This window comes from Bidens hawaiensis, unplaced genomic scaffold (genome assembly GCF_021521415.1).
Source record: "Bidens hawaiensis isolate Kalapana, Puna unplaced genomic scaffold, B.hawaiensis_p1.1 tig00041718_1, whole genome shotgun sequence".
Lineage (NCBI taxonomy): Eukaryota > Viridiplantae > Streptophyta > Magnoliopsida > Asterales > Asteraceae > Bidens > Bidens hawaiensis.
This window is the reverse complement of record NW_027505735.1, coordinates 5,671-77,759: the sequence shown is the minus strand read 5'-3', so window position 1 is coordinate 77,759 and position 72,089 is coordinate 5,671. Positions and strand designations below refer to the sequence as shown.

Here is a 72,089-nt window from a genome sequence, read left to right as displayed (position 1 = left end):
CCGGGGTCATAAGGGTAAAGGCAAAAAGAAAGTTACTGTTGCTGCCAAGGTTGCCACCAACACTGACAAGAAGGTTGCAAAGCCACCACCGCCGCCCTTTGAGGAGCGCCAGTGCTAAAAATGCAACCAGATGGGGCACTGGATGCGAAACTGCCCCGAATACCTTGTTGAGATCAAGATGAAGAGAGCCAATGGTGAAGGCTCTTCTCGAGGTATTTCCATATAACTTTTCACTCTCTCTAGCAACACATGGGTATTTGATACCGGATGTGATTTCCACATCTTTAATGTCTTGCAGGAGCCTGAGAAGTGGAGGAAACTGAATAAAGGCAGCATGGAACTCATCGTTGGAGATGAGAATAGAGTACCAGTTCTGGCAACTGGAGTATTTCATTTTACTTGTCCATCTAGTCTAGTTTTTCTTTTGAATAATTATTTGTATGCTCCTGGTTAGACCAACAACATCGTTTCAGTTTCTTTATTGCTTGAACAAGGTTTCTAAGTACGTGTTTTAATAGCATAGCTATTTCGGCTTACTTAAATGACATCTTTTATTTCGAGGCTAAACCTTGAAATGATATATATTAGATTGATGTTCAAACTAATAATAACGTATATATAATCTTTCAAAACATATCAGATCTGGCATCAATGATACATTTCTATGGCATTGCCGACTTGGCCACATAAGCAAAGCAAGAGTTAAAAGACTCCAATCCGAAGGGATTCTTGAATCCACGATACCGGACTCTTTTGACAATTATGAGTCTTGCTTAGCTGGCAAACTCGCCAAAGACTCCTTCACTCATAAAAGTGAACGAGAAAGAGATCTGTTAGGACTCATACATAATGATGTATGTGGACCTTTCAGAACCATGCCTAGAAACCATGAAAGATACTTTGTTTCTTTTATCGACGATTATAGTCGATACGCTTATGTGTATTTTAGGAAACGCAAGCATGAATCTTTTGAAAATTTCAAAGAGTTTCAAAACGAAGTGGAAAACCAACTTGGTAAAACATTAAGATACTTCGATCAGATCGAGGTGGAAAGTATCTCAGCTCAGAGTTCATCACTCATCTAAAAAAGCGTGGAATTGTTTCACAACTCCCTACACCTGGCACACCCCAACATAATGGCGTGAGCAAAAGGAGGAATCGAACCTTGCTAAACATGGTTCGAACGATGATATGTAGAACTAACTTGCCTCACTCCTTTTGGAGTTTTGCCCTTATAACCGCCTCCCGCATTCGTCAAATACTACTACCAAAGTGGTTACTACTTCTTTCATCCTGATACAAATATGATTTCTATCAAGAGGAAAGGCCACTTCCTCGAGAAAGAATTTCTCGATGGAGGAACTGGAGATAACATTGTCGATCTTGAAGAAATTCAAGAACCAGAATCAACCGCTTAGGAAGTTGGAGTGTCTGATCAACAAGTTGTTGTTGCTAATACATCAAACATGAACACGAGAGTTCGCGGAAGTAGTAGGACTTCCGTACCAAATTCTAAATACCTATGGCATTTAGATGGTCCCGAACTCTTATTAGTAGCCGAGTCTAACGACCAACCTACTAACTACAAATCTGCAATCTTGGATCTGGAATCTGAGAAAAGGCATGAAGCCATGAACGCTGAGATGCAATCATTTCATGACAATCAAGTCTGGAACTTGATTGAGCTACCCCCCGAAAGTCGGGCAATAGGGAGCAACTGGATTTTCAAACATGCATCTTGAGATGGAATCTACATTTTGATGAGAATAATCAAAGAGTTTGATTTTATCAAAAATGAAGATGAGCCTTGTGTTTACATAAAGGCTAGTGGGAGCACTATATCATTCCTCATGCTGTATGTGGATGATATACTGATAATTGGAAACAACATTCCTATGTTTAAGGAGGTTAAGCACTGGCTGGAATCTTGTTTTGCAATTAAAGATCTTGGAGAATCCGCATATATTCTGGGAATAAAGATCCATAGAGATAGATCTAAGCGGATTCTAGGGCTAAGTCAAAGTACATACATAAGTAAAGTCATGACACGCTTCTCAATGGACAACTCTAAGATAGGTGTTGTTCTATTGTTAAAAGAACCGTTTTAGCAAATCGCAATCTCCGGCAACGGACATTCAAGCAATTCTATATGCTTCATCGATTGGCTCTGTCATGTACGCTATATTATGCACTAGACCTGACGTCTCGTATGCGTGTTTGGATGAGTGGAAGAAGAGATCACTGTAAGATGTTACACTAACGCTAACTTCCAGAATGACCGAGATGTTTCTCGCTCATAATCTGCTTGAATGAAGAAATTCATAGCCAACCTCGATCTGGTTCCAAGTTTAGGAAAAGGATCGACGTAATATGTGATAACACAGGTGCTATTGCTCAAGCCAAAGAGCCCAATTATCATCACATAGCCAAGCACATTTTTAGTTCCACTATATACGAGAAATACTGGAACGAGGTGACATCATAATAAGCAAAGTAGACACAGATCAAAAACTAGCTGACTCGTTCTCTAAGCCGATGACTCAGGACAAGCATGATTAGCATAGAGATGCTATCGGGCTTAGACTTGCTAGTGACTTATTTTGATTTGATATTTGGATGTAAGAACATTTAATCAGTTGTACTTCTCTGTTCACTTTTGATTTAATGGTTAAATGCAAACGTTGAATAATACAACTGTGTTCATTTTAATACGTTTAATCTGTGAATATTGTATTATAAATTATCCGTAGTCGGTCAGACTCGTGAGAACGATTCTGAATTAAGACTATTCTGACTTTGGACTCAAGCAGTTGACTGCCAAACTCACAAACCTTATCATGAATGACGTTGGATGTAACTCGCATCAAATCATCTTCATGGATCTTGATCATAAGATGTTTTGATAATAGTATGCTCATTTAGTATCCTAAGACCTGAGATACATATTAGAACTTTCGTTTACCGAGGAATATTCTTTGATCATGTCAACCGCTGTTGCGTAACTGCCAGTCATAAAGGCATTGGTTGGGAATGTTCTGGAGTTCAGTGGGAGTTGTATGTAGTCAAGATGGGATTCTGTACTCTTACATTAAAATGTAACAGTTAGACATATTGGCGCCCTCGTTGATTCAAACTGGTAAAGTGTGAGGCCTCACCAAAACTTACTGTGTGTTTGAATGGACCACTTTGACTCTATATCGAGAACTACAATAATTGAACACTGTATGAGATTGATTTGATCAATGTCTCATTGTTAAATTGATGTCTTATACAGAAAGGATATATGACAACGATTACTATAAATTTATTATCTTGCAATAAGGTATTCCAAGATACTTTGGTTATGGATTTAAAAATGTCATATTTGGTTGGGGACAACTATGTGTAGCTAGAACGCCTCTAGCTGTTAGTGTTGTGATACTTGACCCAGATCCGTTCAAGTGGGAGACTGTTGGATTTAATGGTCGGTTCGAACTAAGTCAACGCGGACCGACCCGAATGTGGCCCGGTATAAGTTACACCGTGGGTAACGAAACATAAACCCACTTAAATGTTAATTGGACCCGACACAATCAATTAGATGGACCGGATGATGGGTAAGGTTTTGTCTTGTTAATTGGGCTCAAGTCCAAATTGGTTTAATTTGATTAAACCTAAACTCCTATATATAGTATCATATATATATATTATTATGATTTAACCTAAAATAAACAAGAAGATAAAACCCTAGCCTCCATTCATCTTGTTCCAGCCGCCACCACCACACCAGCTGTCGCCACCGCCGTCCAGCGCCGCCCTCCGGCCGCCGCCACCTCCGTTGCCGCCTCCCACCAACCGCCATTATTTATCCGGCCGATTGGTGTTGGTTAAGCTGCTGTGCGCAGCTATTGGCTGCTGTTTGCAGCTTGTTGCTGCTGTTCGAGGCTATCCACAGCCATCCGACACCAGCACCGCCGCCTCCGACTGCCGCGTTTTTCCGGCGAGCCGTTTTTCCGGCCAACTGCCACTCCGGCAGTCCCTGCTACTGCTGTACAACAGCTGCTGGTTCACCGCTGCTGTCCATCTCCGATTCCCGCCGCTGTGAGCCGCCACCGTTGCCGGAATAATCGGATTTTGGTTGTGTCGATTACTAGCGTGTTTCGTTAAGCCCTCGGTGTCTTCCCGGTTTCGATAACCGAGGTACAATAACTAAACTAAATCTATGGTTGTTTGTTATTCGTTTATTCGTGCTCGTGTTACGTTGTAATCGGATCCGGGTTTTGGGTTTTCGGTTTTGGTTCGTTTAAATCATTTATTTATCCGCTGCGTTTTATATAGTTCGTTAATATAAGTTTGTATATTAATATTGACTAATAATTATCAAACGAAATTATTAACTAAAACAGGTTTAAACTTATTTGACCGTTTTCGTTCCGAACCACCGTTGAAACCCAACAGTTATGTCTCCGATTTGTCTATTGCCGGTTCCAGTTTGGAAACCCTAGGTGACGGCGATGTTGTGACTATTGCCGGGTTCCGTTTTGAAACCCTAGGCGATGGCGGCGTCGGAGACCGACACCATATAACAATCGATCTCCAACAGTAAAAATGCATAGATGTACCCATAGAAGCGATGTTTCGTTGAAACTATTGGATGATGGGGGCTACGGATCCAATCTGAACTCTAAGAGTGGCCGGAGATCTTCAATCTACACCGTCACTCCACTACGGAGCGATCTGAACGAAAGTGAGGGTTTAAAGTTTAAACAGAGAAGGTTTTGCTTTATGTCTCCAAAGATACATTTGCTTATTTATTTTCTTAGGCCACTGAGCAAACTATTTTTTTAGTTTGGGCTTTCGTTTTCTCTTCTTTTAATATAGTCTTATAATCTTATTGGTGTCTCACTTATGCAGAGATCGTTATGGTGGTTTGTGTGTTTACCTGCAATTAGCTCGCTTGAGGTTAGTATTGCTCCCAACCTGCTTGCTGAAATGCATGTGTTCTTGATTTAACTTTTTTTCGGTACATGTAATTGTGTTTCTCTTTAATTTGTTAGTGTCAGCTTTGCACTTTTTTTCGTTTTGGTTTATCTGTTGAATACAACACGGATGAATTGCTTTGCTCAACTTCTAACAGGAAGAATAAAAGTTCGGTAACTGATATTATAAATAAATTTCAGATTATAATTAATATTTCAAGTTTTCTTATTGGTTGTTGATTAACTGTAGAAGGAAATCAGTTGGTATGGAAATTAGAAGATAGCAGGGGTATTATATGTTTGTTAATGCAATAAACATGTGTTCTTTTTATCAAAACCATACATATAATATAACATTAACAATTTAATGATGCTGGATTTTGGTTGCTATATGTTGTTTTTGGACACGTAGGTTCAGGTTGTTTCAGTAGTTTTTAGTAATTTTTTGTAGTTGAAGGTTTATAGCCGGCATTGATGGAGGCTTGCTTACTTGACATGGCAACTTTGGTTGCAGCCGTGGGAGTATTGATCCGTGTTTCAATGGCAATTGGCAATGTCAATGGGGAGTGTGTTTGAGCCTCTTGGTTTTGTAATGACTAGGATGATCTGTAGATACAACTGATATGAGTCAACTGGTGTTATTTCTTCTTTGTTTTGTAATAACTATTGAAGAAATACTAATTGACCCCGGGCAGATTACGGATAATCTGGGGGTTAAATAGATGTTTCCCACGAGGGGTTAGGTCCGGCAAAGATGGTTGTTCTTCAGATGACCTGCAAAACAGACACCGTGAGCTCGTCACTGAGAAGGGGGGGGGGTACCTCCTTGTGACCACCCTCCGGCGTGAGAATCAGACTAGATTGCTCTTGAATATAAGTGTATGAGATGAGATGACTAGAGCAGATATGATGGTATGAGATGAGATGATAATACCGTTCCAAGGTGTTGGAGTATTTATAGCCGAAGGTAGGTTTCCAAGCAGGTACAGCCGGCTGAATAGTATTCCTGTTCTGCCAACTGTGGGCTACGCACGTGCCATGCTGGTGGTTGGTGGGTAGGCAGCGGCTGATAGTGACCAGGCCGGCTGTGTACTATTCCTGTTCCACCAACTGCAGGCTATGCACGTCCTCCGACAGGTTGGTGAGTAGGCAGCGGCTGATAGTGACATACAGTACAAGAGCGTGCTGCTCGTCATACTGTTGTCAGTGAGCTGTCGTATCTTTGGTCAGATCTTTTGTCCATACCTCGTCAGGTACAGTACAAAAGATCCTCCAGTATCGTACGGACTGGCTTATTTGTGCGGCAGTGTTCCCGGCTTTGTGCGGGAGTGTTCCCGGCTTGCTCACTCCTTCTTTAGGTGACATTACTGAATTATTTAAGAGTTAAGTGCCTTGTGCGTGTAGCCTTGCTGCGCGGGTAGCCTTCCCTGATGGCTAGTATCCGTTGCTGCGGGAACAGGCGGAGTACGTCGACCATTGGGAGGCTTTTCCTGCGGGAACAGCTTGCGTACTGGGTGTAAGGACGTCACGTCTCTGAGCATGGTGGGTCCTGCGGATCCAGTTGGTTTCTGCGCAGATGTCTCTCTTCAAGGTGAGTCTTGCGAGTTTAGCCTTTACGCAGACGTCCCTGTTGAAGGTGAGTCTTGCGGGTTCAACTGCGCAGACGTCCCTCTTTGAGGTGAGTCGTGCGGGTCCAACTGGGCTCTACTGGGACCTACCTCTTCAAGTCCCCCCAGTCCAATGTTCTTCTCATGAATTGTTAATAAGTGAGGTGAACTTTTGGACTTAAGCAAAGGGTTTTGAAAAGGGTTTAGTTTTAAGGTTTTCCATCGGGATTCTTCCCGCGGAAGTCCTAATGTCACGTGCAGAAATTCCCGACTTTTCTGCTTGATCTTTGGGTATGATGCGGGTAGGTCTGTAACCTCTTCGCAAGTCATGAGCGCTGAGTTCCACTTGTGTAGATTCTCCATGAGATTTTGGTAGTTTTGAACATAGTGATCAATTATGTTTAAACAACCAATTCCATCTTGGAGCTTCAAACAATCTAGTTCTCGACGTTCCCGCTATGCGGGGATGTTATTCCCGTTTCCGCAAGCATGGCCCAGAAGATCCTTCTTGGTTTCAATTCCCTGCGGAGTGCTAGGTATGTGAAGGGTTTCGCCTTGACACTGTACCCGCACTCGTCTTATAGTTACTTTACTTCCAAGGTATTCCTGGCTTCAATTCCCTGCGGGTGCTAAGTATGTGAAGGGTTTTGCCTTGACACTGTACCCGCACCCGTCTTATAGTTACTTGTTTGCCGAGGTATTCTTGGCTTCAATTCCCTGCGGGTGCTAAGTATGTGAAGGGTTTTGCCTTGACACTGTACCCGCACCCGTCTTATAGTTACTTGGTTGCCAAGGTAAGGGGTATAGTCCCGCTTACTTTTGAATCTTTTTGAAATTCGAAGAGTTGGTGAAAGGATAAGAACAGTCCAAACTGTTGAAACGTCGTCCGACGGTTTCTTCTGACAGTGTCAGGACGTGCAGGAAGTTATGACGACGTCAGTATATGGTCATTCCAGACGCTTTTTCAGGCGCGTGGGCGCGAGTTTTCGGCCGCGTGGCCGCGAAGTTTACGGCACGCGTCCTGTCAACAGCTGTTGCCAGCTTGCTTTTTCCAAGTGTCATAGTTTCATTGCACCAGCGTTTTCCTCTCTCTTCCGCATTAAATTCATCGCATTCATTGCGATGAGCATATAAAGGGAGGAGAGGTTGCATCTCAACTCACAGTTTCACCTCTCTTCTTCTTCTAAACGATTTCCGGCGAATACTCTAACTTTTCTGTCGAGCATTCTCCTGAAATCGTTCTTGTTTACATCCCAAACATGTCTTCTCATGATCCTGAGGTTACTGTCGAGGAGTCCGATGTATACCTCGAGAATCCGTCGTCCACGTCGGACAAGGATGACAAGAGTACTGCTGGCGAGTGCCTGTGTGCTCTTCCGGTCGACCTCTATCAGTACGTCGTCAGGAAGTTCATGCTCGAGCCTTTCGAGCCTGAGTTTCCTGCATCTCATCAGAAGGTGTATGATACCCCCAAGGGCAAGATAGGGGTGTACGCTGCATTCTTCGTCTATGGGAATCTCAGGTTCCCATTGACGAAGTTTGTATACCGTGTTCTGGAGAGACACGGTGTGCATCTGACTGAGGTACACCCAATGGCGATCGCCAAGATCCGCCATTTCGAGTGGGTGTGTCTCATTCTGGGTGTGGAGCCCCATGTTGACCGCCTGATGACCTTCTATTCCTGGAGGTGCATCCAGGGGTGGTATACCTTGGTCAATCGGATCAAGGGTTTGAAGATCTGCGCTACCGAGCGCAGTCTTCGATCTTGGAAGCGGGAGTTCTTCTATATCTCCGCTCGCGTCGTCCCCATAGCGATGACGTTCAAGAACGGGAGAGCTCTCCCGAACCTTCACGCCTCCAACTACCAGGAGGCGGAATGGTTCTCCAAGGTTTCCCGGATCCAGTCTCCGGTTTACCGCTTTGCGGAGTCCGGGATGGTGATGCTCGGGATGAGCCGGGTGTGGAAGGAGGCGTCACAGATTCCCATCGTCCTCGAATACGGTTTGAACTCTGTCCCTTACGGTATGCTTCATATTATCCGTTAATTTAGGGTTTTTGTTCTAACCGTTTTTTCTTTTAGTTTTCAGAGGGAAACGACTTGCAGTCTCTCCTGCAGCCGCGGGAGAGTGATGGTCCCGCTCGGATGGGTACTCGTGCTCTAGATGCGAACGAGTTGCCCATCCTTGAGCAAACGACGGATCGGTTCGTGGAGGTCTACCCGCCAGGCCACGAGATCCTGAGCGCCAGGCGGCCAGGTAAAGAACTTTTTGACCCTCGCCCTCTCAATGCTCAAACCTCTGCGGGAATTCCTCTAATTTTGTCATCTTCTGATGAGGAATCCGCAGATGGTCCTTTCTTGGCGAGGAAGAAGAAGGCTGCCGGCGGGAAGGGCAAGGCGAAGGTTGCCTCCACTGCCGATCAGGGGAATCGGTCAGAGTCGAAGACCGAGAGTGAAGAGGTGGCGGGGAACCCTGGTGGTGATGAGACCACTGTTCCGGAGGTTGAGACAGCTGTCACCTCCGGGCAGCCTAGTACAACGACGGTGACCGGCGTGAAGAGGCCGGCTCCATCGGGTTCGTCCCCGCCTATTCGCACTTTCAAGCTCAAGAGGACTCGTAAGTGTAAACTTTAACTTTAACTTCATATATTTCTGCCATTATATTTAAATATGTTGTCTTCATGCAGGCGTGGATGCAACCGCATTCCAGGGTGGAGCGGGGAGGAGCACTTCTGGACCCATGACGGTAGGTTTGGTCAACCTACCCGAGGCGATGACCCAGGCGGCTGCGCCTGCTTCAAGTGTTGGTTCAGTTGGTCACTCGGTTGAGGCAACTGTTCCAACTGTGACGTCGTCTCCGCCGGCTGTCAGTGCCATATTCACTGATTCCTTCACTGAGCCGGCGGTGAGTTTTTCTGCGGGCTCTTCCGCAGCGGCGACCACGGTTGTGAGTTCACCTCCGGTGAGTTCACCTCCGCTGGTTCCTACGACGGCGGCTTCAACCGCGCCTCCGGCACCGGCGACCACCTCGCCCCCGGCCGGTTCAGCAGGTATGTTTGGGGTTGAGGCGTCTAGCCAATCTCTGCCTCCTTCCCATCTGCCTGACCTCTTGGATGGATATCCGTTAGGTTCGGGTGATGGGTTTGGCGGCTACAGGCCTGTCGTCGACCCTACAGGTGCGTAGGGTTATTTTGGCCTGTTATGTTTTTTTTATCATCTTTTCCTAACTGCTTTTTGTTTTTGCAGTGTCGGATTCGAATGAGGTGTTTGTTCCACGGTGGAACATCCGCCGGGGAACCACCCTTCGGACGGCTGTGGACTGCGTCGAGTGGGCGCGCCACGCCGCCCCCAGTGGTGCACTGGGAGAAGCTATGTCAAGCTACCAGGAGGGTAGGCTGACAAACGAGCTTCGAATTCTCCTTGCCCGGATGCAGCCGCGCGTCGAGCTGCTTTGTCGTGAAAACAACAAGTTAAAGGCGGCTCGTATCCAAGAAGTAGCTCAGGCGCGGGCTATCAGGGAGGAGAACAGGAGACTCTCCGCTGTTGCTGCGGAGAAGGAGAAGGCCTTCAAGGCCCTCGAGGTTGAAGTGCAGGCCCGGCTCGAGGCCCGTTCCAAGGCTGCCCAAGCTGTTAACGAACAGCTTCGGTTGGCTAAGGAAACTGCGCGAAACGCGACTGAGAGGGCCACCAAGGCTGAAGCCGTTGCTGAACCTCTGCGCGCCGAAAATGAGGAGCTCAAAGCCAAACTAGAGAGGCTTCAACAGGCTCATGATGCTTTGGCTATGGAAGACGCCAAGAAGCTTCAAGAAATCTTGGACCAGAGGGGTATGCTTGACCATACTGAGCGTAAGCTAAAGGGCGTTGAAGAGGCTGCTGCTAAGGAAGTGTTGCTTGCCAACCTTAACAAAAGTGAAGCCGAACGCGCCCGTAACCAAGCTCAAGCTGCCCTCCAGGAGGCTCTGGTTACCAAGGAATAGCTTCTACGAGAAGCGTTGTCGCAGGTAAGCTTAGCTTCATAATGTCTTTACGCTTTTCTTTGTACTTAGAAAAGGTTTTGATCCTTGTATTTTTGTTTTGTAGGTTGTGCATCGGGTCTTCACGGACACATCATATGACGATGCCATGAGCGCAACCCTCAACGCTTCTCATGAGGATGGGGAAAATGCTGGCTTCCTGCTTGGTCTAGGGTTCGTTGAGAAGGGCATCCCGCCTTCCAACTTCCCTTTATATGATGTGGATACTGAAGCTGTATATGACCAAGCAGTGAACCAGTATGCCGCCTTCCCGCACCCGGTGGTAGAGAAGGTGAACGAAGTTGCTGCTGCTGATGATGGGCTAACCATTCTCAAGACCTTCCTTGAACCGCCACAGCCAACTGATGGTGCGGTACAAGTGGGTTTGGAGGGAGTGGCCCTGAAGCTTGATCTTTTAAATCCTTTCCCACTGTTAGGATAGATTTACGTCTTTGTATAGATTTATATTCTTGTAGGCGGGTAGATACCCGACCATTCTTGTAACAGTTGAATTTTTATGGAATATAAATCTTTTGTGCGGGTAGGACCGTCACTCTTGCTTTATAAACGTTATACGACTTGCTTATGCATAATATAGTTTAATTTGGCACTTTTTTTTGCCGCATAAACAATATATGATTCGCTTGTGCATACTTTAGTTTAACTTAGCAATTTCTTAAGTACTTTGGATAAGTTAACCTTTCAACGTGGCAGATAATAGGTTAAAGTTTTGCTTCCTCTTTCGTGATTGTGCGGGTAAGACCGTCACTTTCACTTAGTAGGATGGCTAAACTTTACCTATATCTGACCTGCGTGGAGGTTTTCCTCATTTTTTCCTTGAAGAGATTTTCTAAGTGTTCTGAATAAGTTAACCGTTCGACGCGCGGTTGTCAATAGGTTAAAGTTCAGTTTCCTCTATCATGATTTGTGCGGTTAGGCCCGGCACTTTCATTTAGTGGGATGACCGAACTTCACCTATGACTGACCTGCGTGAAGGTTTGCCGTTTTTTGTGTTTATGCGGGTTTTGCCGCCTTCCACACGCAACGATTTCTTCACACTTATTTATGCGGTGAAAACCCATCAGTGTTTTGGAATAAATTAACCGTTCGACGCGCGGTTGTCAATAGGTTAGTTCGGTTTCCTCTATCATGATTTGTGCGGGTAGGACCGGCACTTTCATTTAGTGGAATGACCCAACTTTACCTATAACTGACCTGCGTGAAGATTGTCATCTGTTTTTTGTGCTTACGCGGGTTTTGCCGCCTTCCACACGCAACGATTTCTTCACTTATTTATACGGTGAAAACCGGCATATCAGTGTTTTGAATAAATTAACCGTTCGACGCGCGGTTGTTAATAGGTTAGTTCGGTGTCCTCTATCATGATTTGTGCGGTTAGGACCGGCACTTTCATTTAGTAGGATGATCAAAGTTTACCTATGACTGATCTGCGTGAAGGCTTTCCTTATATTTTCTTTAGAAATTTGTCGTTTTGTGTTTATGCGGGTTTTGCCGCCTTCCACACGCAACGACTTGCTTTCCCACTTATGTATGCGGTGAAGACCGGCATATCAGTGTGGAAAGTTCATTAAGTATAAATGTAAGACCATCAGCGTCAATGTGATAAGGAGAATCATTTTCATTAGAAGTGGCTCTGGGCCTTTTCTTTTACAAGTTTGGAATTGATCTACATGCAGACTGTGTAATTGAGCTCCCTTCCATGTTATTGGGAGTGTCATCGAGCCTTTCGAGTCGATATGCACTTGGTTCGGAATCTCGTTGTTTACGCAGTATGTAGTCTCCGACATTGAAGCTGCAGTTTTATTCGTGTTTTCCCCAACTGGGGTTCTACACGCATTAGCCTGCTCAGCGTTCATTACGCCACGAGGTGCGTCAGCGTCCCAGCTCTGACAAATGCTTCGACGATATCCTTCAAGTCTACGCATTCCTCGGTGTTGTGGCCTCTTGTCCTGTGGAAGTCACAGAATTTGCTCTGATCAGCGTTGTGACGCTCTCGGATTATTGGAGCCTTTGGCCATGGGAGCCTCTCGGTGTCGAATATCTCGGTGACGCTTTTGGTGAGTGGCGTCCATCTGGAGTTCCGGTTCGACGACTGCATGTTATCCTTTCCGCCTAACCGAGGGTGCGAGCCGGATGAGGTGTCAAAGTTTACCCTTGACTGCCAAATGCCTAGCTTCCTCTTTTTGTTTAGTCGGGCGGTAAGGACATTGTTTTCTCTTATTTTCTGGGTGTAGAGGTTTGTGCTCTGGGGAAGATCTCTACCCAGTTGCTTTTCCGTTTCCGCGAAGCGTTTAGCTGCTGTCATGATGGCATCCCATGTGGATGGCATGCCATCTTTACCCGTTAAGGTACGGATGAGCTCTGGGTCTTTTGCGCCCTGGATGAAAGCAGCGCGAACAAGATCTTCGCTAATATTGCCCAGACTTAGCTTCTTTGAGTTGAAACGAGTGATGAAGTCTAGTAAAGACTCATCTTCCTCTCGGATGCAGGTGAGGATTGTCCATTGCTCCTCAGTGTACTTTCTTTGTTGACTGAAGTGTTGGCTGAACTTCTGTTGGAAGTCTGCCCAATCATAGATGTGGTGGACCGGTAGACGGTCAAACCACGCTCTGGCTGCTCCAACCAGCGTCATTTGGAACATATAACACCACGTGGGTTCCGTCCAGTTGCTGACGGTTGCCCCCGCTATGAATCTGTTCAAATGATCGTCTGGGTCGGATATACCATCATAGGTGCCGATGTTGGACATCTGTTTGGCACTTCTTGGGGCGATTGCTTCCGCAATGTCCCTTGCAAACTTGGAGGTTCCCGCATTTGCAGCGGTTGGTCTGAAGGTTTTAGAGAAGTCACGTGGGTTTCCACCCGCGTTTTTTGGTTTGAAGGTTTCTCCAAAATTCCTTCTTGGTTGGAAGTCCGTTTCCTTACGCTTCCCTTTCGCCTTATGGCGAGGGTTTACGTCGGTGTCGGATTCCTCCGAATCATCGTCCAAGTACTCGCACTCATTGCTCATGTTGAGCTGTTGTCGAGTGCTTCCGAATTCGTCAGCCTGTTTGAGTGAACGTAAGCGTTCATCCAACTCAGCTTGGAATTCCCTTTGACGTTTTTTTCGCCCACGCCTTAACTTGTTCAAGTGTTTGGCGGGGGGGCCTCGTCTGTTGTCTTTCCACCTGGGTATCAATGAATCCCAGGGGAGGATTGTTTACTGCACTTGCCCCGGCTCGGGTAACCGGGGTAGTGTTCGTAAAATTTACTGCACTTGCCCCGGCTTGGGTAACCGGGGTAGTGTTCGTAAAATGTGTGTATTCGCCGGTGTTCCCCCCAGTAGCTGGGGTTGTGGTTACCGGGGTTTCTTGGTTACTCCCTGGCCTGGGGACCGGAGTAACGTTAACCATCTTTTCGGAGGTTTTGAAAAAACTGAGAATTAGTTCTAGCTTTTATGCACGGATGGCGCCAATGAAGAAACACTAATTGACCCCGGGCAGATTACGGATAATCTGGGGGTTAAATAGATGTTTCCCACGAGGGGTTAGGTCCGGCAAAGATGGTTGTTCTTCAGATGACCTGCAAAACAGACACCGTGAGCTCGTCACTGAGAAGGGGGGGGTACCTCCTTGTGACCACCCTCCGGCGTGAGAATCAGACTAGATTGCTCTTGAATATAAGTGTATATTAAGAGAAACGACTAGAGCAGATATGATGGTATGAGATGAGATGATAATACCGTTCCAAGGTGTTGGAGTATTTATAGCCGAAGGTAGGTTTCCAAGCAGGTACAGCCGGCTGAATAGTATTCCTGTTCTGCCAACTGTGGGCTATGCACGTGCCATGCTGGTGGTTGGTGGGTAGGCAGCGGCTGATAGTGACCAGTCCGGCTGTGTACTATTCTTGTTCCACCAACTGCAGGCTATGCACGTCTTCAACTATGAAATTTCTAGATACAAATCCGCACAATGCACGTGTTTATGAAATTTAACATTCTTTATACAAACTGTGATGCATATTTGTATAAATCAGCTCTACATACAACAGGGAAGTAGAGTGGATTAAAGCTATTGCAATTTATGGTGTTCATCGATTTTTTTTCCTTAATTCCATTTGTGGAAGTAGAGTGGATTAAAGCTCTGATTGTTTTGATTCTCTTATTTTTATGGTGTGTGGATTCCTAAATTAGACTTAGGTTGTATATCAATTAAATTGATAGTGTTAGAATAAAGGTTTCAAATATTTTTTTCTTGGTGCACACCATGTTTTTGCATTCGTTTTTGTATTTTGTTATGGTTTCACAACCCCCGCAATGCGGGGTCGAAATCCTAGTTTACAATTAAAGATCAAAGAAGAGGATGTTCTTTATGATCATTTGAGATACAGACAACGGGTGAGAAAACGAGAATTACTCTAGGAATAAAGAAAAATGTGAGAACTCCGTATGATTTTAAAAATGATGTTCTTTTATACCCTTGTCAAGTGTTATACTTTACCTTTTTTTACAATGTTAGCCAACACATTTTACTTATCTTTTCCTTAGATCAACCGATTAAACCTTTTGTTTCTTCGATCAACTTAATTATTATACTTCTTTTTATGTTGTTTAACCAACGTAATTTTATTTATCTATATTTTCTATCAGCTTATGTCAATATGTCAAATGCTATCTAGTAGAACCATGCGAAATAATTATATGGTTTTCTTGAACACACACTTTACTTTACTAAGAACGATGACTTTTCTTGTGTTTTTGGTTACACTACACTACTTAAATTGGGGACCCCCGTTGCCCAATTCCGGCTAGACTATGTTGTTTTAATCGTGCTCACGGTGGTTTCAGAATTTGGCTTGGACGTTCCCCGTGAAACCATACTGTCGGGTCGTCGTTTTACCGCTACATAAACAAAGATCTCTAACGAAACACATGATGAAACAAAAACCTAGATAAACTTGGGATTCGAACCAACAATTTATGGTTTTATAGTTTTATCTAGGAAATTTCCCAAAATAGCCATTTTTTACCATTGGTTTTCACAAATAGCCCAAGACCAAACAAAACACCCTAGCCAAAAAGTTCCGTCGGATCTGACTAAAACCATTTATGATCTGACTGAATTTTTGGACCTTTAAAATCGCGCAACGTGTCAACGTTTTAATGGATCCGGCTGAATTTCTTAAAATTCTGTCGGATCCGACTGAATTCTTCATCTTCTATCTCTCAAACCCTAAACCTCCATAACCAATCTCCATCTCCATCTCCATCTTTCTTATTTCTTCACAACATCAAACAAATAAATAGTGCAAATCGCTTAGTTTCTCAAGGTCAACACAACCATAGTGTTCAATTTCACTCTATAACTCAAAATCGAAAACCCCCCAAATTATAAAATCTAGGGTTTCATCAGACAAATTAAACAGTTGGATCCGACTGTCTTTTCCTCCGACGGTTCGTCCGGCTAATCGGTCGGCCAAAACCTTAAAACGTCCGGATCCGACTGAATATCAGGCAACGTGGCACGTCATGAAAGGCCACAAATTCCGTCGGATCAGGTATTATTTCAGTCAGATTCAACATAATAATATGGCTAGTTTAGAATTTGGTTTGGTCTTAGAGCTACAATAGGAAAAGTTTGATTACTATATTGAAAAATTTTCCTTTTATCTATAGACCGTAGTCAATGTGTTAGTTCAATCGATATATCATCATGTCTCTAACGTGGCAAATATATCAAACTAATAATAACAAAATAATAATTTATATAAAAAGACACGATGGCGTGGACTGATAGACTCGCCACGTGAGCGTTATGGTCTCTTGTTATTACAAATCCCCAACGACACTACCACCATTCGCCACACTTCCTTCCGTACAACCATGTCAATGACGTCATTCATTTACCGGAAACTCCGCCGGACCTCCACCAACCGGTTCACCTACACTCAATTCCGATCATCATCCGCATCAACAGACACCAATCGGAAGATCGAGAAGCTACTGATTGCCAACAGAGGCGAAATCGCCTGTAGGATTATGCGAACGGCCAAGAGGTTAGGTATACAGACGGTTGCGGTTTACAGTGACGCCGATAGGCATAGTTTGCATGTCAAGTCAGCTGATGAGGCTGTTAGGATCGGTCCGCCACCGGCTCAGTCGAGTTATCTTAACGCTAGTAATATAATTGAAGCTGCGGCACGTACTGGTGCTCAGGTATGGTCAACTTAGGGCTTCGTTGACTTTGACTTTGACTTTGTTGTTGTTATGTTAGACTCGTGGCTTTTGTTTGATAATTGTATAGTAAGACCTATTAATTTTTAGGATTTAAGTAGAAATTGAAACAGTTAATTGTTAATAGTGAGATGATTTAGTTTGCTGCTGTACAGTTTCATAATTAGTGTAGTGTAAGGCCTGTAAACACAACGAACTGAACCGAACCGGACCGGACGAGACTTTGTTCGTGTTCGTTCATTAAGATTTTTCCGGACTAACGGACGGTCTATGAATACTCTACTGAACGGGAATTCGTGTCCGTGTTTGTTCATTAAGGAATTGAGCTTGTTTGTGTCCGTTCGTTAATATTGTAAACGGACGCTAATGAACACACGGACTAACGGACGCTAATGGACAAACGAACGGAAACGAACACTAATGAAAAAACGTACATAAACGACCCTAACGGAAAAATTAACAGAAACAACACTAACGGACATAAAGGATTACATATTAATTCAAGAATAATAATATCATGAATCCACACAAATTCACCCAATAATCTGGAATTACACCACATGATATCCAAATTAATATGAGGATAGAAAAACAAATAAATTAAATATATTAATATATAAAATATTAATTGATATTAATTTATAAAATATTAATACATGGACCTTATTGGACGGACATAAATTAACCTAATTAGACAAACGTAAGCGGACGCATTGCCGAATGTTCTCGGACACTATTGAACGAACGCGGCCTCTGTCCTTCTTCATTCATTGAGCTTACCTTACCGAACAAAATTTTTTGTTCATGTCCGGTTTGTCTATTAAATGGACGAACATAAACGAACTTCCTGCCGAATGGTTTGCCGGATCGCTGGATGTCCGGTTTGTATACAGCCTGATTTGTCTAAATTTTGGGTACGTATTTACCTAGGTTTAGTTTTGTTATACTGATCTTACTGCTTGTTAATCACTTGGAGTGTGAATTAATAATAGAGGCTGATTTTGACTGAAATTTGTGTGCTTAGACTTTCACATTTCATGTTATGTTGATGTTTGTGTAAATTGCATCTAAATTGGTATTGTAAATGACACTAGCATCTGTTTGAAAACAAAGGTTGAGCTATGGTGTCAAGTATTTTACTTACTGTTGACCCCTTTTGACACAAGGAGACTTTGTGTATATATCTTATGAGCATGATTTTAGCACTTTTTGGTTCATATTTTGCTATTGGTAGTAATTGCAGTTCAGTTTCATCATACATTGATCTCAAGTTTTGTTAGCTTGTTGATTTTTTTGGTTTCTATGCATTCAAGAAAGTGGTTCATGAGTGGATGTTATTTTTTGATCATAGGCTATACATCCTGGATATGGTTTCTTATCAGAAAATGCAGACTTTGCTCAACTTTGTGAAAATGAAGGATTGACATTTGTTGGACCCCCTGCATCAGCAATTCGTGAAATGGGCGATAAAAGGTGCATATATCTGTAAATTCTTTTTATGTAAGTATAATATGGCATTAATCTAGTTCATAACTGATCTCTTAGTGTTCTTAGTTTATAGAAAAGTGTTATTGGGGCTGAGAAGTAAGAGATTTTCAATCTCTTTATGTTGGTATTTGTATCTTCAATAGCCTTTGCATTTTTTCTAACTAACTTGTGGTAATATCTATCACCACATTAAATTAATATTCTCAAGAAGGAAATCAATTTTTGAGCTGAAATACGAACATATTTAGCTTCTTGCATCATTCTTTTGACATACCTATACATCCATTGGCTTAAAATCAAGTCCTCTCTATTTCTGCATTCACGTCTTCAATTGCTTCATTTTCTTTACATAATGTTTTCTTTGAATTATTTCTTCTATTCAGCATCTTCTCATTTGTTGCTATTATGTTACCATCAGTGCATCAAAGAGAATAATGGGTGCAGCAGGTGTGCCACTTGTGCCTGGATATCATGGTCATGAACAAGATATTGATATCATGAAATCAGAAGCAGATAAGATCGGATACCCTATTCTAATAAAGCCCACCCATGGAGGTGGAGGAAAGGTACTTTTTTTTACCTAAAATAGTTGTTAATCTTGTTTCAGATAATATATTTATGTCAATTTTGTGTAAATGTTTGGTGAGTTTCAGGGTATGAGATATTGATGAGTCCAAAAGAGTTTGTTGACTCATTCTTAGGAGCCCAACGAGAGGCTGCTGCTTCATTTGGTGTGAACACAATTTTGCTTGAGAAATATATAACCAGACCAAGGCATATAGAAGTCCAAGTAATCTTCTAGTTTTAATACTTTCACAGTTATTGTTTTTAGTTACAACTAAAACTGATTTTACTTTAAAATTTATGATAAATAGCCATATATATCTAATCAAATAACCATCTAATCTTCATTCTCAACTTCATAATGATAGGTATTCGGGGACAAGCAGGGAAATACTGTATACTTGTATGAGAGAGATTGCAGTGTGCAGAGAAGACACCAAAAGATAATTGAAGAAGCTCCAGCTGTAATTGATACACATATTTAATCTTATTATTTCTTTATGTAATTTATCTGGAATTGTGACAAACCTCTGTTTTGCAGCCAGATATCGTTAACGACTTCCGAACACGTTTGGGTCAAGCTGCTGTATCTGCTGCCAAGGTAAGGATCCCTGCGGAGCTTTAATATGTGTAGCTATTTTTGGTATCTAAGGAGTAAGTTTAATAATTTAATAGGGTATCTAATTAAAATATGTGTGTTCTCTTGGTTATAGTATATCTTCAGTGGTTTTACTAAAATGACAGTTTGTGTGTGATTATTATAGGCGGTTGGTTATCACAATGCTGGTACAGTTGAGTTTATCGTTGATACTCTGTCTGGGGAATTTTATTTTATGGAGATGAACACCCGTCTTCAGGTACATGCTTGTGTCATCACATTATATTAACAACTAACACTAACAAGTGATTAGTGAAGGATAGGATATTTGTGTTGCATTTAAATCTAATTTTATTACATTCTTTTCTCAGGTCGAACATCCTGTGACAGAGATGGTTGTTGGTCAAGATCTTGTAGAGTGGCAAATTCGTGTTGCTAATGGAGAATCACTTCCCCTTGATCAAACACAGATTCCTTTATCAGGTGAATTGTCGCTTCAACTATATTTTTGTTCCTATATTAATTTGTTAAAATATGATTATAGAACTATATATTACAATAATATACCTTTTGTATAAATCCATGCAGAAGGTTTTATGAGATTGACTACATTTCAAATGACTTTCAACCTTTTTGACTTGTTTTTCTATAGTTAGCTTAACCTATTTGATTTGTCGATAAAACATAATCCAAATCAATCCATTTGTATATGAATGATAATGCATAGGCTTTTGAATTTTCTATGTTTGTTTTGTCACATATTCTTTGTTTAATGTGTTCAATATACATATATTCTTAGTTTGATTGCAATTTGCAGGCCATGCTTTTGAAGCCCGAATATATGCTGAAAATGTGCCAAGAGGATTTCTTCCTGCAACTGGAGTTCTTCAATATTACCATCCTATTCCAGCCTCGCCAAGTGGTATGTTTCTGCTTAAATCATTAATAGTATGTTTCTGCAACATGTAGTTAATAATCATAAGGGAACGGAAATATCTAGTTTATGACGGTAAGTTAAATCATCCTTTTCTGCTGAACATATGATAAGATGAAACAAATAGTTCTTTGAACTCTTAAAATAGTAGTTTAATAGTTTCATTATCTCAGGACATCCATGCTCATAGGCTTTTTAAACAAAATGGAATTGTTAACTCTTGTTTTGTCCAATAAAACTTCTAAAAGCTTTTGGTTAACTCCATTTTTGTTCAATAAACTTCTAGAATGAAATTATTAAACCACTTGATATAATGCATGCCAGTTCGAGTTGAGACCGGAGTTGAAGAAGGGGACACTGTAAGCATGCATTACGACCCTATGATTGCTAAGCTTGTGGTTTGGGGAGAGAACCGCGCTGCAGCGTTAGTTAAACTGAAGGATTCTTTATCCAAGTTTCAGGTATGCTTTGTTACCAATATCTTACCGTGGTTAACTTAAAAACAATTTTATTATTGATTCTTCGATAATACTATCATTTTGCACTATTATTTCCAGAATTTGCATATATTAGTTAAATATTTCATAATATTTAGTAAAAATATCAAACTACTAATTTAATATGATTGCATAATCATATTCTTGATTATATTGCAATTACACATGTACATACTTTTGGCAGGTCGCAGGTTTGCCCACAAATATTGAGTTTCTGTACAAACTAGCTAACCACAAGGCATTTGCAAATGGTGAACTTGAAACCCATTTTATCGATCAATTTAAAGACGACTTATTTGTAAAACCAAAAGATTCTGCATCAGCAGAGGCAGCATATGATGCTGCTAAACACAGTGCAGCCTTAGTAGCTGCATGTATATGTGAAAAGGAGCGCTCACTATTGAAGAAAAGCCCACCCGGTACACCTGAAAACCTTTTCTTTTAAAAATTGCTTATTGTTAAAAAAAATGTTAACTAATCATTAATAAATGTGCTTTAGGTGGGTTGTCTCTGTGGTACACACATCCTCCATTTAGACCCAATCTTTATGCTACACGTTCAGTAGAACTTGACTGGGAGAATGAGTACCGTGATAATGCCTTAGAGCACCTCACTCTTTCCATTGATTTTCTGCCAAACGGGAATTACCTCGTCAAGGTAAACATTATAAGAATGCTAATAAGTTAGGTTGAGTTAATAAGTTGAGTTAACTCTTTCTATTGATTTTCCTATTTTCATTTATGTTGGAGGTGGTGAAATGGGGTGGGGAGTTTAAACGAGCCGCCAGGCTGTTTGCGGATTACTCGAGCTTGGCTCGCTAACAGCTTGAAACGAGCCGGGCTTAAACGAGCTCGAGCTTAAATTGGAGCTCATTTGCGGACGAGTTTGAGCACAAAGGAGCTTATTATTCCTCCCAAATTACCATAACGAAATAACCGAATACAAACAAAAACCGACGCTTTGGTTATATATTTTTGTAACAACCGAACTTTTGGTTGGTTTAGATCTTGCAAGTAATTAAAACTGAAAAAACGGAACCGAATATGCGGATTTAATATTGAATTTTAATTTTTTAAGTAATTTATAAGAATTTAATAAAATAGTGTATCCCAAATGTTTAGCCCATATGTATAATAATCATTTGATTATTAGTTAACAAAAATATTAGGTCCAAACCGAAACTGAGTTTTTAATAACTCAAAAACCAAAACTTGGGTTTTTGGCTTGGTTTGAGCCCAAAACCAATCCAAACCGACCCATGCAAGCATGTACGCCCCTATATAATACTTTATTATATAATAAATATACACATGCATAGTTACATAATAGATATTATATTATATAAACTTATATTATATAAACTTTGTCCAATTTTTTCAAAACTTGTTTAAGTAATTAGTGTGTCATCACTATGATATATGATTACAATAGTTATCTCATTTCAGCATTGATGTAAGTTTTTGAATAAAGTGATGTGTTAGAGATTCTAACAAAGATGAAGAAAAAGCACTTTGGGCACTGTTTGACTCATACAACTCAGTTGACCTGATTTCTTTTCAGCTTACTCTTTTCATATAAAATGTTTGACCGTTTTGGATAAAACATAATCTGAACCTCGCTCGTATAACTTTTTAAAACATTCAATATCAAAACTTGCAATCAAGTCTGCTTTATACGTATTATTTATAGACAGGGGAAAACAACTCTAGTCATCTGGAAGCCGCAGTAACACACCTGGGAGACCATGATTTCAGAGTTGAGGCTGATGGTATAAGCAAGAATGTGAATCTTGCCAGTTATTTAACGGTACACCAAAGATTTGAATCTTTGTATAAATAATTTGTGTCAATGATTATAGAACCAACCGACATTCTTTCTTGTTAAAACTTGCAGGATCGAACTGAGCACATTCACATATGGCATGGTTCGAACCATCATCACTTTAAGCAAAAAGTCGGGCTTGATTTGTTGGATAACCTTGAAACGCATGATCACCGAACCCATGAATCTGCATCTCATCCTCCAGGGACAGTTGTCGCTCCCATGTCTGGTCTGGTGGTTAAGATTCTGGTAAAAGATGGGATGAAAGTTGAAGGTGGTCAGCCTTTGTTAGTTATGGAAGCTATGAAAATGGAGGTATGAAATTATTCTCACACAAATCGTTTATATTTGTAGTTTGTTTTAAATCCATACTAATATATGGTTATTAAATAGCATGTGATCAAGGCACCAACCTCTGGCATTGTTAGCGGGCTTCAAGTCGCTTTTGGCCAACAGGTTTCTGACAACAGTGTTCTCTTCAGTGTCAAGGTTAGTCACTTCAATTCAATGTTATTATGTTCAGAATATCTGTTTCAGCAGATTTTTTCTTTTTTCTGTTTTGAGATCAGAGAGAACTCAGTACCTGTTTTCGCTAAGACAGTTTTGACTAATGAAACAAACCAATATGTTTGGACAGGCTGAATAATATTGAGGTGCAAATATGGCCCAAGTAACCGTAACGTATTATTGGTGGGCGGGAGTTGATACCAATAACCGGCGTCAACTCGTATGTATATTGTAGATTGTAATGCATTTCTTATGTCATGAACTTTGTATTAGTTTATTCATGTACCTTTGAGTTTTTTCTCTCTTGCTCACGCGTGGAGGTGAAAAAATCGGTGGCTAACTCACAACATTTTCAGTGAGGGTCAAATTAAGTTGGTTAGACTTTGATAGAACATCTCGAAAGATGATGAAAATGTTTAAATGACCCTTTGCTCGACCGGATTCAGTTTTTACCAAGATGTAAGTTTGGCTCGGCCGACCTTGCTATATAGGTAAAACTAGACCCAAATGAAATAATATTTAAAGAAAGCTGTCAAGTTGTCAACTACTAATCAGGTGTGTTTATGGGTTAGAATCGTAGTTGAATTTTGAAAGCAAAGAATTTCTTACCCACCCACCCCACTCCCGTTTCACGTCATGATGCGTGTTTTTGTTTTATATATCACTATTGTTCTAACAAATGCTACAACTGAATATAATAAGACAAAAATGCATATCCAAAAACTAATAGCCATCAGATATGATTATGTTTGGTAAAGGGGTCATGTCATTCATCAACAAATATGTTGATTTTAGTAAATGTAATTTGTTCATGGACTCATTCAGGTTGCTTTAAATTATTAATCAAGTAATTTGAGTCAACTTAGATAATCTAATGACTGTTTAGGGGCTATTTGGTAGCCTCTTAACAATCATTAAGAGGCTACCTCTTAAAGATTAAAATGTAGCGTTAAGTCTGAATGATTAAGATGTTATGAGCCATTAAGAGAATAAGAGGTAAGAGGTATGACCATTAGGTGGCTATCAAACAGCCCCTTACTCATATTATCTAACTGGAAAATTTGGTTTACTAAAATTATATAACGGGTACTTTTATAAAACATGGTAATTTGAATTGGGTTTAAGGGGAGATGCAAACACTTAAACTGACATAAATATCTCTTAGTTAACACTTAACATAGCATAACAAACCTTGTTGGTGTTGGACTTGAAATAACACGAAAATGAAATCTATTGTGAATGTTTGAAAATGAAATCTATTGTGAATGTTTTAAATAAATCATTAAGGTGCTGTTTGTTTTTGCAGACATAAACTGTCTGTAAGCTGATTTCATCTGTTTTTATGTCTGCAGCTGAAGATGTGGTCTGAAGCTCTGTAAGCTGAAAAAATAAGACTGTTTGTTTTTATAAGTTAACACTGTCTGCATAAACTGAAAATACAAACACATTAATTAATAAATTATTTATTAATTCATTAATATCACCAAGAAAGGGAAGTACAAGGAGTTCCAGAAGACGATGTAGAAGAAACTCCATTGTTACTATTCGAATCACCACCGCCACAAACGTCTTCGTCGTCGCCAGAAGACGTCTCCTCCGTCTCCAACCGTGACGGCGACGTGTCCGGTGTCTCAAACGGCGTATTTCCGGCGACCCTACTCTTTCTCCCGTTTTCCTCACCGTTGTACACCGGATTCGAAATGGATGGGTGGCATGGGCGATTAATCCCATCGGGACCGGAATGACGGGGGCTCAATCGTTTATCGCGTTCAAGGGTTCCAACGGATCGATGACGGTGAAGACGTATAATATTAGCTCCTACTCGTCAATTGTTGAAGGGAAGATTGCGTTTGAAGTGCCGGAGGCTAGTGCTGAGTTTTCCGGTGGGGTGATGAGGATTTTTGCGACGATGAAGTTGCCGGAGGCGATGACGGAGGTGAATCATATCTGGCCGGAGTTTATGGGATGCTTATTGTTGTTTTTGGATGGTTGGAGAGGAGGCAGCAGGAGAGCAGGTAGGGTGAAGATGTGTGAAGCAATAATTTTTAGCTTCTTTTTTAAGATAAAAGAAGCTGATTTCAGATCTTATCTTAAAAAAAACAAACAGTCTTCTTGGGTGATGTCTGCGCGCCTGCAGACATCACCCCTCCTGCAGATGTTTTAATCAAAAACAAACACAACCTAAATCATAAATTTTATGTGTCAAGAAGGGAGCACGGCTACAAGAATAATTTAATAAAATATTTAGTGACATGATGTTTGATTTAAAAATAAGAGAGAATAAATTAAAAATAGCATGATAATAATTGATGGGGGAGTTGAAGAATAATAATAAAAAAGCAATTGACATTTAGGAATGGTGGGTATTGACGTACACACAGTGTACAACTTTTTGAATTGTCGTTTTGTGCAGATCCATATGTCGTTTCTTTAGCGACGATTCTTCCAATGCCGTCGCCGACCCACATTCTTGTCATACCGCTTTGTACTTTTCATTACTCATTTAATAAATTTGTTTATGAATTATGATTGAAGTATATATCATGATATTTTTAGTGGAAAAAAATATCAAATGAGGAAATTATTAAAGTTTTTATAATGTAAAAGCAACAATAATAATACCACTAGAGAGTGTTCGATATTCAGTACTCGAACTAAAGAACAAAAAATGATGCTCGTGCTGATAATGTTATAGAGTTTTATTGGCGGTGGCGGACATATCATATATCCAGGGGTAACATGAGTTACCCCTCAACTTTTGTTGCGTAGTGCAAAATTTATTTACTTTTTACCCTTTTATGTAACGTGATACGAATAAGCGAATATTAGGTTACCCCTGAACAAACATTGTATAATAAGAGAAAGTGAGAACGCTTCATCATAATTTTTTCCGGCTATATGTATAGTTGCAGACTCATTAAAGGTAGAAAGAAGGTAGCAATGTAGAAGATGATGGGTTTTGTTTTGTACTTTTCTAGAGTTTTTAAAGTATCCCGAGGTAAAGATACAGAAAATTAGAAATGTAACAAGCACTATAACTTTTTTCCTTTCATGTCCACTCATTTGTGTTTTTTATTGAATTAAGAATATAAAATATTTTTAATTGACAAGAGAGGGATTTGGATTTCTATTTGTTATGTATTTATACACTTGTTATTTTTTTACTTTACTTTAATTGACCTTATTTACTTTAATAATTTTACTTATTGTTTTATTCATATTATATCTTTCTTTTTTTATTTCTATTATATTCTTAATTTAGTAAAAAATGTTATCAATTGTAACAAATATAAATAAAAATATAGATATATTACACTACTTTTGTTAAAAATTTGGTTTTAGCCATAGATTGACACATTGTTTTTGTTATTCTTTTATAACTTTAAATTATATTGTCATCTATATTCTGTTATATATTGTTACGACGTACATATTTTTATATACGTTTCATTATAAGTTATATATAAAACAATTTGGTCTGCGTTTTAACGTAAATTTTATTCAAAACGAGTTGGGTCAAATATTATGTTATAAACAATCAGAGTCATCTGGGTTAAACGCAATTAAAAATACAGGAAAAAAAATTAAGGGCCCGTTGTTCCACTCGTATAGGGCCCGAGAGTTTTATAAATTCTCATAGACGGCCTTGTATGAATGCACGATAAAAACAAAAAAAGATATGTTACCTGTGACAATCGTCAATTTCGGGTCTCGTTTGTATTCGTTTTTGTATTCGTTTATCATGTAAACCGACCCATTTTGTAAACCAAAGCTTATGATATAATCAAAATGATGGATTTTATGTTACAATATTGTTTTACACTTGTTGGGTCTTGAAAACATTCTTTTTGGTCCTTAAAACTCTTTAAAAACGACTTAAACCAAACTTTGGGGACTATTATTGCCATTTACCAAAAACTTGTTTGACAATTTCAACCATCACATGCATCTTTACCCTATTTGTATGAACCATACTCTTACCATTATAAAAGCAAGGCTCCATACACCATTTTGGTTGTTCATCTTCTCCAAATCTCTCTCAAATCCAAGTATTCATCATCAACATTTTGTTATTTTGATTTCCTATAGTCAACTAACTATAGTCTTTCATTTTAACTTGTTCATCTAAATAGGAAATCCAAATAGAGATACACAAATGACATATGACATCATGGAATCCAAATAGAGATACAAACAAAAGAACAAACTCAAGCAAAAATCCACCTAAACATATAGTGATAAAGTAGCATAGTCATATACAAGCACATATGACATCATAGAATCCAAAAGACATACAAACACAAGAAAAATCCGCCTAAAATGTATAAGAGTCTAAGTTTATACGCTAAAACTAAGATACAAAAGTGACATTTACTAAAAGTTCTTAACCTTAATCTTACGTCTCCATAAACTTGTATCATAGACTATGTCTTCAGAGAGGTGTAACTATATAGCAAATACTGTCTAATACTCCCCGCCTAAGTCAATCTGGGTATGCCCCTTCTACATCAAGGGTTTCCACTGCTCTAACCGACGTCGTTACCTGTCTCATTTTTAGTTTTCACATGTGCAAACCATCTCAATTTCATATCCTTTATTTTTTCACATATACTAACCACTCGTAGTCGTTCCTTGAAAAACAAAAAGCCCCCAAACAATTACATATCATTATACGTATCTATATACATAAATAAAGATCTGCCAAACAATTATATATTTGGAGATGTATTATGTATATCTGCTTTATAACACTAACATATATTTATTTTTTTAAGACCAATGTCTTGATGTAATTTTGGTACATTAGTGTTCTAAACATGTAAAAAAAACGAAAATCACTCAATTTAGTTTTACTAACATTAACGTCCAAGCATTTTCCGTGATACATGTATCTTTGAAAAGTATTTAAAACAAATCGTTATCATTTAAAGTAGTCAAATTTTGAACTTTTAACTTTTTTGCACAAAATTTTATATGATCTTATTTTGACTAATTTAATGATAGCATATCATTACTATAAAAGAAATATATTTACAATTACAAGTACAAGTACACGCATTTTGAGAAATAACGTACAGAAAAAATGAAAAATAAATACATTTTAGAGTAATTTATAAAGTTTGATAAAGCAAAATCGGGTTAAAGGAACTATTGTATTTTATGGTATTTTTTAGATTAATATGACAAAATTATGTTGATTGTTGAGTGACTTTTCTCATGAAAATGGTAATAAAATCCAGTTGTTTTTTATGATACCAACCTTTTTAAACGTCAATTTTATTTTCTTTTTAACAGCTTCTTTTTTATTTATTAATCAAGAGACCAGTATAAAAAACATAATAAAATATATTAAAGATGACTTGCATGATCATTTTATCCACAAGTTACCTAAAAATAAATTAAACATTTGAATGGTTTCATATATATTTTCCTCATTTAAATACAACACATTTGTGTATATTAAATGTTACTATAATGTATTTTCTGAATTTATGTATGCTAAATATAAATCTTTTCTATAACCATATCATGTTTACTTGAAATATTTTATTTATAATAACTAAACCGACTTAAGGCATATACATAGTTACTTGAAATATCGTACTTATATGTCTTTTAGGGTGTATTTCGAACCAATTATCCAATTTTAATAAAATAAAATTGTTTTTAGTACTTAATTAAATATGATGATTATCATATTGTTGACCATCATTCAGTTTTATTAACCGTGATAAAAATGGAATGTATGGTGATATAATCAGTTTGAATTTACCTACTTTTTATACTCATCTAGTCATTTTGAATTTCGATACATTTTATCATTATCTATTAAACTCATGTAAATTTTAAAAAATATATAAGTGTTTTTATTAAAGACCGAATAAACTAAAAAAGAGATGCTAATTGCAAGTCGTAAGAAGCCCAAACAAGAGTACAAACAAAAGAAACCGGAAAGATAATTATAAAGAAACATTCACAAAATCAAACAAACACTAATGTTATCAATCTAAATCTGCCTTCTGTTATTTACTTTTACCCATAAGAACGAGATAACCTTAACGTCATCTACCATCTTATGTAGCGAGAACAGGATAGCTTGGATTGTTTGACAAATATACAAGTCATCGTTGGGTTTATCAATTCAACTTTTCATTTATTCTTATTTAATAATTACAAATTAAGTAATATTGACTTTTCAAGAAACCGTGAGGAAGCATTAACATTTATTATATTTTCCATTATTTGTGATAACTTCCCAATTGTTCAAAAGGCGAATTTCCTGTCAATTCTGGAACTAAAAAAGTTTAAGAGTCATATATTATTATAAAATTCATTTAATGCATATTTTCAGCGCTTTATCAATATTAATATTAAGGATACGTTTGGCAAAACTAGCTGGTAGCTGTAGCTAGAAGCTGCTAGCTGGACGCTGGTGGCTAGAAGCTGTAGCTGTTAGCTGTAGCTTTTTAGAAATATTTAGGTGTTTGGTAGAGTAGCTGGAGCTTTTAATAAAACTAGTTGGGTACTCGCGCGGTGCACTGTTTTAATCCGAAGCCTATTCTGACTTGACCCCTTTCGACTCAAAATCATACCAACATGAACCGAACTGAATTAGCCCTTTTTCATCGACTCGTTCCGACCCTAATTTGGTCGTACACATGCATGGGGCTTGTCTGACTCGACTTGTTGCCGATCCTAACCAATAATCACATAATATGTTGATTTTTTAAAGTTAAAGAAATATAACAATATGATACTCAAATTAAAGACAATAAAATGCTCGTTTTTATGATACAATTTTTTTAAAAAACTATTAACGTGTTAAAAAGTTATGGTCTTTTAAAAAGTCAGGGGTAGTTGGTTTTGAATATGGGTTAAATATGTAATTATTATATGAATTAACAAAATGTAATGAAAGTTCAAGTACTAAAATTGTAAAATTTAAAACCTAAAAACTTGTAGCTTATTCAAACGCTACTATCATGAGCGTTTTAATTTGGAGCTTTTTCTCTAAACTTAAAAGCTTCAAGCTACTCTAACCAAACGGAATTTTTTATTAAATAGAAGCTTTTTCCTAAAAGCTTATAGCTAAAAGCTTCTAAAAGCCCCTAAAAGCTCTTTGCCAAACATACCCTAAAACTTTCATATCATTTTTACCATTATAATAAAATAATAAAATTATTATTATACTGGTCAAAATTTCAAAATAAAAATACTATTATCATAATTATCATTATTATGCTTTTTAAAATTAACAAAAATAAATTTTATTATTATTAATATTTTTTAAAATTTTTATTTAGGTGAGAACACAATAACTATATAAGAAGGCACCAGCCATTATATTTTGGTCTCCCCTTTATTTGTTGATTCTTCTTCCCACCACAAAGTTCTCTTTTTTCCACCACCAAAATCAATTCTTTTTTAAATTTCAATTTATATTTGCTTTAAATTCTGCTTCAAATCACTAGAATCATTTTCCATCTGGGCTTGCTTTAATTTCATTTCTACTTCTAGTTTTTCTTAAAAATCTGGGGTTTATTTATTAGGGTTTTGTTTGTCTTTTTATTGCTTTGATTGTGTTTATATTTACCAATTTTTCAATAAAGCTTTAAACTTTAATATTAATCCCATCTGGGTTTTAGTTTATAATTCTTGTTCTTCAGTTTTCTTGATTATTTTGCAAGTTTTGTTCTGGGCTTGATTAATTTTCAAGAAATCTTGAAATCCATGCTGTAAAAGATTCAATTTTTATTTCTGGGGTTTAGTTTAATCTTTTGTTTTTATTAATAAAACCATGGATTTGAAGAAATTTAGAGAGGAAATTGATGGAGAAGATATTATCAAGAAATCAGAATCAAGAAGCCTTGGTTCTTCCCCAAAGAGTTCAAGTGGTCAACTGAGTGGATTGGGGTCAAAGTCAAAGGAGTTGGGTAATAAAGATTCATTTTTGAGGGCAGATAAGATTGATTTCAAGAGCTGGGATGTTCAGTTGGATAAACATTTGAGTAGGGTTTGGTCAAGAGATAGAGATAAAGATAATAATAATGCTAAAAAGGAAGAGTGGGAAATTGATTTAGCGAAACTGGATATTAGGAATGTTATTGCTCATGGTACTTATGGTACTGTTTATAGAGGTGTTTATGATGGTCAAGATGTTGCAGGTAAACATGTTTTTTAAGTTATTTTAATAATTATTTTTAATTAATAGTTGTCTGGTATTTTTAAGTTTTTTTTTTTGTTTTTTTTATATATGTGTTTTTAAGTTTTTATTTGATTGGTATACTTGTTATATTAAGATGATTATGTGATATTGTTGTTCAATTCATTATGATTTGTAAATATTCTGTCAAGGGTCATAAATTCATAATTGTTACAAATATGGTATAGGTAATATCACAACTAATATTCGATAGTTTTCGACAAGTAAAGCTGTGTTTTTTAGGAAATTTTTCATGTTCTCTACGTGTATTTGTTCATGCAGTTACATACTCGCCTTATATGTGTGTATATCAATGCGGTTCTCGCGTGCTTAAAGTTGGTTTGTAGTGAACGATACACATAGGGTCGTCCAATACAGAACTAGTTTTAGAACTGGGAGAGCTGCATAATCACCTGTGTCTTTTCGTTTATTTGTGACGCGGAATGCAGTTATGTGGCTCTTTCAGTATAACCGGTCAACTCTACGTACAATTGTCTATGCAGTTTTTGCATCTCTCTGTTTAAAGTTGGTTATGTATTGAACTTACCCATGTATATATTAGGGATAATTTGGTAATTTTACTGGGGCCCTAATACAATCAAAATCAACTTTATCAAACGCTAATACATTATGACACGTATTTCTTTCAACTTAAACATTTTAAAATCTTGCAGTGAAGGTATTGGATTGGGGAGAAGACGGTCTTGCTACTGCTGCTGAGACTGCAAATCTTCGTACCTCTTTTCGACAAGAGGTTGCTGTTTGGCATAAACTTGATCATCCAAATGTCACCAAGGTCAGTACCTTATTAAACTAATAACTACTACAATCGCATTACTTACTAAAATTGTATAGCATTTATTATCATTTTACAATAATATGACGTTCGTACTTCGTAGCCATCTTTGTCAAACTTAAAAAAAAATTAACAAGTAGTTATGTAACTCCATCTTTTAAGGAACTTAAGATTTATAATAACTTTATCATCAAACTAATAATATTTTTTTGTAAAACTATTTGGGAGGTTTTAAGCATATTAAAACGCTTTACTTTCAACCTTTTCATTTTTGGCTTAGTTTTAAAAAAAATAATTTGACTTGTTGGAGATACAACTCAGATTTGACCCATTTAAAGAAAACGGGTTGAAATTGTCATATTTAATCTTTAAGGTTTCATAAGCATGTTATCTTCACTCTTATTTTCTTTTATGACATATTGTAGTTTGTTGGAGCTTCAATGGGAACCTCGGATCTTAAAATCCCATCAACTGACTCGGGTTCAGGTCATAACTCTCTACCCTCTAGGGCTTGTTGTGTTGTAGTCGAGTATCTGCCCGGTGGGACCCTCAAGAAATACTTGATCAGGAATAGTAGAAAGAAACTATCTTTCAAGATTGTTGTTCAACTTGCTCTAGATCTCTCTAGAGGGTGAGCTCAAATTATTACTTTTTTAAAAGTTAGTTTTTTATGCATCTTTTAGTGATTATCGTTAATAGGTTTTAGTTTTTTTTTATTTTTGCAGTTTGAGCTACCTTCACTCTAAAAAGATTGTTCACCGTGATGTGAAAACCGAAAATATGCTCTTGGATTTGAATAGAACTCTAAAGATTGCTGATTTTGGAGTTGCTCGTGTTGAGGCTCAAAACCCTAGAGACATGACGGGTGAAACGGGTACTCTTGGTTACATGGCGCCCGAGGTATGTAGACCATGTTCACATATTTTCATTATATAATTTTTGGATTTAGTTTTGGCGTTTTTTAACCAAACTATAAGGGTAGTAGTATGAACCGAACTGTGCAGAGCTTGAGTCGGCTCGTAAAATTTAAGAGGGACTTTTCTTTTTCTTTTTTTTTTCTTTCTCCGTTATATTATATAGTATATTTATATTATTCTTTCTTGCTACTTTCTCAGCCCATGTTGCTAAAAACTATTTTTTTTATTTTACTAGTCACAGATACGCCCTAACGATCACTATCACTATAATTTTGGAAACTTGTTTAAATACGATCTTAAATGAGTTGAATCTTGTAGGTTCTTGATGGAAAGCCTTACAACCGAAAGTGTGACGTGTATAGTTTTGGCATATGCTTATGGGAAGTATACTGTTGTGACATGCCTTATGCTGATCTAAGTTTCGCCGAAGTATCTTCAGCCGTTGTTCGCCAGGTCCGTTGATATTAATGTTTATGATACTAATATTCAAATAACTTTGACTCATTAGTTGAGCGTAATACTAGATTATCAACCCTTTTTGTCTATTAAAAACATCTTTTAAATATTTAAGAAGTTAGTTATGAATTATGATTTTGAAAAAAATTATCATTACAATAATATTCTAAATCTTGCTGTGCCCAAACTCGGCTCGTTTATTATTTATTAATTAAGTTATGCATTTTAGTTATTTTTTATAAATATGCTATTTTTAATTTTGATATATAACATTGTATATACTATTTGGTTACATTGTACAAAAATATTATGTAAATATATTTGTGATAAATTTAATATATTTTTTTTTCATAGTTACATTGTACAAAAATAGTCATTTCCAATAATAAATATATTTGATAAATTAAATAAGTTTGTATAGGTAATAGAGTCGTTTAGGCTTTCTAGCCAGCTCAATAAGTGAAGCTAGGGCTTGTTTAGTGTTAAGATCGAGTTCGTGCTAGCTCTGCTCGCTTCAAGCTTTTAGCGAGCCGATCTCGAGTTAGTTAATAAGCGGCTTGGATCGTTTACACCCTTAATTAAAAAATGATTATTGGAGATTTGACCTGTTTGCTATCTCTATGTAGTCGTTAATGATAATAACTTTTATCTTCTACTGTTACAGAATTTACGCCCTGACATTCCCAAATGCTGCCCGAGTGAATTTGCAAACATTTTGAGAAAATGTTGGGATGCAAATCCCGACAAGAGACCCGAGATGGATGAGGTGGTGAGATTGTTGGAGGCGATAGATACAAGTAAAGGTGGTGGGATGATACCCGAAGACCAAGCCACGGGCTGTTTTTGTTTCGCCACGAAACGTGGCCCGTGATCGCTTTTCTTCGTGTAATGGATGTTGCAAACATTTTGTTTTTTTTTCCGATACTTCGCATAAGTTTACAGGGTTGTAAACCATTGGTAGTCTCTTCACAAAATTTGGTCAACTTTCATTCAAAGGTTTGCTATGCAAATTTTATGCAGTGACTGCTTATATGTTTTTTGTTGTGTTATATATAGTTTTTATATAATATGAGTGAATAAAGAAGTTCGATTTTATTTAATATGTTTGTTGGTTTTTTCACACCATCCGCCTCCGCCGCTGTCACACTCACGGGTTGTTTTACGTATTGGATACATTTTGCGAGGAAGGAGTTTGGTTTCTACGAAAAGACGTGTTTTCGTATGACACCTGATAGTTGTTTTTGGAGTTTTTTCCCAAAGTAGTGTTGATAGAAAAAGTATTTACTAAAATAGTGTTGCTTTTAAAATATTTACCAAAATAGTGTTTTAGTTATTTGATGGTTTCTCACTCATAATATTATTGGTTAACTTCAATTAATTAAATAATTTTTGACTTAATCATCTTAAGAGTGGAAGGGGCACTCCCACAAATACCCTAGAACATTTATATGTAATAATAATAATTAACACACATTTATGTTTTCCAACATTCATATATTCTTCATGGCAAAGGTTTGTCACGAATTGCAATTTGGCAATCTACCCACATGGATCGGGGTGAGTTTGCTTTATGGGTTGGAACCCATGAAACTTACCCTTACATGTGCCCCTTTCCTTCTAATAACTACTACCTTTCTAGCCAATTTTGTTATTTATAATTAGAAAGTAAATCAAATTATTACTTATATCATGAAATTCTTAATACTAAACCTGGCACAAATTAGTATTATTTTTAAAATCAATAATATTTGTATTGTACGATTTATTTCACACGTTAAATCAAGATACATTAAACAATGTATCATATTATATAAGTAAAAAATGTTAGTATATTTAATTTCTTACTTTGTAATAATATGGCAGCTTTAAATAAATATTAAAAATCATTATCAATTCTTTATTTACAACAAAATTTTAGATAAAATTCTATTATATATTAAACACTTTGCATATTACTATATCTCTTGATAAATATTCTAACTACAACGATGTAGGATACAATGTACAAATCAAATCTGATGAACTAACTAGCTAGTAGTGCGTGCTCATGACATGATATAAATATAACCTAAAATTTGTAAATTTATTTGACTTTTCATGAAAGCCTTGTTTTGGGTCTAGGGATGGCAATGAAACCCGAACCCGATGAGAAAACCCGAAACCCGACATAAATGGGACTAGTAATACCCGACCCATTAGGGTTTGGGATTAGTTTTAAAATTTTTCGTGGGTTTGGGACGGGTTTGGGATTTCTAATATACTCGATTACCCGACCCAATTACCCGATAAAATAAACCCATTTACCCGATTATATACCCGATGTACCCGATATAGCTTATTATATATATATATATATATACTATATTCCAATATATATTATTTGTCGAAACTTGTTTATGTTAATTATTTGAGATATTTATCTTTATGGTAACCATATTTGTAATCGATTAGTTATATTTTGTCAAAACCCGGCGGGTTTTGAGCCGGGTATACCCAACGGGTATTTTATTAAAACCGATAGGAAACCCGAAACCCGATGGGAAAACCCGAAACCCGACGGGTAATTACCCAATTAAAACCCGACGGGTTTGGAACGGGTTTGGGATGGACTTTAATAAACGGGTATATGTCATGTTTGGGGTTAATAACAATTTTATTTGGGTCGAGCTCTTACATGTCATTGGCATCCCTATTTGGGTCGAGCTCTTACATGTCATGTTTGGGGTTAATAACAATTTTATTTTTCACTTTAAAATTAAAAGAAAACTGTGTTTTATGTTCAAGTTAACCTGCGTTGGTAAAATATAGTTGAAAAGAGAGATTAGAACCATGTTTTATTAAGTTTAAATGTAGTTGTTTATGGACATTCGTATAAATCTTATCATTTTAAAAGAATATAAATTTAATTCTAACTATTAACTTTAATTATTTAGCAATTATAAGACATTCATTATTATTATTTTTTATTATTTCAAACTACATATGAGTGATAAGAAGAATATGAACATATAATATTATTATTAAATAAATGATAATTTTTTCTTTGATGGTCAGTAAAAGTTATTATTGTTAAGATTGATAAAAAAGTTGTATTATAAATAATTATTTTCTTATTACCTTTTTTAATTAAATAAATTATAAGGATAATCAAGTCAATAAATATTTAACTATCTGAAGTTAACCAATAAGATCAAGAGTGAGAAATCAGTAAGTAATTAAAACACTAGTTTGGTAAATATTTTAAAATCAACACCATTTTGGTTAATACTTTTTCTACCAACACTACTTTGAGAAAAAAACTCGTTGTTTTTGCTCTATTTTGTTTTGCATGTGGGCAATCCAAAGTTCAGTCTGGATTTGTTCGTATACATATAATAATTAATATATGTATTATGTTAAAAGAGAAAATTAACGTACAAATGAAATTAACGTGCTAAACGAGAATCAAGAAAAATAATTACATAATGGTAGCTATTTGTCACGGAGTTATCTTCTTTGACTCCGTGTGGCGCCCGAAGGCCAGCCAATCGGTCCGTTCATGATCAGGGTCTGCTGGTTATGTCCTGCCTTGGACTCATCAGGCGAGCGGCAACAGCTCGCAACCAGCGATGCGTTCGTTGTGCAAGCACGAGTAGGCATGTACCCCTTCTTTCCCGCTGAGGCCGTGCCCAATGAAGTCCGGGACGAGCCAACAAACCCAAGCGTTTCAACACAATTCAAACATCTCGATCTTTAAATATTTGATCCATGACATTTTGCTAACATTTGAAGCGGAGTATGGACATAACACTGTGAAAGTTCACAAAAATACTAGGACATCTGAATACAATTTTTTATAGGTATTAATCATGGTTACTTCTGAGGTATTGGATCCGTGACTTTGGTCACCACTGACTAAGCTCAAGCTTCGCAACTGCCTCAAAGTATAAGTTACATATGTTACCACATTTCACGTTCCTATTTAGAACGCCCCCTAACATTACAAATGACACTACAGGGGAAAATGCTTGGATCCTTCACTGTGTGAATGTAAATATTTTTGTTTAAGGCTTTCTTGCATTGGTTGATCAATATGATGAATAAAAAATGAAGCGAATATAATCGTAGTCTATTTTTAATATGGTCTAATCGATATCTCCGATAGGTATTGAAATGATCAGTAAAAAGCAATGTATAATTGCAGTTTTCACAGGCTTATAGCTCCATGCCTTAACATCTTGTACTCGATCAAGAAAATAACGTTTTTCAAGCATAAAGTACAACACAGACGTTGAACAATTTCATGGAAGTAAAATAAAAACATCAAATAAAACCAACCAACGCAAATTGCTTCAACAAAATAAATTTGCTTTCCCTTAAATTGTAATAACAAGAAGACAAAAGAAACGTACTGTGACAGTAAGTAGGTCTTCAGAAAAGTAATATCAAACCTTCTTGTGTTACTATCAAATGAAGTTGATGGTCAAATTACGTCCTTTGCACGACACCGGAAAAGTATAGTCTATGAGAATAGAAGAAAAATCACACATACATTCACAACTAAACAACCGCCATGGTAACTCCGTCGTCGTAAAACTAAAACCAAACCTTCGTTGTCAAAACCTTTGGAAAGACAATTAAACAACGGCGAGCAGTTCAAAACGTAATTGATGAAGCCTTCATCATCAATTGATACGATCCTAATTGTTTCCAAATCAGTTTCTCTTCTTCTTCTCTCTTGTTTTTAGAGCTTAACTTACTATATGGGTCTATCAGGAAATTTACCATCTCGGGTCTCTATGACCAAAATAATAGTTACACTTGTTACCCGTAGATATATTAAAAAATACTCGACAAGTAATGGGTATGAATGCACTCATACATAGGCAATATCTTACAAAGGGATGCTTGTCTTCAACCGGGTGCATGGGGAAAGAACTTACGGAAAATTCCCAAATAATATGTATTTTCATAAACAAGTTTCTATTTGTAGGTACCATTTACAAAAACTTCAGGGGATATGTATTTTAAACTAGTCGTGACGGTAGCATATGCTAACAAACGAGTAGTTTATTGAAGCAATAAAAACATGTCGCGTGTCCATAAACTAACCGCGACGAACACGTTCAATAAACATTTAGTCGCCACGAATAAAAAAGCTGCATGTCTCGAAATCAACGCCCACGACTATTGCATAAATCCTTTAATCGTGACGAGTAGATCTTACAACTTTCCGACAGACGAGCAGTTTACCAAACTAACCATGGCGAGGTGTTTTGTTTACCAAATACATCAAAACGGTTAGTTTTACAAAAGGCTAATTGGAACGATCAGTTTGCAAGCTCAATTAGTCAATACGAGTAGATCTTCTGATACACATTTCATTTTCAATCTCTCTCACCTAAACACCTAAACCATGAGTCGTGTAGTCTGGAACGCTATCAAGAGGGTTCGCCGTGTTATGACAAGGACCTCGGCTGCCCGTCAGCTTCCACCATCATCTCCTTCCTCGTTCATCGGACCACTAGCTTCACCATCTCGTTCATTGAAAGACTGTTGCGTTCAGCTTTCAACTTCCATAACAGAAATGTCCAACAAAATTGCATAATTTATTCAAGATCAAACGAAACCTGATTGAAAATATAACACAAGATTCATTTGGAGTTGTGTTGCTATCAAATCAATGCGGATTTTAAAGATTTTGTGAATTCTTCTAGCCTTCTTCAGGAGATCCCGCATCACCTAATATTTTGACCACAGCACTGCCCACAATCACCCCATCCCGCCACCTGCATCCAATAGCCAACAATTAAACCCAAAAATATGCCTTCTCGTTGCTGACGTGGCACCACATCCTTTTTATATGTTATAGGATTGATAAATTTAATAGTACATAGCTATGATCGTTCCAACTTCCAACCAACCCAACCTAAAAAGTTGACCCATTATCCAAGCCACCTACTTTAGGAGTGTCGCCGTGTCGCTTGTGTAGGGCTTGTGAGTTGAACCGTCGAGCCTCAACATGGCCCATATGTTTATTTTTTCTAACACAACACGAAACTAACACAAGATTCACGGATTTGGGTTTGATATGAATGGGAACGGGTCATTTTTAAGTCGGGCCTTTTTAGTTAAAGGGGTTGTGTTCATGTCAACCCGGCAGGTTCATAGGTTGACCTGCATAACCCATTTGTTTATTTATAAATGTGTTTTTTGTAAAAAAAATAAATTGATTGGGTATCTTATGACTAACTAAAACTAAAAAGGAAATTGACATAAACTTTTATAACTAAAATGTAATTTTTTATATATGCATTTTTTGTAAAAATGTAAATTTAAATTTTAAAGTTCGGGTAAGCAAAAGGAAAAGAAAAACTTTCAGGTCTAACGGGCCGTATTCTTGTCAACCTGCAAATACGCAGGTCTTGTCGGGTTAACATCCCCGACATGATTTTAGGATTTCGGTCGTGTTCGGATTCGGGTCAAATTTTCGAGTTCATGTCAGGATTGAACCGCCAACCCGCAAACATGACCAATTTAACGCCGTTAAACCAACCCTAGCACGAACACACTTAAAATCTTATAACACTACATGACATGTTTAACCAGTTAATCTAATCGAGCCAAATGGGTTGACAGGGTGTAAACGAGCCATTATTAAATTTTAAGCATGTTAAACGGGATGGTGAGCTGTAATAAACGGGTTAATCTAAATAGTTAAACTAGTTAAACTCGTGTGGCTGCAGCCTGCATGAAGAAATATAAAAATAAATATGACTACAAAATGCAGGTTTAAAAAAATGCTTAACAATTAAAGATTATTTAACAAAATGATGCATTTAACCTGTATAACGGGTCCATCAGCTAATGGGTCAGAATATGGAACACCTAATTCAATAATATCTGATCCACAAGTGTCGAGTAATTTCAATGCTTCTGCGGTTGTTGATAAATCGGGGTCGCCAGCTGTGATATATGGTATGAATGCTACCTTTGGAACACACATGAGTTTGTAAGAACAGTTTACAGGTGGCAGTTGTGATCCGTTGAGTTATAAATGGGTCAAATTGGGTTATGTATATCTCTAACAAGTGAAACTGACGTAATAATAAAATTAAAAACATCGAACGGGTCAACAAGGTCCCACAAGTGAAAAGTCACCCAAAGTGTAATCTTGATACATTTTATAGATATAATAGAACTATGTATTAATAAAAATATAATAAAATTTTGCAATTGCATTTGATCCTTTTATGAAAGATCAATAAGTTTATGCAAAAATGACTAAAGACATACCTTTGCGATTAAGTTTGACCGTTTTATGAAAAATCAATGAGCCTATGCGGCATAAGTTTGCATGTTACTGAAAATATACTTTTGCAATTACATTTGACCCTAACCAAGTCAATGATACATGTTTGTATTAGTGTATAAGTTTTATTTATTATTTAAAGTCAAAGCATTGTCCATGGCTTTATAGCCTAGTGGCATCTTGGTAGTGGGATAAGGCTTAGGGACCATAAGGTCCTGGGTTCGAATCCCACAAGGGGGTTTTCCCAAGATTTATTGGGTTTCTTCCTGAATTGGTGGTTAGACATTATTGTCTAGTGGAGATTGATATGATCGTGTGGTTCTGCTGGTGACACGATGATACTCTAGTGATCCGTGAGTGATCCTAATTTGTCGTTCAAAAAAAAAATTTTAAGTCAAAGCACACAAATCAATGATAAATGTAAATGTAAAATAGCGTAACCATAATTACCTGATTACTTATTATTTGCTTCTATATTCTTTGAGTTATAATAATAAGTTTGAAATGACACATCCAAAATTCCAAATAGATAATTAAAAACCCCCAAACTCAAAATTTAAAACCTTAATTCAACACGAAACCACGTTACAATCCATAACCATAGGTGACTCAACATCTTTGCTGATTCTGATTGATATTGGCGGCTTCATTGGGGGTGGGTTTATTTATGTGACAAAAAAGTTACATATGGTTAAAAATAGTAAATCATGGAAAGTCTTCATACTCGCCTTTGGTTTGAAATTTGAATCAACGTTATAAAACTTGTTACTTACGTGAATTACATTAAGTTTTAATTGTTAGGAAACACACATCCATTGAAAAGTTTTTAAGACTTTTAGGTATGATTTGAACTGAGTAGAATGCATATAGATCATACATATATCCAAGAAAATATAGATAACCAAGTAGACACATGTTGATGACAACATGCGTTAACTACGGAAGAAAGATTCAATCATGTTCATGCACAACTCATATATGTTATTGAGTGCGCATATTGTGTTTTGAAGGCGAGATTCCTTGTCTTAAAGCAAATGGCTCTCCTTTCTTTTCACGATGCAAAGAGACGTAGTAATTGCTTGTTTCATCGTTTGTGATTTTTTAAAAAATGCGTGATCATTTGTTTATGGATCACAATGAGAACAATGTGTTTTCTGAAATACAAGATGGAGAAAATGATGGTGTTCATTATCCTGAATGGGGTTCACAAGACATTAGGTATATGACTACTTTGCACTTGCCATTACATAATTAAAAATTTTCAACTAAGGGGTCGCAGCAACGCAATATAGTTTCTCTTTACATCTGAACTATGATTGCGCTTAGTATTTAAAATTTCTTTACGTGATAAAAGTTTGTAGCATTATATATGCTTTTGAAAATAACAGCAGTAAACATATCTAATCAAATGAAATGATACGGTAACGAGAATAAAAAAAAACAGATGTTTTTTTTAACTAAATATTTAAACTAAAAAGAAAAATAAACCTAAAAATTCAGGCATTAGATTACAATTTTAGTAATTAAAAGCAAAACAATTGAATTAATATATACTAGAAACGCGTTTTGGTATGGGATAATGGAATGAATGAGGGAATAGAATGGACAAAGGAATGGAATGAATAAAGGAATGAAATGAATCATTACTATTCCATTGTCTTGTTTGGTTACCACTTAGGAATGAAATGAATCATCACTTTATTAATTTTTTTATTAAATAGTAAATTATTCAATCATAATATTTTTTATCAATTAATAAAACGGTTATAAGATAATGCGATATAGTAATAAAAGTATAATAACAATTATAATTTAATAAACTTTATACTATAATAAAATAATAATGATGATGATAAATAGCAATAATAATAGTAGGAATAATAATGATAACAAAAATAATAATTATTTTTATTATTAATTATTATTATCATCATCATCATCATCATCATCATCATCATTATTATTGATCATTTTCCATTTCATTTCTATAAGGAATGAAAGAAAAACCACATTTTGCTAAGAAATGAAAAATGTTATATATGGAAGGGTTTGCATTCCTTAGGAATGATTCATTCCATTAATGAATTGTAACCAAACATGTTTTCTTTCATTTATTTGGAATGAGTCATTTCATTCCACCTCTCATTACTACATACCAAACACTACCTAAAGGTATTAAAATGTGTTTTCTAAACCTTTAAAAATATTGTAAGTCTAAAAGATATTACGCAAAGTCGTAAACATTTTGTTTTACATAATCTTATTTTTTATGTGATACTTTGCTTACAGAGACTTAATTATGTAGATGTTAGTTTAAACTTTAAACTTTTAAAAATCCGTATCATGTAAAATTTTATCATGTAACTTTCGGCGGTTGTAGAAGTCGATTTTGCAACGTGATATAATGTTCTATATTGATATTAACTTTTCGATAGTTAGACCTGGAAAAGTATGCAATTGTTATTAAGCAAATGTATTTGGTGCTTGGACAGTCGATCTACAGTTACAGTTGTACCGTGAGATCGATCGTGACTTTTTGTCATCCAATTATCTGAAACAAGATACGACCGCGATATTCGACCAAGGAAATTTCTTGATTTGTTGTCAAAGGTCTTGTCATAAACAATGACGGATCCGATATATATTTTTCATGGAGGCATTAACACTAATTTTAAGAGGGCGGTAAGGATTTTTAATACATTCTTAATTTTTTTGCGGATGAACGCCCTAACAAGAAGTCTAACGGCCGGTCAACCACCTAACATTCGTGGGGTTTTGTGTCTCCCTTCAACCTTTGATTTTACAAGGGTTAGGCGTTAATTTATGAACATGTGTATATTTGTTTTGTCTTTACATAAATGTATGACGTTTTATTCTTCAAGATATTTATTTTAATGAGCTATAACGATTCGAGTAAAGCGCGGTTTTCGTTTTGTGCTTTGTTCAAATTTGTTATTCCAATCTCAAAGTTAAAATTTTGTCTTTTCCGTTTATAGAGTTTCATTTTCGTTGCAACTTTCGACCATCTCGTTAACATCCTTTTGACTGAAATTACACATTTTGACAAACCACAAGGATGAATTTGCAGTGAAAATGAAACTCTAGGGACAAAAATAACAAATATTAAGTTTTTTTCTTAACTAAAATAGCAGCAAAAAAAAAATCTCACTTCACTCCTTATTATATGATTTTAATAGTTTATGGAAAATGTAAAAACATCCGAAAATGTAAATGACAAAATAGTTCTGCTTTGTACTAAACCGAAACACGTGACAATAACGTTAGTAGTATCTTATTGCATTATATTATATCTAGAAATAGAATAGAATATAATATAAAAAGAAAATGAAAACATTTAGTACCAATGGATTCGGGCATAAGAGAACAAAATTTGTTAGGAATCACAATATGCACCAATTTGGATATTATGTTTATTCCTTTAAAAATTTACGGATACTTTATTTTATTTTGGATACTTTATTTTTAGTTTAGATATTTTATTATAATTGAATTAACTTGTTATCAATATGAATCATAATATTCAACAAACAAAATCATAAGTGCAGGGTGAACATTTATATGAGTTTATTATTATATTTGGCATTAGAACCTCATTGGTTATCACTTATTAAGATCGATACCCTAAGGTAGAGGTGCACAATTCGAGTAACCGGTTAACCGGTAACCGGTTTTTTTAATAACCAGTTTTTCTTTTTTAATATTCTAACCGGTTAGACCGGTTAATCGGTTCGGTTACCAACCGGTTCTTTCACAGAAATACCCTAACCGGTCTAACCGGAACCGGTTAATACCCGGACCGGTTAAAAAACCGGTTTTCGAATAAAAAAACCTGGAAAAATAAAAAAAAAACCTAGAAAAATCATAAAAAACTAAAAACACTTATTATTGATTGATTTTTTTTACCTATTTTCATAATCATAACTTGAAAATAAACGTTCATAGCTTTAAACAATACTTGTAACTTGAAAATAAACGTTTATAATCTACATGACATTGAATTCATTCGTTTATTATTCCATCCGGGCTTCGGCTTCATTCGTTTATTTATTCATCTTCGTTATCGTCGTCTACATTAAACACGGGGTCTTCTAGGTCCGGTTCGGGACTACTCGATCGCACCGAATCATCATACATTTGTTCTTCCTCGGTTAGTGGTTGTGCGGCACCAATTGCTACTTCTTCTTCGTGTAGCTTTTCTTCAACGACGAGCTCTCCTTCAAGATTAGATGTATGTTGGATACGGTCCGCCGCATCCAAGTGGTCTTTTAAGCAAATGCACATTTCCACCGATTCCGGTGTTAGCCTCATCCTTCGTATCGTTAGAATCCTACCACTCAAAGAAAAAACACTTTTCGAAGCTACCGTAGAAGCTTGGACGGTTAGTAAATCACGAGCCATGGCGGCAAGAACGGGGGATTGTGGTTCCATTTGCTTCCACCAACCCAAAATATCAAAGTTTTCAAAATCATTTGCCGTGAACATAAAATCGGTTGCACCATACCGGTTTAGCTCGCTATTTGGTGCGCTACCACGAGCTCTTTTAAGTTTATCGTTTCTTATATCATTAAACAAACTTATGTTTGGGTTACTTGATGACGACGAGCTTTCTCCAAAACCCATTGATTGATGTTCAAACATGTTTTCTAAATAAGTATTAAATTTTTCTCACTTGTTTTGATGCACAATTCGGGTCATCTAAATGCAAATCCAAAGCCCAAACAATTTTTTCGATTAAAGTTTCAACCCCGGTAATGGTTAAAGTCGGGTTCAATGCGGCGACACAAGTAAAAACCGCCGGCAATTCTTCAAAATATTTTTTCAATTTTAATTTCATTGGAACTATCATATAATCATACATTGGATCAACATATTCAAACCCGTTTATTTTGACACAAACTAACCAAATTTGATGAAGAACCAACGGACTCGTCGGATAATAAACTCTCGACAAATAAGTGGTTGCGGTTTTAAAAGATTTTAGCAACTCGCTAAACTTTGAAATCATTTCCCAACCCCTCACCGAAAATGCCCTAACTTTTCGTTTCTTAGCAAGATTGTCATGAAATAATTCCAAAGTCGGTCTTTGTCTTAACCCGTTATCAAGCATAAACCAAGTCGAATTCCACCTAGTAGGTACGTCGAAATACGGACCTAAAGTGACGGAATTCGTATCGATACACAATTGCAAATATCTTGTATGTCTATGCTTACTAGCTCTAAAAATATCGGTTAACATTTCTCTAAAACGCTCGGTTACTTTTTTTATTTGCGGAACTTTTAAACCGTCTTGCACAACCAAGTTAATGATATGTGCAACAAATCGAATATGAAAGAAAACACCGTCACAAATCGGTTTGTATTTTATTTTTAGTTTTTGAACCGCGGCGGTGTTATTTGACGCGTTATCGAAAGATATTGAAAAAAGCTTGTCTTGTAATTTAAATGTTTGTATAACATGATCTAAAATATAAAACAAGTTTTGGGCGGTGTGAGGATAACTAAATAACTCAAACGCGATCGTACGCTTCATCATTTGCCACGTGTCGGGATTAACCCAATGTGCGGTAACGCAAAGATACGAAAACGGTATACCGTGTGGAGACGACCAAACGTCGGTAGTTAAGTTAACACCGGTTTTTAAGTTTTCGAAACCCAAAACTAGTTCTTGTTTAGCTTTTTTCCACATTTTTAAACGATCGCGTCTTAAGGTAGTGCGACTTACATGTTGCTAACGAGGTTGGAGCGTTTCTTGGATCAACTTTGTCAAGCGCGGGTTGTCAAAGTGATCAAACGGTAAGCCCTCTTGAATGACAAAATTTGCCATCCTTTCACGAACTTAGTCGAGGTGGAAAACCCAAATGTCGCCTCCACCGGTTGAAAGATTCGCTTGATCCCTAGCCGGATTGTTTTTCACAGCATCACAATGTTTTTGCAGGTGAAGCCTTAAAGAGGAGTTCGACTCCGGTGCGTAAAATTTTCCACATTTTTTGCACCGAGCCTTATGAGATCCGTTCGACATTTCGCACAAGTCGAAATTACACCAAAGGGTTTTGTCTCGGTTTGTTGCGACAATTTGCACGACGGTTAAACCACCAAGTTGTTCAAGTGTAGACATTTTTTTATGCGGTTTTTGTCGCGGTTTTGAGTTTGATTTTGCAGTTTTTTCGGTATTTTTTTGCGGTTTTTTGCGTTTTTGAGAGCTCGGGAAGTGGTGTAATCAACCCAACACACTCCATACTTATTTATACTAATTATGAAGGGTTAAAATGGGTCCAAAGTACACAAAACGGTCAAAAAAACGGTAATATTACCGTTTATAACAGTAATATATGTTGCAGCTCGTTTTTTGCGTAAAACCTGTTAACCGGTTTACAAAAAACCGGTTACTAACCGGTTTTGTCTCCTGAACTCAATAACCGGTTATAAACCGGCTGTTTGGACCGGTTATAAACCGGCGGTTTGGACCGGTTATAAACTGGTTAGACTACTACCGGTTACTAACCGGTTAAAGAATCGGTTACAAACCGGTTAACCGGTTAGGATGTGCACCTCTAGTCTAAGGGGGCAATGCCCCTTGTGGTGTTAAAGCTAAAAGGGCAGAACCGCTTGTTTCAGCTTGGAAATTTTTTGTTTTTATAATTTTTGTTTCATTAAAACTTCATTAGAATTTTCATTAATGGATTTTCACATGCGAAAATTTGTTGTTAAAACTGGGCACAAATATTTTTAAAACAACTTGAATTTCAAATTGGTAACCGCCAAGACACCTTTTAGCCCTAATCTTGCAAATACGACTTCATGGTCAATGGTCACTCTCTAGTCAAATTCACACAAAACACATACTTTTTTCTTGTCAAAATATCAAGTTTTATCCGATTAAGAATTTTGGGTGAACTACGTAATTATCTCTACCTTAAAGTGTATTTCACTGCTCTCATATTATCCATGTGTTACATACTACGAATTCCTTACACTTTATCTTTTATAAGAAAGTAATAACCAACATCAGTTTGTCGCTTAACAAATTCACTCACTTCTTGACATCTTAGTAAATTGTAGGCAATGTCAAAACAAATGAGCGAATAACATTATATGTTATAAAAAAGTAATAAACATGGACAAAAATGTTTTTAGTGTGGTCCTTATGCATTATAGGTGGGTATGTTAGGTTAGGCACATTTGAAGAGTGTATCTACAAAAGATATTTAGGCATTTGATGTATTAAAGATTCAGGCAAGTTTTTATGAGTAAATGAAAGGTAAAATAAATGTAATGGGGTTGGTGACAAGTCATCCAACTATTATTGTATTTCTTATTCATTATTATTTTTAATTTTAATACCATAATACTTATATAAGTGTTCGTTATTCAGCTTCAAACTAATTGAATCGAAACTTGAACTATACTAACCAATTAGCATCGAACCAGATTACATATTCACCTTTAAGTCAAATGCAAATTGTGTGTTTCTTGGTCTGTTTTCGGTTTCAAAAATATACTTGTTTTTTTATCTTGTTTGACACAAGTCGTAAATATCAACCCCCCCTCCCACCCAGAAGTATGAGTTAAGTTCGAATCGTATAAACCTACTATCATATAATAACTATTCATGTTTGTCATTTATTCCAATACAACTACAATGATTATAACATAAGCCAAATCTTATTTAGTCATACCTAATCCAAATACTAGCATAAAAGATTATATTCAATGAGGAATGTTAACGTAAAAATAAAATTAACGTGCTAAACGTGAGAATCAAGTAGAGTAATTATATATACAAGTAGAGTAATTATGTAATTACTCTATGATAATTACTCTATAATATAATTACATAAGACCCCCCCCTAGAATGGACAACCAGACGTCTGATACGCTTATAGCCCTAGAAAGTAAGTAATATACACATAGGCACATCCAACTCATGTGTTTGGAGATGCCCCGTGTTCGATTACTCTCTCCGGCCCGGTTTTTTTTTTCTTAAATTTTGTAATTATTTATTTTATGTTTAAAGTGGGGTTTTAATATCTTTTTAGGGTTTTCAAACTTTACACAACACCGCCGTTCTCCCCTCTCCATGGAACACATACATCTGCTCGTCTAATAACAGTCCACGGTTTGTTCAATACTCTCTCTTACACTTACTATGTTAATAGTAAATTATAAATATATCAAAGTATAGAAGCCCATAAACCAATTGGATTTCAAAAAGAGCATTCGAAGTTATAAATTTGATTAATTTGTAGCACAAACAAATTAAACATGTTCACATTCTTTTGTATGTTGTAGCAAATCATACACACATGGATACCGAAACCAACGGAGAAAACACGTCTTTGGTTCTTATAAAGCAAGGCGCTGAAGCTGTAAGCTAATTTATTTTCATACTTTATTCAAATTAGAAGCCCTAATTTCTCATTCACAACTGATAGATATTTAATTAATGTTTCTCAGAGAGTGTTTGAGTCTTCATTTGCTGGAAGAAAGTCAATTGTTAAGGAACGCTTCTCGAAGAAGTACAGGCACCCGACTCTAGACTCCAAGCTCACACTCAAGCGGTTAAATGCAGTTTGTTCACTACTATTATTATTAGCCCTTTCCATATTTATGCTGTAAAAAACATCATTAGTAACTAGGGTTTGGATCAAATACAAATTAAATTAACGTGTTAACCGTGATAATCAAGTAGTGTAATTATATATATAACATAGTGTAATTATAGCGTAGCGTAATTACAACATAGTGTAATTACACTACGATGCAATTACATAATCACACTACTTGTATATATAACTACACTACTTGATTTTCACAGTTAGCACGCTAATTTAATTTGTACGTTAACTTTCCCCTTAGTAACTATAGTTATGATTTTTTTATATTTTTGTACGGTTATTTATAGGAGGCTAGGTGTATGACAAAGGCTAGACGGCTTGGAGTTCACACTCCTGTGCTTTATGCTGTAGACCCTGTATCACATACACTCACGTTTGAGTATATTGAGGGTCCCTCTATCAAAGATGTATTTCTTGATTTTGGAATGAAGGGAGTTGTTGAGGAAAAGATGGATGATATCGCCTTGCAAATTGGGGATACGATTGGAAAGTTACATGATGGTGGGGTTGTTCATGGGGATTTGACCACGTCAAATATGTTATGGCGCACTGACACTAACCAACTGGTATGGTTTTGTAAATTTTATTTAATTGGAAAGTTACACATGCATGGACAGTTGACTTGTAAAAGAACCGAGCGTTAGTGAACCTTTCGTTAATCGTGCGGAGGGAAGTTTGTTTATGTTTGTTTCATAAATGAATGAGTGTGAGCATAGTTTTTTGTTCATTTAGTTAAACGAGCGAACATGAACGCGTGTCACGATCGTTTATTTATGTTCATTGTCTATGTTTCTTTAAGTTATTGGCTTCTTTCCATTCACGGTCGTTTTTTAGACGCGTTGCAGTCAGGTCTAGTTTTAATAAATTTTTAGGTACAATACATTAGTTATGTTTGTTTATCCACATTCAATTGTGTTCATTTGTGAACTGTTCATTTCTGCTTTTAATTAACGAGTACGAACAAAAACACTCTGTTCGTTTAAATGTTTATTCAATTGTGTTCATTCATGAACTGTTCATTTGTGCTTTTAATTAACAAGTATGAACAAACAACTCTGTTCGTTTAATTGTTTGTTTTCGATCATTTTTTGGGGTAAATTTAAACGAACATGCTCTTTTTGTGTTCAATCTTGAACTGTTCATTTATAATTTTAATGAACAAACATAAACAAACACGAATACATTCATTTTCTTTACAAGCGAACATGAACGAGAACTGTTCATGATTAAATGTTTGTTCAGTAAGAATACATGGGTTTGTTGGGTTTGTTTACAACTCTAATGGAGAGTGTAAATATTTAGAAGACTTTTTATTTGATTGTATGTATCTTTTGGCATATATATTCAGGTTTTGATTGATTTTGGCTTGAGCTTTGTATCAACACTTTCAGAAGATAAAGCTGTAGATTTATATGTACTTGAACGGGCCTTGTTGTCGATGCATTCTTCTTGCGGGAATGTGGTAAGCCTGTACTTTACTAAAACACGCTTTAGCGTGCAGAGACACGTCAGTTGATATTAATTGACATAACCTTTATTCGATTTTGTTGGACAGATGGATAAGATACTTGCAGCATACAGGAAGTCTTCAAAGCAATGGTCAGCCACATTTAACAAACTTGGTCAAGGTATATTTTAGATATGAATGAGTTTATTTCGGTTATGTTTTATCTCAAATATGTCAAGCAAAAAATATAAGTTAAAAAAAGTTCTAAACACATTGTTTTCTATAATCATATCTAACACATTAATTGCTTATTAACTTGTCACAGTGAGACAACGAGGTAGAAAACGAACCATGATCGGATGAAGTCACACTGCCAGCTCACCATATTGTTCATCGGTATGTGTTAAATTTCTTAATATTGTATCTATCTATGCTGATAATACATTGGGATAATGTTATTCAGACGATGGCATTGAAAACCTTAGAATGTTACATTAGCCATCATTTTAGGTAAGTAAAATTTTCTTCAGTTTGTGTGATTATAGACAAAGTTGTTGCAATTTGATATAAAGTTTGCACTCTCATCCTTGTTTAGTTTATCTATTTTACTAATGATAACGCTTTATTAAATAAGATAAGTCAACCATGACAAATTATAAAGATAGATTAGATGATAAAGGTAATGCTAGGTTTGCCTTTAAAGACTAATTTGCATGTTTCATTTTTATTATACTGTTTATTTTGAAGGTTGTCTAAAAGTTTTGGGGTTATGTATAATGATTTTATTAGTTTTAGAGGGTGTATGGGTTGCATATTTAACTCCAAAAGTAGTTTTGGTCAAAAGTGTTTGGATTAACTTTTGTGGTAGGAAATTCCAATAAGTTAGTTTTTGAAAAGGGTTTGACTTAGCTTATTCATGTAAAATGACCAAAGTGAGATTCTTAAATGTTTATAACCAATTACTACTTTTACTTATAATATTATACACACAACAATTTTTTTGGACAAAAATTATAATTTAAAAGAAATTACAAAATATATAATATAAATTCTTTTACAAATTTTATAATTTCTTGAGTAGACCATAATAATATTATGTTAATATAAGTTGTAAATAATTTATAAACAAAATACCAAAATGCTGTCATTGTACATTCGTTCTCGTGATTCTATTATATCGTGCGTAACAATGTCTTGTATCATTGTCGTATGCAAATCAGCATTATCCGTATGACGTGCACTTGGACCTTCTTCATGAACTTCATTACTCGTACCATCTTATGTGAGATTGTAGGATTCTTGGTTGTGCTCTGTTAAATGCTTCATCAAATCTTCCTGTCTTTCTAATAAATTTATGGACTGCCATCGATGCTATCACAGTACTCACTCGGTGCTTTTACTTGTAACTAACATGCGTAACTTGTTTGGTTCGTAGGCCTTGTTGGCCCGGTTTATTATATGAAGTCAAAAGAGGAGACGGGTGTGGGCGGTCGGGCCCAAGCCCGGCCCGGTTTAGATTTCTTGCATAATAATTTACTAACCCTAGTTCAGTCTCTATATAAACAACATTATGTACTTGTAATATTTGTCACTCAATAAAGATATACCTAGTTGCCACCCGTGGACGTAGGTCAGTTTAGACCGAACCACGTTAAATCCTCGTGTTCGTTTATTGCTTTCGTGTCGTGTTCAGTTTCGTGTGTGCGTTTAATCCTAACAAGTGGTATCTAGAGCTTAGGTTCGGATCACGCGAAGAACACGTTGAACCAGCCGAGTCGCCGCCAAACCATCCAGCCGCCGCCACCCTACTGCGCTAGGGTTCCGCCGCCGCTACGGTTCTCCGATTGTCGTTAGGGTTTACGCCGCCGCTGTTTTGCCGCCACTAAACCCAGCCCGACGATCGCGACTAGGGTTCAGTCCACCGCCATACACCACCGTAAGCCAACGCTTGTTGTTTTTGAGTTGCAGAAGATAGGGTTGATCTAGGGTTTCGTTTTTTTGGCAGCCGCCAAATTAACCCAGCGGTCACCGGGTTCGTCTTGTTGGTCATCAGTTCAATTAGGGTTTGCCGGCAGTAGCGCCGCCACCCTATTACCGATTTGTTCGATCGTCATTCAAGAAGCATCAACCGCTAAAAGTCGTGTCGGGCAGTCTAGCCGACAGAACTGAGTAACCAGATGCCGTTACGGGTTTGTGGTCGAAGTATAAGTGTGGTAGCCGAGCAGTGAAGCCGGCCTGATTACCTGTTATCGCTGATCAGCCTAACCGAACCAAGAACAAATTGAATCAAGAGCCTATTTTTGAAGAACAGTTGTCAAGTCAGAAGAAACGTTAAAGAAATCGAGAACCAGTGCCAACCGCGTTTGTCAGGTTTATCGTTTCAGTTTAAAGTTTCGGTTTCTGATTTTCAGTTCGATATTCCGCTGCGTATAAATAGGTTGATTTTTTAACAGAGTTTAGTAGAACAGTCGTTAAGTTCAGGCCCGTGCCATTGTTGTGTCTGTCTCTGTTTTTATCCAGTTTTTCGTTTTAGTCATTGTTATGGCAGAAGACGGAAAGGTTTCGATACAGAAGTTTGACGGACAGAAGTTCGGTTGGTGGAAGATGCAGATTGAGGCACTACTTTGTCAGAAAGACTTGGATGTAGTGTTTGAGGATGAAAAACCAGAAAAGTTGTCAGAAGCAGATTGGAAGAAGTTAGACAAGAAAGCTAGGGCTTGTATTACATTGTCGTTGTCGGAAGATGTGGCGTTTAACGTCATGAAAGAAACCACAGCCCGTGGTATGATGGACGCACTATCCAACATGTATGAGAAGCCTTCGGCAGCGAATAAAGTCTATCTTATCCGAGAGCTAGTGACAACAAGAATGAAAGAGGGTGGGTCAGTTACAACTCATATCAATAATCTTAATTCGATCTTGTCCCGCTTAGTGTCAGTTGACATTAAGTTTGATGATGAAGTTCAAGGCCTCTTGTTATTATCCTCTTTGCCCGACAGTTGGTCGCAAACAGTGACTGCAGTTTGTAGTTCGTCTACAAATATTACTTTCGATGGGATTCGAGATCTGATTCTGGGAGAAGATTCAAGACGCATAAGTTCAGGTGAATCATCAGGCAATATGCTAGTCACAGAAGGTAGAGGTAGGGGAAAACAGCGAGGCAGTGGGAGCAGGAAGAGGAGTCAGTCTAAGACTCGTAAGGATATTGAATGTTGGGGTTGTAAAGAGAAAGGACACTTCAGGAATCAGTGTCCGAATGGTAAGAAAGAGGTGAACGTTACAGAAAACGACACAGATGACGGGGTCAGTAGTGATGAGGCTTTGGTTTGTAGTGTTGAGAGTAGCGTTGATGCTTGGGTGATGGATTCTGGTGCATCGTTTCATGCCACTCACTGTAGTGAAACGATGAAGAATCTTAAATTTGGGGATTTTGGAAAGGTTCGACTAACGAATGATGATATTTTAGAGGTTACGGGTATGGGAGATGTTGATTTGATAACTTCAGCCGGTACTTCTTGGACTTTGAAAGACGTGAGGGTTATTCCAAGTTTGAAGAAACATTTGATATCAGTTCGGCAGTTGGATGACCAAGGGCACGATGTTAAGTTCGGGAATGGGCAGTGGAAAGTAGTCAAAGGGAATCTCGTGGTTGCTCGTGGCAAGAAAATGGGTTCGTTGTATATGGTCGATATGTCACCGAAAGGAGTGGATCCAGTTTTGGTGAAAGACAAAGTCCGGTTCACAGAATCTCGTGGGCAGAAGAAGGTTCGTTTTGCAAGTAACAAATCCAGAGCCAAAGTGAAGATTCAGGATGAACGAGCTAGGAAGGTTAAATCAGTTGGGGGACATCGTGACAGTGGGAGCACAGGTCGTGTTTCAGTTACAGTTCCAGGTCGACAGTGGATTAAGAAAACCAGTATTCCAGCTGTAAAAGTCTCTCCAATGAATTACTTGCTGAATATGGAGAGTGTTTGTTCTCAGGTTATCTCAGGATCCGGTAGTTCGTTACAGTGGGAGCCGGTAGGGACAGAGAATGGGTCAGGGGCAGTTTCAGCCGTGACTGACGTGTTGGAGCTCCGGGGAGCTTCAACGGGCCTTCAGGTTAATTGATGAGAAGGCGGTGGCAACTAGAAGAAGTTTAATGTTCAGATTACAGAAGTACAATCAGGAGTGCAGACGAGAGTACTCAAGGCCTCCGAGTGGGAGATTGTTGGGTTCGTAGGCCTTGTTGGCTCGGTTTATTATATGAAGTCAAAAGAGGAGACGGGTGTGGGCGGTCGGGCCCAAGCCCGGCCCGGTTTAGATTTCTTGCATAATAATTTACTAACACTAGTTCAGTCTCTATATAAACAACATTATGTACTTGTAATATTTGTCACTCAATAAAGATATACCTAGTTGCCACCCGTGGACGTAGGTCAGTTTAGACCGAACCACGTTAAATCCTCGTGTTCGTTTATTGCTTTCGTGTCGTGTTCAGTTTCGTGTGTGCGTTTAATCCTAACATAACTCTCAATAATGGCTACATAGCTTTCCACACTCCAGCATACGTTTAATGATATTTTGCAATGATGAGTGGTGCCCTTTTTGGTTCGCGAGGAGCACACATAGCAGTTAAATGTTGGATTTTCGACGTGGGTTGCATGTTCCTTGCGAACCAAAAGAGACATTTAATTAGCATCACTCATTGCGAAATATCATTGAAGGAACATTTGTGGTGATTGGTGAGGAAAGCTAGTTGGTCGTTATCGAGAGATATGCATGTTAATTACAACGACGAGCACTAAGTGAGTAGTGAGATAGCGATGATCCATAACTTTATTAGAATGGACGGTGGGTTTGCTGGGTCATGTAACATGTCTCAACAAGAATCCTACAATCACACATAAAGTGATACTAGTGATGAAGTTCATGAAAAAGGTCCAACTACACGTCGTGCAAATCATGATGATTTGCATATGGCAACGATGCAACTTATTGTTGTGCAAGATATATGAAATCGTGATGATGATTGTAATATGATATCATATTGGTATCTTTTTATGAATCATTTACAATTTATATGAATGTAATATTATTATATGGTCTAGTCAAGAAATTTGTAAAAAAAGATATTGTATTACTTATTTTATATTTTTTTTACATTATAATCCTTGTAAAAAACTTGTTAAGTATTATATGTAAAAGTAGTTATTGGTTTTAAACCATACTTTTTAAAAGTATATCTTTCATTTTAAGAAATCTTTCACATCTCATTCCCTAAGTTTTATCTTAATCTTATTCAAAACATTTATTTTATTATTTTTCTCATTTGTTATATAATCATGTAAATTTGGAGGATGAATAGTACTTTTAATATATGAAAAGTTATAGCAACTTTATATAATTTAGGGTTAGAGAAAGAAATTTGTAGAAGAGATGGATTGTGTTTTAAAAGAGTTTTTTTATATTTTAAAAAAAGAAAGGATTTGGTGGATGGGCTTCTGAATGCTCTTAATTTCAATAAATTACATCTTACGATGTGGTTTTGGTTATTTCATTTATAGTGTAATATTTGCGCTTGGAGCATTCTTATCTCTTCACTTATCTTCAATTCCAAAATACTATTAAAAAAAACTACATTTTCTCTCATTTTCAATTAATAATATTTTTTATACTTTTATAATTACATTTTCTCTTAGGCCAAACGTAGTGGGCGCGAGATTGGGCGACAAAAGGGCGACTTGGGGCTAGAACACCGCCCCTGGTGATTTTTGGGCGATTTGGGGCGGGGGCGGATTCTTTTTATCGCCCGGAGAAGATGAAGAATATTATTATTATATTATATATTATTATTATATTACTATTGTGTATATGTATATATGTGTGTGTGTATATATGTATATGCAAAATGAATTCTAGAAACAACCCGAACCAACTGAACCACCCATTTCCTCCTTTCGGTCAACACCATGGTTCGCAAAACCAACCGAACGTGAACTTACAATGGAACCCGATGAACCTAATCCAACTGAGCTATCCGTTTCAATTTCTCGACCCGAACCTAAACATGTACGCCAACCGGGCTATATGTTTTTTTATATTTTTAGTGATGTATTTTTTTTTGTATTTCTTTTTAATTTTAATGCATTTTTATTTAATTATTTAAATAAATTGGTTTTTATTTAATTAGTTTAATTATAAAAAGAAAATAATAAAAAAAAGATACTGTGGGCCCAACTTGTAGCCTCTACACCATTACACTCCAAAAACAAATTCTCACCCCTTGCTGACTGGGTGTCACATGACACAATTCGCCCCCAATTGTAGTCCCTCCACTACACATGGCCTTACTCTCTTTTTCACTGACAATCACTTTCAATATAAATATTAAAAATTTATGAGGTGAACTAAAATTACTGCATCTCTCTCTTTCACTCAGAGGTGCACAAAATACCTGGAACCGACTTGAAACCGCTGGAACCGGAAATACCCGGTCAAAACCCGCCCCAATCCTACCGAAAGACCTTGGAAAACCTGGTCAAATACCCAAATATACCCAGAATCGGTTCCTATCCGACTCGGTTTTAACTATTTTTGAGCATACCTAGAACCGGTTCCTACCCAGTTCCGGGTAAAAAAAAGACCATTTGTGCACCTCTATCCACTCACATTCTTCAATTGTAAGTTACGTGAATGGTGTTTGGGTAACGCTGTTTGTTCTTATGGGCCTTGTGGCCCGCCTAGATTCTTTTGGGCTTCTATAGGCCGACAGTCTGATCCATTATTTTTTATATGTGGAAATGGCGTTTTTTAACATACCCTGTTGTTCATGCAAGGTATTACAAAACACGTTAAAAGCTATTTGTATTTGATCCTAACACTACGTGTGTGTGCCGCCCTCTATTGAAAACCAATATTATGCTTTAATAAAAGTTGTAAAATTGAAAAACAAATTGTTTTTTCTCTCTTTCCTCCCTCGTATTTTATCTCCTATTTTAAAAAATATAAAGGTGCCCACATATGCATTTCGATAAAATTACTAACGATTTTTCATTATTTAAAAGTAATTTTTAAAAGAGTGGAATCTGCATGCATTTTAGTTGGTTTTTATAATAAATTAAACTAGAGTTGATGTGTTTTTGGCAGTTCCCGACGTATTATTGGTGTTAAAAATGAATGCTCTCTAATATATAAAGCGATGTGTATGTATATGCATATATAGCTTAAAGAGAATTGCGTGGAATTGTAAGCATCACACAAATGTTCTTATCCCCCTGCTATTCTTTAGGATATTGTCCAACTATTTGACCGCAGGATCATACTAGTTTTTAATGACAATCAATGTGAATGAAGAAATAACTTGGGTAGCTATATTCACAACTGTAGTTACACATTTGAAACCTAGAATTTACTCAAGTCAAGATTTTGTTTAAAATATGTTTTAAAGTTGATCATTTGTTTCTGCAGATGATGTGCATTTCATATCAGGTAATAGTAACTTTGACTAACATGTAGCAGATGGTGTCTTACTAAGGATTTAATGCAGCACTTTTTATTAATGGTATTAAAACTTTTTTTATTATTTCATTTGGGACGATTTTGGCATACCCTTTTGGCTGTCAGCTAACCAGTTTATCAACCCGTACCATGTCCTCAATACAAGACAATCGACGTATTGCATAATGTATATTATATTGTATAATCATATCTAGTAATATCCCAAAAGTGACACCATGAGTAGTGGACCTTGTAGTTGGTTCATGTCTTAGTCCCACTTGGTTTAAAGATTGCATAAACACCTTCAAATTATTGTCATTTTGTTGTCTCGGTTATTTGCTTCGTCTCCCCTCGCAAACGATAATGTTAATCTCTGCTTTGTTCTTTACTTAATCTATATGATCCTAATTTGTTCTTTACGGTTTGTCAAAGTTTAGGATTTCCCATTTGCTATATAGTCATTTGCATATTTAAATGCTGCTTGCACATATGCTTTTTTTGTATTGTACATAAAAGTACATGTAAAGTTTGTGAGTATAATAAGTTATCTTGAGTAGGGTCAAAGGATATCATTTTATACATCCACATTGCCATTTGCCCTCATGGCAAGTTGGTATAATAAAGGAGTTCTATAAGTTGTGGTCTTGTGGATGTAGAAAGAATCACTCCAAAACAGACAAGTTATGGGAATGGAATTATGTCTTCTTTAACTTGGTGTTGGGTCCAAGAGTTTTTTAAGACAAGAAGATATTTTGTTTAGATCCAACAACATTTAGGATGGGTCAGTTTGGTTTGGTTCGGTTACATGCTAAAACTGAGTCTATAAACGATAGGTTTTGGTTGGAAACGGTTCGTTCTGACCATCCGTTAACTGATTGTTTGGGTATGGGTTAATTCAAGTTCATTCAGGTTTGAGGTGACATAAAAAGTCAAACGTGTTAATTCATAAATTTGAAGGCAAGTAATAGTGTAATACATTATTTGTAGAAAATGGTGGAATGTGTTTCTTCTATAAAATGTAAAAACAGCTTGATGCGTGCTGTGTAGCTTGTATAAAATATGATAGATTGGATATTTAGCTTTTGCACAAGATCGTGTTTTAAATTTATAAAAGTGATTTCTACAAAGACTAAACACACACAAAATAGGCAAGTGTACATATCGTATATGTAGAATAGTATTGGTAAGAACCAAATATCGATCCGTGGACACAAATGTTTCTAAATAATAAATCGTTGTTTTACTTCAATCGGATGTTTTAATCATTTTGAGGTTAATTTTTGAACTTTTTATAAAATATAAATAATTATATATATATAATATATAGGTGACCAAGATAAGAAATTCTAACGAGTTGTTCAATTATACGAATGTTACCATCTAAGATCAAGAATCCACTCCATTTTAGCATTGATAATTAATATGTAGACATGTGATAAACTTACCGTAGCAATATATGATAGATAACTCCTTAACCCAAAGTGAGCATCTTTGGCACTAAGGAGATGATATGCGCATTTTAAAGTCCACCCTTTCCTAATGTCATACCATCTCAATGATGTCAATTTAAGTTGGCAAGTAGTTTCATTAAGTAGAAAGATTAGGATTGACTTCAATTTCTCAAATACCAATTCTAACAACTTCGGGTGATTGTAGTTCATCACACAACCTCCCCTTGGTTGATTTAAGTAGGTTATGATTACACATTCCATTAACATATGGTTTCTTTAGCTAATTTGATATCCTAAGCAAAGCCATTTTCGGATTACTAAGGTTTAGAAAAATACACCATAACTTATATCTCATCATTTCTAAGTACAATATAAGGATCCATGTTTCGATAATGTATCAAAGTATTTTTATCTTTCAAGAACATGAATCGATCATGAACGATTGCCAAAAAGATTGACAACCACCAACTTTGAATTAGTGATTTAAGATGGTGAAACATTTCTCATCAAAAGATAATTGTAATATAACCATGTACTTAACTAGACTACATCACATGTCTTGATTAATTATCAAGTAAAACAAAGTTTCTTCATAGATTTTAGATGGTAAAAGGAGTTTAGCTCATAATGAGCATTATGATGAACATTAAGATGATTGATAATAACAAATACATGATTAAACTTGGAACAATCAAACCAAATGTAGATGAATCCTTCTTCTTAATGATGGGGATGATGGTTGATGATGATGATTAGTGGTGATGACCTCCAAACCTTCAAACTCTTCACAAGATCTTCAAGGTGAGTGTTAGTGTGTGTTTTTATAAGAGAGAATCAGATATAAATCTTTTCAATGCACACTTGATGAATGCAACATGAGCCACTATTTATTGGCAATCTGGATGGTGAGGCACGGCCCCGTGCTTGATGGAGCACGGCCCCGTGTATTTTTATGACATGTGCCAGATTTGTTTTGCCTTTTGTGTGAGCTGGCAACGGCCCCGTGGTTAGCAGACACGGTCCCGTGCTTTTTAGTGACATGTGCTCAATTCTTCTTTGTCTTTTCTGCATTCCCGTCCACGGCCCCGTGCTTTTATTCTCAGATTTTGTCTTTTCTTGTTCCATAAGCATGGGGGTGTGTTTCTTGAGACATGGGGGCGTGTTTCTTTGTTTTCTTGTGTTTTCTTCTATTTTTCTTCGTCTTTTTGCTTGTTTCTTCGTTTGAGGTTTGGTTTCACCTAAAATTACGTTTTATTATGATAAGTAGCCTTTTATGCTATGTTATTAGATAGAAATTGCAGTTTTTAGAGATTATTTGATGCTGAAAAGATGTATATTTCTATGTACATCACAGCTTAACGGTGGTTTGGCTTAATTATTTTTGGTTGTATGTAATACATATACTAGACGGGTGCCCGCGCGATGCCGCGGGTGTTTGAACCTGTTAATCACGTAACAAATATAAGTGTTCATGGTTCGGTTAAAACATTGAAATCGTTTAAACCGGTCATTGGTTTGACTTCTTTTTTCTTTTTCTTTTTTTACTTTCGGTTTGTTGGTCGGTTTCAAAATTTTCAAAACGTAGTGAACGGTTGGTTCACGATTATACTGGACATTGAACACCCGTACGTAACATATTAATTTATTTAAAATGATAAAAATTATAACAATATCATATCCAAATTAAAGAGAATAAAATGCTCGTTTTTATGGCGTAATTTTTTATAAAAATATTAACGTTTGAAAAGGCTATAGTCGTTTAAAAATCATGGGTGGGAAGTTAGTTTACAACTTAAATTAAAAACATAATATGGTTAAAGATGAGGGACCAAACTTGTAAGTTGAATGGATTGTGTTTAAAAGACAAGTTTACCCTTACTAACACATATACATCATGCTTTAAGTGTTGTAAATTACTTAAAAATAGGTGTCTTAATTTGCCCTTATTTGGTGTATTATAGTATAGATAAGCAAAAACGGACTCCAAAAATTAATTACATAATAATAATAATAATAATAATAATAATAATAATAAAATATCCCTCTCTCAATTGTTTTAATTATTTGAAAAGTAAATGAAACATCTGGACTCCCGTACCACCAATATTGTTTGCTTTATTCATGAGGGATTGCCAATTTTTGCTATTGAGGTGTCTCAGGAAATCACCCATCCTAGTAATAACCTCGTCTAAACACGTTGGTGATTTTAGACACGGTGCATTTTTCTGAACCAAGAATCTCTTCTGACCATGTAAATGCGGGATTTGCCTAGGGTGTAAAAGGGGTCATATTAATCTTTTCTCTATCGTTACAATCTCCCCCCCCCCCCCCCCAAAAAAAAAGAACTTGTCCTTGATGAGGTTTGCTCCACCATCCCGAATGACTCAGGAGTGTCTAGGAGTGTCTCTGATACCATTTATAACGTCTGCCTTCTCATACCATCTATATTATCCGCTTTACTACTCACTAGCCCTGCCTTCGGCATCCCCCTCCTTGCAGTTAAGGTAACGACTGGCATGGCCAGCTCTCATAGTGTGACAGGCGGTGTGTACTAGGCCCGGGAATGGATTCACCGCCTTATGGCTGACCGGCGATTACTAGTGATTCCTCCTTCATGCAGGTGAGTTGCAGCCTGCAATCCAAACTGAGGACGGGTTTTTGGAGTTAGCTCACCCTCGCGGGATCGCGACCCTTTGTCCCGGCCATTGTAGCACGTGTGTCGCCCAGGGCATAAGGGGCATGATGACTTGACGTCATCCTCACCTTCCTCCGGCTTATCACTAACAGCCTGTTCAGGGTCACGGATAGCCCATCCGAAAGCTCACATAATTGTTTTTTGTTACTTTGATGGAGACTTCCTATAAGGTTCCTTATCATGGTACTACTCTCATCTGAGCATGCTTTAACTGTGGAATTTTTATCTGCTTTACAACCACCTAAACTCAAAACGTAGGCGATTTAAGAGGCATGACATTACTTATGAATCAATAATCTTTTCTAACTACGGACGGTGTTGGTTTGCCTAAGGTGTTGCAATTAGTCATGCCAAAATTCTCCGTATCGTTACAATTATACTTATGGTCCACGTTCATTGCATATCAGTTAGGGGTGTTCAAAACTATCCGAATACGTATCCGAATTATCCGACTATCCGTATCCGAACTATCCGAATTATCCGGGATTTTAATTTTAATATTTTTTTTATATGTTTGGTTTGTTGGATTTAGAAACTTGTTATTTGGTTGTTGTATGTTTGATTTAGAAATTTGAATTCTTAAAATGATGTATGGTTTTTATTATTAAAACAAGTTTTTTTTTTTTTTTACATTTTTTCGGATATTCGGGTATTCGGATATCCGAGGTTCGGATATCCGAAAGTTTGGATATCCGAACTTCGGATATCCGAAGTTTCGGATTCGGATAGTGATTTTCACTATCCGAAAGTTTCGGATATCTGGTTTTGGATTTCGAAATTTCGGATATCCGGTTTTGAACAGCCCTAATATCAGTCATCATGTTTTCAAAATTCCATTTCAAGTACCATACGTGTTATGGTTTGAGTGAAGAAGAGGGATCACTAGTGTAATTTTTAAAAAGTGGGGACTAAATTGCAATATGACAGACCATAGAGACATTTGTAACTTATATGTACTTTACCTCTTATTTTAATTGTTGTTACATTATGAATTTATTATGGGATATTGGTTTTTAATACTCCTAACTTTCACCCGTTGGTTAATATCACTCTCAACTTTCACTTTGTCCACCACCACTCCCAACTTTCAACCTATTTGTTTTTATCACTCCCCCGTTAACCGACGACTAACGCCGTTAGTGAAGATGCTGACGTTGCTTTTTTTTTTTTTTAATTAAGTCAGACATGAGGTGGCAGCCTAATTGGAAATTACCTTTTTTTATTTATAACAAACATCTATAACACAATCCACATTATAATTCAACTTCAAACCCTAAAAACCATTAGACCCTAAAATCCATATTAAAATTAACACAATCCACATTATCATTCACCTTCAAACCATCACACCAGTCATGATACACAACCCATATGACTCGCCACCGGAATCCAATTTAGCTGCTTTTTTTCTCCCTAGTTTAATAATCCAGTGGAAGACGATGATTTCGGCGATCTGTACTCCATTCGATGTCCTCCCGCTGGTAAATCATCACCGTTTCCGGATATCCTCTCGATTGATACCATTAGGGTTCCAAGCTATGATGATGAGATTCTATACGGCTCAAAGTTGGATGATAAGAATATGAATTTGGTTATGAATAAAGATGTAATTCAAACCCAGAAGGTGTTGCAGGGGCTAGCAGATCTGGAATTGAAGATGGCTGGTGTAATTGGTATCTGATGTACACAAAATTATACATCTTTTATACATCAAATACGCTCCAATCTATGGTATTTCTTGGGAATTTTAGTTAGAATTGATACTTAACTTGTTTAATTTGAATTTCCAGAGATAAACGAGCTAATAAAAGAGAAACGAGCAATTTTCTAGAAGAATGGCGATGAAATGAACTTCCAGCGCTAAGCATGCCCCATGCCCAGGAAGACACAGCCCAATGCCTAGTCAGGCACAACTGTGCGCTCATTCAGGCACAACCTGATGTCTACATAACAAAAAGAAAAGTACAATTTGTCATCTAGCAAGGTCAAGCACAGCCATGTGCCCACTTTGGCACAACCCGATGCCTAACATGATGGAAGACTGTTTTCGGCCAACAAGGGTTCACACAGCCCATGCTTGATTTGGCACACCCGATGGTCAAATGTGTGCACATGCTTCAAGTACAAAGATATTCTGTCAGAAATTTGGGGACCAGCATGGGCTGTGCCGAATTTGGCATACCCTGTGCCTCCTGCATCAGTTTGCCTATAAATTGGCCTTTTGTGTTCTCTTCTAGACACACCCGAATTTCATACACAAAAACGCTCCCTTATCATCATAATTCCAGAAGATTGAAGGCAAGAAGAAGCTCTTGAAGATCCATACAACATCAAGGAGTTCTAGCATTCACATAATCATCTAGCTTGGTTCTTGGGTTAGATTATCTTAAAGTTAATTATGAATGCTTTGTTCTTTTATTTTGATGTATATTTCATTATTATCATGAGCTAAACTCTTCATATCACCTTAACTTATGATGAAACTTGATAACTTTTGATGGTTTGAAATAATATATGGTAATTTTATGTTGAAATAATGATTAATTCATGGTTAACCTTTGATGAAATATTGTGTTTAAACAATTGAAATTAATATACAAGAATTATAAATGGTATGTATTGTTATGTTGAAAGACTCTTGATTTTATCATTTATTTATAAATGTTGTTCTTGCAACTTTATAACTTTTAATCTAGAAATAGTTAAAATAATTCTTGCATATTAACATGAAAATTGGTTAAACACATATCCTCATGTTTAGATTTGAAAAGATTGAACATTTGTTATGAATTGATATTCTTGTAAAGTAATATTATAAGTATTTTGTTAACACAACTATTTTGATATTACACTTGGGTTGAAAATTCATAAATTAAAGGAATACTTGAACTTTTTCTACTTTAATCAACCATAGGTGGATTAGGTGTTTTTCATGTAATCTTTCCGAACGGTTGTTAGATTTGAGTTTCGTAATTGAATGATAATCTATATCTTTAAATTTCAACATAAAGGTTCACTTACAATTATGATTTGAGATGATTAGTTTGTATAATTCATACTAGTTTTCCAAAAAATCAAAGGAATAGTTATCTATAACTAGTGACTACTCTTTTCCATAAACAAATTAAAATAGTGAATTTGCCATATATTTGAGTTTACCATCATAAGAAGTCAAGTGGATTCTAAAGTTAAGGTGATAGCTTTTAAATATTGAATCTTTCCATTATCATATTTTTGCTTGCTTTATATTATTGTTATAAGTCGCTTTAAAAATTACTTTTAAAAACTAAAACTTTTAAGATATTTCTTACGGTTATTATAAAATGCAAGGATTTAATATTGAAATTTACGTGTCCACGGATTGATACTCGGTTCTTACCGCGACTATATTACTTACACGATTGGTACACTTGCCATTTGTGTGTGTTTTATTAAGTTTAAGTGAAAACTCATTTTTAAAACCTGACAAAGTGTGAAAAATATTTAATAAAAACATATATATATATATATATATATATATATATATATCACACACATCAGTATCCGGAGCTTTTGGATGAGATTTTTGGAACTGAAGATGATGAGAGGTGGGTTTTGTGATTCCGGGGCTATCGAATCTGGAGCTCAGGTTTCAGAAACCGGTGGTGACGAGTGGGATGATGATGATGGTGACGGTGATGTTGATTTGCAGATTATTGAATCTCTTGCTTTGTTTAAGTATTGTTATTGATGTTTGATATATATATATATATATATATATATATGTTTGTGTTAAAAAAAGGTAATTTCCAAGTAGGCATGCCACCTCATGTCTGACTTAATTAAAAAAATTTAAGAAAAAGCCACGTCAGCATCTTCACTAACGGCGTTAGTCGTCAGTTAATGGGGGAGTGATAGAAACAAATAGGTTGAAAGTTGGGGGTGGTGGGAGATAAAGTGAAAGTTGGGAGTGATATTAACCAAATGGTGAAATTGAGAGTATTAAAAACCAATATTCCATTTATTTATAACAAAGTTACTCAATTTTCACCTAGGTGAAAAGCCTTCACATCAACTAGTTAAAGAAGTTTCATCACTTCTATTTTCTTTCAAGCAGTCAGTACTCCAACTCTTTGTACCTTGTGCAGATGTATTAGTTTGTGTGCAAAGAATGGTTTCATTACAGTATTTGTTAGTTCTTCATTACGTGGGACCCATCTTTACAAGCATGGCTTTCATAAATATAATTTTTTTATAAATGTTGCCTAGTTATGGAAGAGTTTTGAGACACGTTCCAACTCTACTAAAGGGAAAATAAAGAAAAGCCTATAGGTCATTTACAAACATTGTACTTGGTCAAAGGTGTACAACAACCAAAATGTTTTGTTACTTTGTATGCTACAATGTACGGTATGTTGGAGACTTCGATGTTGTAATAGTATTGGTTTAGAAAGGAGTGTGTGAGGTGTGATGTGCTTAATAAAGCGCGTTTAGGCGAACGTTGTGTCTCGTATTTTGGGTTAAAGTTGGATAAAATCAGGGTATGTAAAACGTAAGAACATTAATGAGATCAAGTATGAAAGGTTTACTTTACGAATAGGTTTGTATGCAAATTAATTAAAGACGTGAGTCTTAAGCACGTGATGTGCCCGCATGTATCATTATGACACGTTTAAATGTATATGATTGTGTGTATTGTCACGTAGCATTTAATAGTATTGGCTAACAGTCGTGGTCATCTTGTGTCATATCATGTGTCATTTATGGTGGTGGCCAATTATTGTCTTCGGGTGATTTCAATATATGATATTTAGAGTAGGGTACTTTTTACATGTCTTGGTTGTGTATGTTCTATAGCCTATCTTATTATTTAGGTAAGAATTAGATGTTAGGGATTACTCAAGCATTAGCCATTTTTTTATACCTTGGTTTATTTCATTAGTACTAGTTTTGAGTATGTAATCAACGCATACTTCTTACACTCGTGTGAGATAGAGAGAATACTTTGTAATGTCTAACACCCTAGCTTGCATGATGACTAAAGTAATATGTAATAGCTTGTGCAGTAACTTTATGGTTTGTGAAAATATACTATAAAAACTTTTTGAATACGTCTACATTGTGCTATAAATTGTTGTACCTTCTTACAATGTCATGTCTATTCTACATATAAAAACAAAACCTACATCTAAACAAGCCAAAATAAGAAAGTTGAGGAAGATAATATTACATACATAATTCTCGTATGTGGAAAATAGCATTGTGGAGAACTGTCCCAGCCACTGGCAAAGCTTCCTTTAGACCCGGGGTTTCCCGCCCCGCCCACCACATGTTTTTATTGCTCAATAATGTAAATTAATTAGTTTTCGTCCGAAATTTTCTACATAGCGTAAATTTACCCTCATGCGCGTTTTCGTACTTTTCCCAACCATGATATTGCAAATACGATAGTGAAATAAGGATTGTATGCCCTAACCGGTTTAATAAACGTAATTTGTCAAGTATATTGTTATTGACTAATATTTATATATTCATAGTATGTAAGTAATTGGGTTTATAAAAGTGTATATAAAAAGAAAATCATAAATAAGCTTAATATCAATTCATGTTTGCATGAAAACAAAGAGTAGATGCCCAAGTCTTCCCAAGTCTTCCATAATAATTGTCAATTTAATGGTACATCAAGACGTACTTTTACCCTTGACACACACTCTTACTTACCCTCCTATAATTGGTCGTTCTTTTAAGAGTTATCGAATTGTACTTACACTGGGCCAGTGCAATATAACAAAAAGAAGTTGATAAAAGGCAATTTCAGTAGCGATTTGTTGGTGTATTCGTGTGCTCCGCAACGATAATGTATACAATAACAAGATGGTATCTACCCTGAGAAAAATCGAACATGTCAATTTTTTTTGCCTTTTTAATCCCAAACTATCCCTCCATAACTTTTCTTAAACAACCAGTACTTCTAGTCTTGTATTACCAAAATTATTCATTTCAAGACTCGAACCCATGATCTCCCCGTTAAGAAAACCTTTCGGGAAAACAAGCATTACCATCCTAAAATGGTGATGACAATCGACGGCCCTTCATAACTACTTGTATCAAAATGCAATTGTAAAAATCTAAATTTAAATTATAGATAGACATTATTTGAGAATGCGAAAGTTTTTGTAATGTGATTATTTTTATTTTGAAGTCTGGGTAAAGCGAACGCACTTGATCTAAATTTACTTGTGTTTTCAAATTTGGTTTAAAATATAATTTAGTTATTAAACATTTATTGCATCCTTACACTTTTTTTAAAGGGAAAATTTCTAAAATGATCCAAATGAGAAGAGAGAAAAAAATATTAATCCAAACTATATCAAGATTCCCAAAACAACCCTTAAAATATATACTGAGAAGACGCATTGGAAAAATAAACGACCATATTTTTTAACTAGTCAAAATGTGACACGTGTAAAGGTACTGACACACCAGACGAGATTTTTAAAAATCTCGTCTGGTCCGACCATATTTTTAAAAACCTCTTCTAGTACGTAGTTGTCTTGATTTGAATGTTGGGTCACTATTCACTGCTATGAGGTGATAATACGGTTGTCACTTGTATCATGAACAAGCTCCTAGAAGTGTAAAGGCCATTCTGACAAAGTAAGGATATATGTATATGAGGTATCTAACTTAAAACATTAATCATGTGGGTATATAAGTAAATTATAAACATGAGAGATTGTAAATGAGTGTTTGATAGATAGAGATGATCTTCTTGGGATTGTATAAAGATAAATTAAATCATTATACAACCTTTTATTGAAAAACAATTTAGTTTTACTTTTTAAACGATCAACAAAAATACAAAGTTTTATTAAAACCAAACCATCAAAACAGGCCTAGCAAGACACTAGCTAGCCTACAACAAGCACACAAACGCAAACACACACCAACTACATACTAAAGTAAATCCACACCTCTCAAGATTATAAATTCAATCCTACCTAACTGTTCTTAATCCCCAAAAAAAAAGAGCTTAACATCCACCATAATAATAGCAAGTTGAGCAATTTTGTCATTTCCACGTCGTTCCTTACCTTCCATAAACACAAAATGTTAGCAAGACCATACTAGACAAACAAATAGTCGATAGTTTCCACCCCTTTCCACGTATATAAGTTAAAATAATGCACTATAGAGCTCCTAATTTGATATAAAAGAATATATTTATAATTAAAATATAACTCAAAAGCTCTTTTATATAATTATTTTTTTGTTTACATTATAAAAATAAAATAATATATTATAATTAATGGTTTAAATGTAATGATTATTTAAAGTAACAACTTTTATAAACATCAAACTAACGTATTATCTTAGTTTCATAAAAAAATATTATAAATTTTTTAGTTTATGAAAAATATAAATAACGTGTTGTATTAAAATGCTTATTTTATAATTACTTAGCTTGATCAATATTTTGAAATAATAAAAAAAGATCACCATGTCTTTGTTCAAAAGAAATGAATATAAATAACCGGTTTCTTAACTCCTTTCACACGGACGGTTCTTTAGCTATGCTTACCGTGGACTTCTCCAACGCCTTCAATATGGTCGACCGCACAGCCCTTCTCCAGGAGGTTCATCATCATTGCACGTCTATCTATCTATGGGTCCAGTTCCTTTATGCCCAGTCGGCTAGGTTGTACGTTGGTGATGACTGTATAGAGGCTACTACTGGGGTTCAGCAGGGAGACCCCCTTGAGCCCCTCCTCTTTGCCTTAGCATTACACCCTCTTGTTCTCCGGGTATAAAATGACTGTAACCTCCCATTTCATGCTTGGTACTTGGATGATGGGACTATTATTGGTGGTGCCAACGAAGTCGTTAAAGCCCTAGACAATATCAGCTCGGAAGGGCCATCATTGGGGCTTCAACTTAATATTAAGAAAACCGAGGTTTTTTGGCCAGCGTGTAATGGAGTGAAAGTTAAAGATGGGCTTTTCCCTGGTGGGATTGGTAGACCAGAGAGAGGGGCAAAGCTCCTTGGATGGACTGTTAGTCGAGATCCCTACTTTATTAAGGAGTTGGCGAGGCGGAGAGCAGCTCGTGCGGTTGATCTTATGAAACTCTTACCTTGCCTTAGGGATCCCCAGATCGAACTCCTCCTACTTAGGTCTTGCATGGGGGTTGCTAAGTTGCTTTTTGGGTTACGAACATGCCACCCCCATATGATGGATGATGCGGTATCCTGTTTTGATAAGGGCTTCGATAAGCCATTGAAGACATAGTTGTATGTGGAGGCTCGTTCTTTGATGATCTTCAGTGGCGACTTGCATCTTTACCGATGCGCTTGGGGGGTTTAGGCCTTCTTTCGGCTCATGATGTTGGGGTTTACGCTTTTGTAGCGTCGAGGGCTCAGTCTTGGAAGCTGCAGAATCATATCTTAAGGAATAGCGGAGTTGTCGACCTGGACTCAGACTACGTGCAGGCCCTGGAACGCCTAAATGGCGCTCTCCCAGACTTTGACATTGGCGGTTTCTCTAATAAGGACACCGCCCCACCAAAGCCTCAAAAAACTTTGGCGAATGCCCTTTTTGGCAAAATCGCTCAGAGCCTGGGAGAAGTTTTTGGATTGTCCCCCCGACAGAAGGCGGTTATTGAATGCTTACAAGGTCCTCATGCCCAAGATTTTCTGACCGTTATCCCGATTGATGGCTTGGGCCAAAGCATGTCTGCGGCCGAGTACAGGGCCATTCTTAAGTACCGTTTGATGGTCCCAATGTACCCAGAAGACGAAACATGTCCGATCTGCCGTAAGGCTTGCCTAGATAAATTCGGAGAGCATGCGGTTCATTGCAAGGAGATGCCTGGATTCAAATACCGACATGATTGGGTGCGGGACGTTCTTTGGGACATCTTAAGGCGAGCTGGGATATCAGCTAAAAAGGAAGCCCCCGTAAACTTCCTTACAGACACCACAGAAGGGAGATCCACTCTACGAACGGCATATTTGCTCGTCTTTGGTTGGGCCGGGGGAAAACACGCTTGTGTTGACCTCACATGGGTATCTCCTTTAGCTGGTTTGAGGGATAATGGGTTTGTAGCTGGGCAAGCAATGAAAAGGGCTGAAACGAAGAAGGTGGAGAAACGTGCTAAAGTCTGCGTAGAGAACCAACATGTTTTTGTCCCTCTGGCTTTTGATACCTTTGGCTCCTTGGCACCGGAAGCTATCATTTTTCTAACCAGGGTCCAACGGGTTGTGCATAGCAATGTGTCGACCCCAAAGGGGCAGGGTATGTCTTTAGCAGGTTAGGGTTTGCAATTCAGAAAGGGGTGGCGGCGCAGCTTGTTGCCCGCCTACCTGCTATGCTGATGTAATATCTATGTTTCTTATTAAATATATAATATAAATTTTATTTTGTTTTAAAAGCAATGAATGAAAATGTATATAACTAATATAAGTTCATAATTTTGTGAAATTAAAAATTAAGACAATACAGTAATCAATACCTTATAGTAACA

At 36.6% G+C, this 72,089-nt stretch overlaps 3 protein-coding genes across 3 annotated transcripts; all 3 read left to right on the top strand.

Moving 5' to 3' along the window:
* Positions 1-16,378: 16,378 nt before the first annotated feature.
* LOC143615036 (methylcrotonoyl-CoA carboxylase subunit alpha, mitochondrial-like) lies at positions 16,379-23,468 on the top strand. The gene is made up of 16 exons (XM_077088295.1): positions 16,379-16,790; positions 18,160-18,281; positions 18,715-18,862; positions 18,958-19,086; positions 19,229-19,324; positions 19,402-19,461; positions 19,625-19,717; positions 19,830-19,941; positions 20,276-20,380; positions 20,717-20,853; positions 21,074-21,308; positions 21,389-21,546; positions 22,579-22,695; positions 22,783-23,025; positions 23,104-23,199; positions 23,348-23,468. The coding sequence occupies exons 1-16, from the start codon at positions 16,458-16,460 to the stop codon at positions 23,354-23,356; spliced, it is 2,193 nt and encodes a 730-aa protein (XP_076944410.1). The 5' UTR covers positions 16,379-16,457; the 3' UTR covers positions 23,357-23,468.
* Positions 23,469-30,587: 7,119 nt separating this feature from the next.
* On the top strand, positions 30,588-34,626 carry LOC143615035 (serine/threonine-protein kinase 52-like). The gene is made up of 6 exons (XM_077088294.1): positions 30,588-31,382; positions 32,095-32,216; positions 32,642-32,847; positions 32,942-33,116; positions 33,452-33,586; positions 34,254-34,626. The coding sequence occupies exons 1-6, from the start codon at positions 31,016-31,018 to the stop codon at positions 34,458-34,460; spliced, it is 1,212 nt and encodes a 403-aa protein (XP_076944409.1). The 5' UTR covers positions 30,588-31,015; the 3' UTR covers positions 34,461-34,626.
* Positions 34,627-48,911: 14,285 nt separating this feature from the next.
* On the top strand, positions 48,912-51,505 carry LOC143615034 (uncharacterized). Its single transcript, XM_077088293.1, has 7 exons — positions 48,912-49,017; positions 49,191-49,267; positions 49,356-49,469; positions 49,804-50,082; positions 50,865-50,978; positions 51,072-51,144; positions 51,289-51,505. The coding sequence occupies exons 2-7, from the start codon at positions 49,205-49,207 to the stop codon at positions 51,324-51,326; spliced, it is 681 nt and encodes a 226-aa protein (XP_076944408.1). The 5' UTR covers positions 48,912-49,017; positions 49,191-49,204; the 3' UTR covers positions 51,327-51,505.
* The last annotated feature ends 20,584 nt before the right edge of the window (positions 51,506-72,089 follow it).

What these genes read in the sequence shown, in the direction of transcription:
- LOC143615036 (XM_077088295.1), top strand. Translation starts at nt 16,458, where the DNA reads ATGTCAATGACGTCATTCATTTACCGGAAACTCCGCCGGACCTCCACC. An exon ending in CGGCACGTACTGGTGCTCAG is followed by an intron (nt 16,791 to 18,159) that starts GTATGGTCAACT and finishes TTTTGATCATAG; the next exon opens with GCTATACATCCTGGATATGG. An exon ending in ATTGAAGAAAAGCCCACCCG is followed by an intron (nt 21,309 to 21,388) that starts GTACACCTGAAA and finishes AATGTGCTTTAG; the next exon opens with GTGGGTTGTCTCTGTGGTAC.
- LOC143615035 (XM_077088294.1), top strand. Translation starts at nt 31,016, where the DNA reads ATGGATTTGAAGAAATTTAGAGAGGAAATTGATGGAGAAGATATTATC. An exon ending in TGATGGTCAAGATGTTGCAG is followed by an intron (nt 31,383 to 32,094) that starts GTAAACATGTTT and finishes AAAATCTTGCAG; the next exon opens with TGAAGGTATTGGATTGGGGA. An exon ending in GCTCTAGATCTCTCTAGAGG is followed by an intron (nt 32,848 to 32,941) that starts GTGAGCTCAAAT and finishes TTATTTTTGCAG; the next exon opens with TTTGAGCTACCTTCACTCTA.
- LOC143615034 (XM_077088293.1), top strand. Translation starts at nt 49,205, where the DNA reads ATGGATACCGAAACCAACGGAGAAAACACGTCTTTGGTTCTTATAAAG. An exon ending in CACTCAAGCGGTTAAATGCA is followed by an intron (nt 49,470 to 49,803) that starts GTTTGTTCACTA and finishes GGTTATTTATAG; the next exon opens with GAGGCTAGGTGTATGACAAA. An exon ending in ATTTAACAAACTTGGTCAAG is followed by an intron (nt 51,145 to 51,288) that starts GTATATTTTAGA and finishes AACTTGTCACAG; the next exon opens with TGAGACAACGAGGTAGAAAA.